At 40.5% G+C, this 72,089-nt stretch overlaps 1 protein-coding gene across 1 annotated transcript; it reads left to right on the forward strand.

The window, feature by feature from the left end:
- Positions 1-23,590: 23,590 nt before the first annotated feature.
- LOC122789785 (interferon-inducible GTPase 5-like) lies at positions 23,591-50,201 on the forward strand. The gene is made up of 2 exons (XM_044057226.1): positions 23,591-23,678; positions 43,885-50,201. Exons 1-2 carry the CDS (start codon positions 23,591-23,593, stop codon positions 45,090-45,092), a joined length of 1,296 nt encoding a protein of 431 aa, XP_043913161.1. The 3' UTR covers positions 45,093-50,201.
- The last annotated feature ends 21,888 nt before the right edge of the window (positions 50,202-72,089 follow it).

Raw genomic sequence — 72,089 nt, forward strand, 5'->3', positions numbered from 1 at the left:
TGTTGTGGTGAGGTTTAGCTCACTAGAGTGCGTGGCTCACAGTGACTTGGATTTCTTTAGGTGGAGCATGTCCATCAATTCTGAGTTGGACATGGATTTGTAAGTCAGGCAGAGATCACCTCTGAGTAAGCAATATGCCACTGAGTACAGCCGGAGTTTTTTCAGTTGGGCTGCATAGGACATATGTTTGAGGCCAGTAATCCTCTTGGTGAGGTGATTTTGTGGTCTTTCAAGCTGTTGGAAGTGTCTTGTGAGGTACATCCCAAACTGGGCATTGTACTCTATGATGGGTCTGATGAGTGACGAGTAGAGGGGCACTATAACATCTTTATTTCTAGATGTGAACCCCTTAGTAATTAGATGGGCCACATAGAAGGATTTCCTAACTACTTTGGCAATATGATTGTCAAAGGAGAGATTACTATCTACCTGGGTCCCCAGATCTCTTATTACCTCTTTTGTATTAAGGGGGATGCTGCCTATGTGGTAATTCGTGGGTGTTTTGTTTTTCCCAAATGGGATGACTATGCATTTTTTGGCATTTAGCTTGAGGCCATGACTTTGACACCAGGTGTCTTTCTCAGTAAGGCCTTTTTGGAGGATGTCCTTGTCAGCCGGAAAGTCAGTTATGGCTCCCAGTTTGCAGTCATCGGCGAACTTGGTTAGCCATAGTCCTTCTGTGTTTGCCTGTACTTCTGAGAAATATATGCCGAACAGTAGGGGTCCCAGAACTGAGCCTTGTAGGACACCACTTGTGACTGATTAGAGTCAGACCTGGAGCCCACTATTCTTAACGTGTAAGTTCTGTCTGTAAGCCAGTTGGCAACCCATCTTGTGACATAGGGGTATATGTTCAGGCTGGTGAGTTTTTCTATAATACCTGAGTGAGGAATGGTGTTGAACGCCTTGGCAAGATCAAGGTAGGCTGTGTGAACCACCTTTCCCTTGTCTATGGCCTTGGTAGCTGTCTCGAAGAAGTCAACCAGGTTTAGTAGGCATGATCTGCCCTTAACAAAGCAAAATGGGTTGGGTCAAGTGTTTGGAGGTTCCCAATGTCTTTGTTAATGAGTTCCATGATGATGCACTCCATGATGATGTGCTCCATAGCCTTGCAGACCAGGCTAGTCAGGCTTATGGGGCGATAGTTACCAGGGTCAGTTGTGGCTCCTCCTTTGTGGAGTGGAATAACTATTGCTGTGTGCCATTCTATGGGCACGTAGCCTGTGGAGAGGCTGAGGTTGAACAGCGTATTTAGGTGGGGGGTTAGTTCGTTCTGTAGTTCGTGCAAGATGCAGCCTGGGACACCATCTGGCCCCAATGATGCTGTGCTTTTGGCTTTTGAAAGGGCTGTTTTCACCTGTGCTTCTGTGATTTTCGGGACACTACACTTTTCCGGTATTGTTGTGGGCCCTTTTGAAGGTGAGTAGGAGGTGAAATTTGCACTGAATCTATCTGCCAGTATGTTGGCAATATCAGTAGGTTCAGTATATTTTGTGCTATTTTGCACTATCTCAGAGCATATCTGTGAGTTGCCACTTAAATTCTTGACATAGCTAAAGAAGGCTTTGTGGTTATCTTTCGAATCCTTGGCTATTTTTCTTTCTTAGTTAGCCTTGGATGATTTTATGAGGGACCTTAGTTTCTTACTGATACCGATCAGGGATGTCTTTCCTTCTTGGAATTTGCTTTTTTTCTGAACTAGTTTCCTACTTTTGTTGTATAACCTGTTTATGGCAGGGGTCCAGCAGACTGGTTTCATTCTCTTAGGGGAGTGAGTCTTGGTTTTGCTAGGGATGACACGACCCATGCATCCTTGTAGGTGCTCAAAGAGTGCAATTGTAAAGGATTCTGCATCTTGGGCAGTGTTATCCTTTAGCGTGGGGGCTGTGAAACTTACCATCTCTGCCTTAAGTAAGGTGAAGTTTGCTTTAGAAAAGTTTTTCACTGTGGTTTCCTTGGTTGGGGGTGGTGGTGGGGTGTGGACATCCAAAGTGATTAGTTTATGGGCTGATCTAACCACTTACTTGCTTACTTAGATTTAGTTTAAGTATTTTATCTATATTTTATTCCTCACAGATCCATGGCAAATCAGTGATAGATGACGTTGGAACTCATTGCTTTAGGCACCTTTGCTTTCACAAGTCCTTTCAGAAATCTTTACTGTTTGAAAAAAGTAGGAATTAACCCCTTTCCTCTATCCTGTAAGTAGCCAATGCTGTTAAATCTACCTTTGCTTTTTCATGAATATTGAACAAAAGTATTAATTTAACAGTAATACCTTTTGTCACCTTTTTTCTGCCTAGCCCTGTCTATTTTACTTAGATTTAGTTTAAGCATTTTATCTATATTTTATTCATTATCTATCAGTGAACAGTTTTAGGTCCCTTCATAGAGAAGCTGATGAACCTCTTCATGGTGACTCTGGTTTGGACTTTGTTTTCAGGCTCAGAAGAGATAAATAAGCCATTCTAACAATGCTGAACCCCATGGAAGGTTGAACATTTGATGCCAGGGAAGACTGCCAAAGAAATACAGCTTAAACCCTTGATTTGGCTGTTAATAGTTTAGCATCTAAATTCACATAATGTTATTTCACTTCAGGATAGCATATGCTGACATCATGGAAGGCTGTGGTTACTTCCATGCTGTCCATTTTATTGAGGAACACCTCACAAAGAGGCAACAAGTTGAGGCTTAATAGATCAACTGATAGCACAGATGGAGGGTAACAGTCCCAGACAAAGAGAACTGTCTGTTCTTTCTTTGTGAGAGTTGAATCTCAGAGTTGATACATATGAGAAGAGGTAATAAAGGGACACAGTCCCTTGCATGGGTGGTAAACAGGGTCTTTCTCAGGTCTGTTGATATGCTTCTTAGTACTGTTGAAAGGCTAGACTCAATGTCCTTATGCAAACACAGTTGCCTTTTAGCAGTACTGTACACACCACACTACAGATGCCATGTATCTGGCTTGCTTGTTGTGCACAGAGGCTGATGTGAATACATTTTCACCCACCTTTCCTATGTCCATACTGGGCACTAGAGATTGAAGGTGAATGAGGAAGGTTGTATGTTCCAACCTTAGTTATAGCTTTACAACATTCAAGGAATGGCTTTCAAAAGTTATTTATTTCTCTTTTTGAAGAGTATACATACTTGTTATTTCTATCCACAGAAATGAAAAAAAAATAGATTTGTTTTTATTATCTTCAAAAGCTTTTCTTAAGTTCCATTGATTTAAGACATTGCCTCATGAAGTTTGAGGAAAGATTTTCTATGCTTAGTGAAAGCCTATAATAAAATGAGATTCCAAACTGGAATTGCCATATACTAACTATGCACTGTAGATTAATTTCTCCAAGTCTTTTAGGCTTCTAATACCATGGCAGGAATGGACCCCATTATTAAGTAAAAGTATGATTAAAGTTTGTGAAATTAGTATTGTTTCTATCTTTGATGCTGGCCAAAAGTGCTCTTCGTAACATCCGTAATGTGCCCAGAATTGACTCCTCCTGTAATTCATACAGCGTCACATGCATTGGCAGTATATCTAAATAAGACTGTAAATTATTTCTTATGACACCCATTGCTGCAACTCCTGTTGCCCCAATTTCTACTTGCAAATCTTGGTATTTTATGGTTATGTACATCTTTGTAGAACCCTAAGATCCAGCACCCAAAACCTCCTTAAGATTACCAAATTTAACAATGAGGCAGGAAAATCTGTCTACAGCCACTATGTTTCTAAAATTTGGAACTCCCTTCCTGCCCATATAACAAGCAACAACTCCTCAACCCAATTCAAAAAACTACTTAAAACTCACTTCATGAATAACAGACTATGCTCCTGTCTCACCCCTGGCTAGCTTAGATACAGACCTATCTTGTACACAAAACAAGGAGTAATGCCTTATATCTAGACTGGTGGACACATTGTACTTCCAGCCTTCCTAGTGAGGACTGACATGTATTTCATGAATGTTTTCCATTGTACTGCCTTCCATTTTTATACTATGTCTCATATGTTTGTCTTATGCTACATCTGTGTAACCTATTACTTGCATGTAATTTACTGCCTCTATTATCTAACTATAAAATATCTCTCTGGCTTTTTCTCCCAGGGCTCCTCGCTGAAGTGGGTGGACTTGTAGTCGTCGACATTTCGGTTAACAAATATAAAATAAAAATAAATAAATACATTGTGCCTAAGACCCTGTATTCATTGGGTGTAACAATTTCAATGATCAGTGCTACTTTTGTCTTCTTTTCCTGAACTACTATATCTAGTTTTCTCGCATCTATTTTTGAACTGTTGGTAATGGGTGATCCCATGTGATACAAACGTCATCATTCTCTATAATGGTTTGTGGTTCACGTTTCCAGTGCTTCTGAGCTACATTAATATTACAATGTTTGCACAATCCCCAGTGCAACAGTCCTGCTACATTATTATGCCTTTCATTATACAGGCCTGCTGTGTATCACGCCTAGCAACATGTGCAACTCATTTCTATTTTACAGAACCACCTGCATTTGTTTGTTTCTTCATATGCACAATGTACTTTGCAAAGCAATATGTTCATAGTTTGTTATCCTGGGCTGCCAATAGTAACCTTTCATCTTTTGGTTTAAATTCACCTCTCCTTAAGTGTTTCTGCATTCGATTCTGATCTGCATGAGATTGTTCCAAGAGTTTTCTGTACTTGTCATTATATTTATGGCTTTTCCATATTCCTTTCCTTCGCATCTGATCCTTCTCCTAATATTCTTTCTTTTGTTTTTTGGCACTTTCAGTCACTGCCTGATTTTTATTTACTTCTGGTTTGGTTTCCATTCCTTCTATTAAATTAAGTAAGGAAGTTACCTTCGACTTGTTTTCTTCACATTTCAAAACTTTCACTGTGTTTGGATCTGATGAGGTCAGCAGATATATATGCAGTCCTACAATTGCAGATCTATACATGTAATCAATTTTGAGGAGGCCCATAACCTCTTTGATAATGAAGAATATATACATTTATGTTTATTTATCATTTGATAAGCATGAAGCATTTTTCTTGTTTTCCTGTCCTGTTGATTCAATACCCTTTTGGGTCAGTCAGTCACCCAAAAACTGTAAGTTAAACCAGGAAGAACAAATTGGTTTATAGCTTGGACTTTGTTCCTAGATGTCAGGGCTGTTTTTAGTCATCATTTTAGTCTTGTAAAATATTTCTTATTGATTTTTGTTCACATTTGTTCATGTTTTACTGTTGATCCTTCATCATTTCCCAAATATTGACTCCCTCCCTCCTGCTCATGTTTCATTATATCACATTTCTGCCTCAGACTGATATTTGCTTGGTGCTGCAGCTTTCCTGCTTTAAATGTTACTTTTTGCAACACATTCTTGTATAATCTGAGAATGTTTTGACCATTTCCAGCTGTGCTTTCAGCTCTCATCTGATGAACTAAACAGTTTTAAATCATCCACAAAAGGTAAATGAGAACTCTTTGCACTCTGTTGTTTTCTGTGTAACCATAAGCTAATCTGTTAAGTAGACAGCTGGATGGGTTAAGAGCAAGACAAAAGAGCAGTGGTGGCAAAGAGTCACCCTGGAATATCGCCCTTTACATGCAAGACAAAAGAGCAGTGGTGGCAAAGAGTCACCCTGGAATATCGCCCTTTACATGCAAGACAAAAGAGCAGTGGTGGCAAAGAGTCACCCTGGAATATCGGCCTTTACATGCAAGACAAAAGAGCAGTGGTGGCAAAGAGTCACCCTGGAATATCGCCCTTTACATGCAAGACAAAAGAGCAGTGGTGGCAAAGAGTCACCCTGGAATATCGCCATTTACATGCAAGACAAAAGAGCAGTGGTGGCAAAGAGTCACCCTGGAATATCGCCATTTACATGCAAGACAAAAGAGCAGTGGTGGCAAAGAGTCACCCTGGAATATCGCCATTTACATTTTTATCCCTGGGATAATAATTTGTCCTTTGTCATGGCTTAAATGCAAAGTGGTTTGGCATTGTTTCATGGTCACTCTAAGATAATTGATCAGTGTAGAGTGTATCTTATACACCTGTAAGCACTCCCTTTACCATAAATGTGGGATGCTGTCAAATGCTTTTTTTGTGATCTGTCCATACCATACTTAGAATTTCCCCTTTTTATAATTCTTCATTATGACTTTATTTAACAACAAATGTTCCTTTGTTCCATCTGACTTTCTTTTGTTACCCTTTTGTTCTACTGCCATGATTGAGTTTTCTTCTAAATCATGACTCTTTCGGCATGAACTCCAGTATATAGTTGGTCCAGCATCAGAAGGGAAGTTATTGGTATTAGTTTAAAGTTTTTCGGATGGCTTGCAGGTTCACTCTTAAGGAGGAGTACCTTTTTTCCTGTTGTTATCCAGGTTGGTGTCTGTTCGGGGTGCACATATAAATAGTTCTTAGTGGGGATAAATCTTTGTATAAAGATGTTAATATTTTTAGCCAGAAGTTAGGTACTGCATCTGGGTCTGAGGTTTTCTGATTAGGAGCTTTTCTTAATTTTGTTACAGTTTCACTGGCTGTAACTTTATTCTTTGTCATATTGCTGTACATTTGAACTTCTTATGTTATCCATCTAGCATCCGTTATGTTCCACAGGTTCTTCATAGATATTTGTTCACATGTGTCTATTTCTTCTTTCCTGATGGTATCTGTAGCCTTTTGCTCTATTTCTCACTGCTCTATAAAACGTTTTTGGGCTATTGGTGAATTGCTTATTTTCTCCTTTTTCTTTATATTTATCTGAAAATCTTTTTCTGCCTGTTCTGGTATCGTTAGTTTATTATTTGCGATAGTGTATGATAGATCCTTATCTATCCTGATACTATGCATCGCTTTTATCACATCTATCTTTCTAAATATTGTTATCTATTCCCTCTTCTATACTCCTCTAACAGTGACCCTTCTTGTCTTAACTGCTTTCCAGTTTTCTCTGTTGATACTTCCATGATGGCATTGGATTTCTCCCCTTCCTTTCCCTCACTGTCCTGTATTTTAGTAGTAAAACTTTATCTGTAATTAATTTTGCTGCACAGTAATATATACTTTTTACTTTTGTTATGTCACTTGAAGTTTTCTTAATAGCCTTTTCACCTACAGTGAAGTGGAAACATGACACTTTCAACTCCTCTCTAAGGAGTTGAATTTTGTTCTGACCAGAAAATGTGACTTAAAAAATAATTACATTTTCTTTCTGGGAGAATTTTTTCAGCAGACCAGTAGAGTAACAATGGGGGCAAGGTGTGCCCCGATGTATGCCAACCTGATACTAATGGTGTGGGAGAAGAAGTTTGTTTTAAACAGTAGATATAAGGATTGTTGGGTATTTTACAAATAGTTTTTAGACAATATTTGCATCTTTTGGCAAGGAACATTTCAAACATTCATGAAATTTTATCAGTGCATTTCTGAATCTACTGAATTTTCAAGGTTTACATACAATATTGGCCATAAATAAATTATGTACTTAGATTTCACTATTTACAAGGAAGGTAATAAATTTAATTCAAGGGTATAGAGGAAGAAGACATACTCTAATTCTGTTCTACATTACGCGAGTGCCCATCCTTTCCATCAGTAGAAAGGCATTATAAAAGGGCGATTTGTAAGAATTAGTAGAATGACTTCGAATGATGAAGAATTTAGAAAGGAATGTGACGTGTTACAATGGATGTTTTGTGAACGTGGATACCCAGAAACTTTAATTACCCAAGTGAAACAGGAGGTGGCTAGTGAGAGGACAGGCAAATATGCCCCAATCTTGGGAATTCCCAAAGTTAGCCTTGTGGGCAATCATTTAAGTTTGAAAGAAAAAGAATGAGGGGAACTTTGATTTGTCATTCATCACTGATTTTAGTGGGGATGCCAATGTTGTATGTAGAACCATCGAAAGGGAATGGACTAGGTTCAGTAGAATCAGTGACCTTAAATTAGACTTTAAGACCCCTTTTAAATGTGTCTATAGGAAGGGAACAAGTATCAAAAATGTTTGGGAGGGTACTGTGACTGTAAGGGGGGTGGAACCCAAAACAAGAAAGGGGCATTCAAACGTGGGAGATGTGTGCAATGCCCTTTCATTATGAATACCGAACTAGTCCACCTGGATTCCAGAAATAGAACCCTCATGGCAAGGAGCTACAGTAATTGTGAGACCAGCGGGATTGTATATCTTGCCTTATGTGAGTGCAAGGCATTCTATGTAGGAAAAACTGAGAGGAAGCTGAAAAGGAGAGTATATGAACATTTGAATGCAACAAGTAATAGTAATGTTAATAATGCACTATACAGGCACAGTATAGAATGTGGAAAATGAATGTTTAGTTTTTTTGTACTTGAGGAGATCCCAAGGGATGTGAGGTGTGGTATGTGGGAGACCAGAATTGAATGCAGGGAACTCTACTGGCAGATTTTTTTAGAAGCCAGTAGGTTACCTGGACTAAACAATGGTTTATCCCTGGCCGCAGCTTTAAAGCTGAGAGCGGCAAAATTATAACATTTACAAAAACTTGTACAAATGTGGCATTTTATTGTGTTGAGTCCCTGCATAGTGAGATTCTGTAGTTATTCTCAATGTAAAACAGGTATGAGTTTTAGAGCCAGTAGAGGGTACACAAGTAAAATTTAATTAATTTTATAAACTTATATATCAAGCCTCTTTATGATTTATTACCCTTAAGGAGAGATGTTGTTTTACATTTATTGATGCAAGCAGTTACAGGGTTTATTTTACATTAAGAATTGTATTAAAAAGAACTTTTATAGTGTAGAATTGTTGCAAATGAAGTTATTTATGTTGGTGGAGGTGAAAAGGATTGTGGGTAAAGCCTATGAAATGTTACTTTTAGTGATGCACTGTTTTTATTGGTGAATTTATATTTATTTGAAGAATTTAAGGCATGTAATTTAGTTTGTTAATTGTATCTGATGACGTTGAGGACGGAAATGTATTTTCAAGGAGTATCGTTTATGTGTTGTGCTTTCTTACTGTGTTAAAATTGTGTTAAGCCCATCAACTGTTTCCTGTCTTCTGGAGTTCCATCGAGGTGCGGATAACTGTTTTCTTAATAGTCTTGATTACGTTGTTCATTTGTTTTATCGGACTTCTAACATTTTGGGTTTAGCTGACTTTATGCAGTCTATTTCTTTCATTGAAGTTAATATGTCTATCCATCTCTTTTAAATCAAGAACCTCTTCCCTCACATCATTTTCTTCTGAACTGAGGGCACATTTTTTGTTCTCTGTTTCTTGTGAGCATGCTACAGAAAGGTCCACCACATCTTCCTGTGACATATTCTCTTCAGCTGCATCTTGCATCACTTTGTCTCACAAATTTTGAAGAAATGTTTTTCTATGTCTAGTGAAAGCCTATCTGGAAATAATGAGAAACCCAAAAAAGTATTTCCAGATGCTGACTGTCCATCACAGCTGTGTAGCACCACCAATTTTGCTAGAACAATCAGCTTCAGTCTTAGCACAGAAAAGGAAAGAATTACAGATTGAGAAAAGCATTATTAAGTCACAGTGCACAGTTCTTGCTTTTAGGAAAGTACATGTCTTGCATGCATGTTATATTACACTTTCTTAGCATAAGCCAAAGTAGCCTGTCTTTTGAGTACATTTAACATTCTACCTCCTTTCTGTTCCTAACTATCCCATCACCCTTTTCTATCCATGCTGTGTTTTCAGTGGCTTTGTGGATTCCCTCTCCCCTAACTGCTCCAGTCATCCATTCTGGGGTTGTATGACCCTCTGTGTGATGAAATACTTTTAGAGGTGCATACAGTAGTTAGTCCGCTGCATGTGCATCCACCTACAGCCCCTCTCTCTTCATCAGGATGACCATGTGCATCCACCTTCAGCCTATTTCCTTTTCAGGATGACTATGTGTGCCCACAATCAGCCTCTTTCCTATTCAGGATGACCATGATTGTCCACCTTCAGCCTCTTTTTCCTCTTCAGGATGACCACTTCACATCTGTATGGCAGGCATTCAAGTATATCTATAATGCCCATGCTGTCTCTTCAGGCCTTGAGTAAGGAAATGTCCAGTTCTTCCTGCCGCTGGGAATATCACTGTCACCTTCATCCCATGCAAACTTTTGGTAGCTTGCCTCTGGACACCTGCCAGCAGTCTGGTTTCCTTTTTCCCTATATGACACCCAGAACTGCAAACAATACTTAAGCAGTGGTCTGAGAAAGGGTTTCCTTTAATAGATGCAATGCATATTTGTTTCCAAAGTCCTTCTCCAAGAAATAACACTTCAGCACTGTATTTGCTGCTGCCATTACCTTCTTACATTTCTATGATAGTCCTACCCAGGTATGATTGACCCAGACATACCTTTCCTGCTCTATTGTTATAAATGCTTCTTCTCCTCCAGATGATACTTCAGACCAGATTTATTGTAGACCAGGTACAGTGTTTTGCATTTGTTGGCACCAAACCCCAACTGCCAGCTTTTTTACCCACTGCTGAACCTTTCTAAATCCTTTAATAAAATATTCTGCCCATCTGCTATTGCTACATGCAACTTTGTGTTATCTGTGAAGGGGGTGATCCTGCTCTCTCTTCCCTCAGATATGCCTAGACACATTGAAGACTACTAGACCCAGTGTGATGCCCGTGCCCTGGCCTAGCAATCAAGGAGCTTCAATCCTTACCACTAACACCAGTGAAGGGCATCTCATATAGGAGGAAAGGATAACAAATACACACAGTAATGTGCAATTTCCCTTAAGAGCACACAGAGATCACAGTCAGTCCAGGGCTGGTCACACCCTTGCTCTCCAGGTCCCCAATAAGACTCCCCACTGGCACAGCTATAGGGTCCAGATCTCAGCCTACTGGGCAAGCTAAAACCTCTAGCACCCTCTCTTTCTAACTAGTGCTACATGTCCCTGCCCAAGTAGCTGACACACACACACACACACACACACACCCACACACATATACGCACACAGTTTGAGAAGAGTTTAGACAACCACACAGAAACTCCTGGGGAAGGCTGGCACAGGCTGTCCAGCTGTGCCCCTATTTCCCATACTATAATGTGGAAATCACTGCCACCACCCAGCTAATATTTATCAGCTACTAAAAGGCCCTTAAAAGGCTGTCATGTTATTACTGTGAAATATTATTATCCAATTGGTAGTATAACTAAACAGTCAAGGCTTATTAGAGTGACTTGGTACAGGATCCCTATATACATGAAATGTACTCTTAGAGCTTAACTTATCGCTACAAAAAACAGCCACAGCTAAAAGGTTTTAAAATATTTAATAATAAATAAAAATACAAGACAATACTTCTTACTACACAGTGCTAGTCAAGAGTTCAGAGATCACAGAGAAATACTTAAAATAATTCAGTATTACCGTTCTGACATCACAGAAAAACACTTAGTCCAATCTTTCTAGTTTCTAGCTATTTCTAAGTGAAAACACAAGTCTAAGATAAACTTACATATAGAGCAAAGGCAGAGTGCTGATGAGTTGAATGGTCAAGACAAAAATGCTTAATGCTCTCTGATTCTCTCTCTTTTTAAAATCACATTCCTTTTTCACATTACATCGTTCACCACACTTCTGTGTGTTTCCCAGGCTAATAGGCTAAATTCTTTAATAAGCTCACACCAGGTCAGGAAGCAAAGCCATTAAGGACATTTATGCATGCAAATTCTGGCCATTACTCTGGCCTTAAAACAATAGCAAGAATTGCTTCATCTAGACAGGCCATAGCCAACTTTAGATCAAAAGGTCACAACATATTTTACTTGGTCAGCAGAGGGCACTGTTGTTACATTTTTGTAGCAGCATTTTTTCCATTTAAGACAACAAGCCTGTTACAAATGACAGAATTATCTATAAAATTCTATCTGGCTAGGCTGACAGCATTCACACCCCCCCCCCGAGAACTCAAGCTAGTTTTTCAAGTGACCCTTGAGAAATGCTGCTTAAGGAAGTTAGGTCTATCTGAGTATACCTTACCTCGTTCCCTGTCTTGAGTACCCATCTGCATTGGCATTACTAATCCCACTGCGGTGCTGCATGGATATATCATATGCTTGCAACCCCAGGCTCCATCTTAGCAACTTGGCATTTTGCTGGCTGACTCTGTTTAATCATGTTAGCAGGTTGTGATTTGTCGTAACAGTGACTTTCCTTCCATACAGATAAGGCTGAAGTTTCTGCATTGCCCACACTATGGCTAGACATTCCTTCTCTACAGCTGCATAGCTTTCCTCCCTTGGTTGGAGCCTATGACTGAGATAAATCACTGGATGCTCTTCTCCCTCTGAAGAAATCTGGCTAAGTACAGTTCCCACCCCATGGTTCAAAGCATCCACCTGCACAACAAATTCTTTGCTGTAATCTGGACTGGCTAACACGGGGGTCTTCCCAAAGCTTCTTTAAGCTTCTGGAATGCCTGCTCTCATGCTGGGGTCCACACTGCCTTATCTGGCCTGTTCTTCCCTGTCAGGTCTGTGAGGGGAGCAGCTATGGTACTATAACTGTGAACAAACTTTCTGTAGTGCCCTGCTGTCCCTAAAAATGCCCTCACCTGCTTTTTAGTAACAGGTGCAGACCATGCCTGAATGGCTTCCACTTTGGCAGGTTCTGGCCTTATCTTACCACTCCCCACTCTATGCCCTAGATAGGAGACCTCTGCCATACTCATCTGACACTTACTTGACTTAATGGTCAACCCTGCCCTCTGTAGTCTGCCCAGCACATCCCTGACATGCAGAAGATGCTCTGGTCAGGAATGGCTGTAGATGGCAATATCATCTAGGTAAGCAAGGGCAAACCCTCCTGCCCCTGCTAGGATATTATCTTCCAGCCTCTGGAAAGTGACTGGGGCATTCTTCATCCCAAAGGGCATCTTTGTGAACTCATACAAGCCAAAAGGAGTCACAAAGGCTGACTTCTCTCTAGCACTGGAAGTCAAGGGCACCTGCCAGTAACCCTTGGTAAGATCAGTGGTGGTAAGATGCTTAGCCCCACCCAGCTGCTCTAGGGCCTCATCTGTCCTAGGCATGGGGTAAGCATCTGACTCTGTGTGACTATTTAATTTCCTGTAGTCCACACAGAACCTGGTCCTGCCATTCTTCTTTAGCAACAGCACCACTTGGGAGGCCCAGGGACTGTTGGACTCTTGAATCACCCCTAGTTCCAACATCTCCTGTACCTCCTCCCTCAGAGTCTTTTTGACTATCTCAGGCACTCTATAAGGGGCCTGCCTAATAGGCCTTTGGGGTCCTGTCTCCACCTGGTGCTGGCCCAGGTGGGTGCACCCTGGTTTCCCAGTGAACAAGTCCCCAAATTCCTGCAACACTGCTCAGATATCTCAAACCTGGGTAGGAGATAGCTGCTGGGACATTGCTACCCCTTCCACTGAGGTGTCAGCCCAAGCCTCACTGAGAAGATCAGTCCCCAGATCTCCCTCAGACTCCTCCTGCAATCCACTACAAATGCTCAGCACAAGGACCTCCCTATCAAGGTAAGGTTTCATCATGTTAACATGGTACAGTTTGTGCCCCTGCCTTCTGCCTAGCAGTTCCACCATGTAGTTAACATCACGTACCTTTCTTACCACATTGTAGGGTCCCTTCCAAGCTGCTTGCAGCTTGTTGTGTCTGACAGGAATGAGAACCATTACCTGCTGCCCCACAGCATACTCTCAAGCTACAGCATTCCTCTCATACCACACCCTTTTCTGTTGTTGGGCTTCTGCCAGGTTCTCCTGGGCCAAGCCCATGAGTTCCCTCAGCCTTGTCCTGAGGTTTAGGACATATGCCACAACAGACTCCTTGTGAGACTCGCACTCACATTCCCACTCATCTCAAATTAAATCTAGAGGTCCACTCTCCCTATGCCCATACAGCAACTCAAAGGGTAAAAAAACTGTGTATTCCTGGGGAACCTCTCTGTGCGCAAACAACAAATGGGGCAAATATTTGTCCCACTCCCTCTTAAACTCATCTACAAATGCCTGTAGCATGGACTAGATTGTAGAGTTTAACCTCTCAACAAGACCATTAGTCTGGGGATGGTAAGGGGTGGTCTTCATGTGCTTCACCCAACAGGACTTCCACAGACAAGCCAGCAGGTCTGACATAAAATTGACACCTCTGTCAGTCAGTATTTCCTTTGGGAAACCTACCCTTCTGAAAATCTCTAACAAAGCATTTGCCACCTCCTCTGCCTCAATAGAGGACAAAGCCACTGCCTCAGGGTATTGTGTAGCATAATCCACTACCCCTAGGATATACTTTTTCCCTGTGGAACTTGGGGTACTCAGAGGAACCACAATATCCATAGCTACCCTCTGAAATGACTCCTCAATCACAAGTAAAGGCATTGAAGGAGCTCTCACCTTGTCTCCTGCCTTGCCTACCTTTTGGCACTGCTCACAGGTCCTGTTACATCTCTGGAAATTTCAGGCCAGTAGATGTTCTGCATAATATGCCTCTTTGTATGTTTTGTGCCCATATGACCTGCAAAGGGAATATCATGGGCTATGGCTAGAAGTGCCATATGGTAGGCTCTAGGCACTACCAACTGCTGTACTCTCTCACCTTCTAGCCCTCCCTCAGAGGTCAACTCTCTGTATAGTCACACTTTGTCCCAGTATACAGATTCCCCCTTGCCTTGAGCATCAAATGCCTCCCTAGCAACCTGCTTCAGGCCTTGCAATGTAGGGTTTGAGAGCTGAGCCTGTCTCAACTCTCTCCTTGTAACCCTTCCCAGCTCCCCTTCCACAGGAAGTCTGGCATCCTCTGATAGTGGTGCCTCCCTGTCTGCCTAGGTACTACTACTTACCTCTACCTTTGCAGTCACCCTGTCCAAGCAGCTGTGGCTCACTTTCAGTCTCACTGCTACATGGTAGCTCCCTCCCTGAAGTAACCACCTCACCAGTCCTGGCTGCAAGTATGCAGTCTGTCTGGGTCTCCCCCAGGCTACCAGACTTACTTGCTTGTCTCCAAGCCTGACTGCGTGTAACTACACAAGCACAGGGTACTGCACTATCAAAATCATTCCCTATCAGGACATCTGCAGGTATATCCTCAAACACACCTACTCACTGGCTTCCTTTTCCACTCTCCCAGTCAAGGTGAACCCTAGCCAAAGGTATTTGGCATGGGATCCCAACTGGAGTAGACTGCCCAGGCAAGCAGTGCTCCTCTGTAACCATTGCAGGCTTTGCAATGGTTATATCAGAGGCTGTGTCTCTCTTGGCAATGGCCTGTTTGCCATTCACTACAATAGGATATAACCTCAGGAGGTAGTGGTACCCTTGTTGTCCCAAGACAACCTAATATTGGCATTTTGTCTCTCTCACTTACTGGCTCCCTCACCTTTTGTTCCCTTGCCTCTGTGGTCATCTGTATGCCACATGGCCCCACTGGTTGTATTCAAAACATTTAACCCTAGGTCCTGGACATGTATCCTGAAGAGTGGCTTCCCCTGCTACTGGCAGATTCTTCTGGGGCAGTCTGTGCTGCCCATCATGGGTTCCTTTAGACCTATGAGCAGTACTGGGGGTCCCCTTCCTGTGCAGGGCTGCCCTGCTTGCCAGGTATAGGTCTCCTTTCTTCCCCAACTCATCTGAAGTATCACATTGTCTATCAGCTAACCAGATCTTCATGTCCTCAGGCTAAGTGCTAGGAGCTTGTTCCCACACCAGAAGGTCTGCCAGCCCTTCAAAACTGGTGACCTGACATCCACTCACCCACCTATGGAAATAAGTGCTCAGTTCAGCAACATACTCACACACACTTTCATAGGTTGTCTTGAGACAACAGGGGTATGGAACTACCATCCTGCAGATGTCCAGAGAGGGAAGGATTTGGATGAGGCAGTCCCATGCATCGGAGACCATCCAGGTGCAATTAACCATAGGCAAGACTGCTCTGCAAATTGTAGCATGTTACAGGCCACCCTCACAAACTCAGGAACCTCACATGGCCTTCCTGAAAACACTAGAGGGGATAAATGTATCACCAAACACCATCATACTAGGTGACTTCAATTACCCTAATATAGACTGGGAACACTACTCAAGCCCAAACACCCTAGCCCAAAAGTTCCTGGAATTCATAAACTCAAATGCCATGGAACAACTAGTCACCATCCCCACAAGAGGAGATAACATACTTGATCTCATCATCACGAACATGGGAGCACAATGTTCAACACCGAAGTATACCCCTCACTGGTGAGATCAGATCACAAACTAATCTCGCTGGAGGTCCTCATCCCACCCCACCTAAAAAGACCACAGTAAAGAACTTCTCAAAAGCCGACTTCACACTTCTAAAGACTAGTGTGGTCTCCTTTAAGGCCCCGAGCTGGTGGAAAACAGTACTCAAGCCGCTGAATCACTTACAGACGCCTTCTACCAGCACCTGCAGGACTGCATGGATAAGGCAATCCCAAACAAAACAAAGACTCTTAGTACCAAAGGCAAGCCCCAGTCTGGTGGACCCCAGCCATAAACAAACTCTACAATAAAAGGAGGAAGCTACTACAAGATACAGCAAAATCCTTAAAAGGTAAGACACCCTTGATCACTATAAGTAAAAACTAAGAGCTCTCATAAAATCATCCAAAGCAAATTTCGAGAGAAAATAGCTAAAGACTCAAAAGACAATCATAAGGCCTTCTTTAGCTATGTTAGACACCTAGGAGGAAACTCCCAGATATGCTCAGAACTAGTTCAAAATGATGTGAAGATTACTGATCCTACAGACATTGCCAACATACTGGCTGACAGGTTCAGTGCAAACTTCTCCCCTTGCAGCCCCCAAACATCTCCAGCAAGTGAGAACTGCTCTCTCCAAAGCAAAAACACAGCATCCATGGGACCTGATGGTGTCCCCGGCTGTGTGCTCCACGAACTCAATGAGGAATTAAACCCACAGCTAGGACAGCTGTTTAATCAAAGTCTTACCTCTGGATACTGCCCAGGGGAGTGGCGCTGCAACTGTGGTCCCCACTTCACAAAGCGGGTGCTCCCACGACCCCTGGAAATTACCGCCCATTAGCCTGACAAGCCTTATCTGCAAAGCCATGGAGAGGATCATAATGGACCTCATAAATAAAGACATAGGAATTTGCAGACTTTGGATCCAACCCAGTTTGGCTTTGTCAAAGGCAGATCATGCCTTTTAAACTTGGTTGACTTCTTCAAACAGTCACCAAAGCCATTGAAAGGCAGTCCATACAGCCTACCTCGATCTGGCTAAGGCCTTGATACAATACCCCACTCGGTATCATTGAAAACTCATCAGCTTAAATGTTAACCCATACATCACAAGATGGGTTGCAAACTGGCTGAGTGACAGAACCCACAGGGTCAGAGTTGCTGGCGCCATGTCAGACTCAAAACCTGTCACAAGTGGTGTCCCACAGGCTCAGTCCTGGGCCCACTCTTGTTTGGCATCTACTTTTCCGAAGTACAAGCAAACACAGGAGGGTTATGGCTGACAAAGTTTGCAGATGACTGCAAACTGGGCCATAGTAAAACACATCTGACACAGATATCCTTCAGAAGGGTCTCACAGAAACGGATAACTGGTGCCAGAGCCACGGCCTGAAGTTAAATGCCAAAAATGCATAGTCATACCCTTTGGGAAAACAAGGTTACCCTAGCTACCAAATAGGTGGCAATCCACTGAGCACAGAAGAAGTTATCAGGGACCTGGGGACCCAGGTTGATAGTAGTCTGTCATTCGACACCCATGTAGCTAAAGTAGTTAGGAAGACTTTCTACATTGCCCACCTTATCATGAAGGGATTCTCATCTAGATCAAGGGAGGTCATAGTACTCATCACTCATCAGACCAATGATTGAGTACAATGCCCCATTTGGGATGTATCTGACCCGACACCTGCAGCAGCTGGAGAGGCCACAAAAGTTCCTCACCAAAAGGATAAAGGGTCTCAAAAATCTGTCCTATGCTGCCCGACTGAAAGAACTCCAGCTCTATTCAGTGCTCAGAGGTGACCTTTGCCTAACATACAAGGCCATGTCAAACCCAGATTTGATGAATATGCTTCACCTCAAAAAATCTAGATCCATCAGAGCCACAAGGGCGGGAGACTTAAACTCGACACGGCTATTAATAGGACGTGCTGGAGGGATAGATTCATCACCCAAAGACTCCCTATGCTGTGGAACAAAATCCACATGTGAGGCAGAGCACCTCGGCCTTGTTCAAGAGAAATCTTGACCAATGGATGGGAGATCGCAGATATACCCCAGGGATTACCTCAGTGTCACTGCTCGACAGAGGCACAGCAAAATAATGGGTATAGTTCCCCATACTAAAGGGGTGGCGTAAGCCACAAAACGATGGGCTAGGCTTGTAAATGCCCTCGGGCAGATAGCCTAGTATAAACCTATGAACCTATGAACCTATGAACCTATGTACTTATGCAGTTATACACAGTGAGGCTAGGAGACAAGCATATGGGTCTGTAGCTTGGGGGAGACCCAAACAGACTGCATACTTGCCGCCAGGACTGCTGAGGTGGTTACTTCAGGGAGGGAACTACTCTGTAGCAGTGAGACTGAAGGTGAGCCACAGCTGCTTGGGGTACTGATGTTCCCTCGGACAGAGTGACTGCAAAGGTAGAGGTGAGTAGTAGTACCCAGACTGACAGTGAGGCACCACTGTCAGAGGATGCCAGACTTCCTGTTGAAGGGGAGCTGGGAAGAGTTACAAGGAGAGGGTTGAGACAGGCTAAGCTCTTAGACCCTACATTGCAAGGCCTGAGGCAGGTAGCTAGGGAGGCACCTGATTCTCAAGGGAAGGGGGAATCTGTATACTGGAACAATGGATTACTATACAGAGAGTGGACCCCGAGGGAGGGCTATAAGGTGAGAGAGTACAGCAGCTGGTAGTGCCTAGAGCCTACCATCTGGCGCTTCTAGCCATAGCCCATGATATTCCCTTTGCAGGTCATATGGGCATAAAATGTACAGAGAGGCATATTATGATCTCTCTCTCTTAAACCCTGGCTGCCTCATGGTTTTGGCATCTTTTCAGGCTTCCTAGTTGTTGCTGAAGCACCTACCAAGGGGGGAAAACGCAGAGAGAAGAAAAGGAGCCACTTTTGTGATTTTAAGTATTTTCTTCTGATTTTTTGTTGTTTTACTGCTTTGTCGCCTACTTTTTGGCATTTTCCGGCTTGCTAAAGTTTATATCTGTATCAGAAATAATATTTAGAACACATCTAGAGCCTATTTACTGCATTTCCTGTGTTGCACTTAATTTAAAATCATTTTTTTTCTCTTAAAACTGCATTTTACCTGACTTTGGCCTAGCTACTTGTGTATCTCTGCTACCTTTAAACTAAAACAAAAAAAGAAAAAAAACAAAAAAAAATCTTGCTTTTTTCCCACTTTTTGAAATTTAAGAAAGTCTAGTTACAGATTTGCTGTTCTGAACTGTTTGTAAGTTTCTAGAAGGCCAGTGCTTGCTTGGGCTAAAGGGAAGTCTCTGTGTTCACCAGTGGCAGTGGTTAACACTGAGCAGCCTGCCTTTCCCTGTAGGAGTGGTTACTGCCTAGAAGCTGTAGTTTTATTGGCCATTTTGGGTCAATTCTAAACTCCTTGATCTCTCTCTCTTAAAACCCTACAACTCTCTTTTTGCGTGGTTTTGCGCACTGAGCAGCGTCTCCTAAACAGGTTTAAACTATTCCAGGCTCCACAAAGTCTGCTCTTCACTTTTTCCCTTAGAACTGTTCAAACTCTCAAAGTAATCACTCTATTCTCCTTCTAAAGGCATGCACTTGCTCAGCTCTTATAAGGAAACACTAACTAACTAAAGCACTACACCCTCCTAGACTTCTCATAAGTACTAGGCTCCCGATTGGTCCTTCCTGATCAAGTGAAAAATCAATTCCCTTTACTAATCTGATCAGTAAAAAAACAGTTCCCTATACTAATCTGGTATGTCCAAGGGTCAGTTTCAGGGTTACTCTCCAGTCCAGCTGGTGAATCTGGGAATTTTGAGGCAATGTTACAATTGCCTTATGTACACAGACAACCCTCTCCTCCTTCCAACAAACTCTAATACATGTGAGAGATGCAGTTACACAGCCAAACTGGAGGCAGAGCTCTCTCAACCCAAGACTGGCACAGTCAGTCAGGAGGAAAAGGTAACCACCCGCACCACAAATCCAGTCTCACATAGACCTATTGCATCTGCATACCCAACACATAAACACACAAAAACATACTCGGAGGCTCTAAATAAAAATCTGCCTAAGCAGCAAAGACCTCCAAAGCAGATATCCAAGCAACAGCCACCCCTCAACAATACCCATGAATCACATATCTCACAAAGTTAGTGTGCCTCACAGTCACAGCCCTTAAGGCTAAACAACACACAAAATACACTCGTTATAGGGGACTCTATTGTCCGGCACACTGATGTCCCTCTCACCAGACTGAACAAGGAGAAGGTCACTGTAAGCTGCCTGTCAGGTACCAGGATCTGCCACATAATGCAAGCACTCAGGTCACTCCAAAGTAAGTACAAATATGACTCTGTCATTGTCCATGCTGGTGTGAATAACCTGAGACGTACCTCACTGGACTACATGAAAAGAGACATAGAGGAGCTCTCTGATCATGTAGCCCAGGCTGGTATGACCCTGACCTTGAGTAGCATCTTGCCCTCACCAAGAATGATGCCACAGTATAAAGACAAAATGATCAGTTTCAACAATTGGCTAAAGTATTGGTGTCATTCAAAGGGGATCCAGTGTCTCTCAGCCTGGGATGACATGCTTGACAAGCCACGTTGCTTCGCTAGGGATGGCTTGCACCTGTCACCCTTAGGCTTTCGTATACTGGCCAAGGCTCTTGCCACCCCCATAGTGCCTTATTTAGGCAAGGCTCAAAGGACAAACCCACCTCCACAGACAACCCAAGGATAAAAAAACTAAAGGTAATGCTATTCAATGCCAGAAGTCTAAACCTCAAGATGCACGCACTCGAGGCTCTCCTCAGTATGGAGAAAATCAATGTCTGTGCAGTAACAGAAACCTGGTTCAAGGCTCCTGAGAGCACCCCAGCACTACCAGGTTATAACTCATACCATGCTTTTTGGCCCCAAAACTCAGACCGAAGCACAAAAGGAGGGGGAGTATCTATAATCATCAAAGATACCTACACCTCCAGGTTAGTGGCACTGCACGAAGCATCGGAAACCATCCATGTGCAACTAACAATGGGCAAAACTGCCTTTCAGTTTGTAGCCTGCTACAGATCACCCTCCCTTTCACAGGAGCCCCACTTGGCATTCCTGAGAACACTGGAGAATATGAAGGTCTCTCCAAACACTATGTTGCTGGGTGACTTCAACTACCCAAACATTGACTGGGAAAACTACTCAAGCCCAAACACCCTCGCCCAACTGTTCCTTGAATTTATAAACTCTAACACGATGGAACCGCTGGTCACCACTCCCAGAAGAGGGAACAACATATTGGACCTGGTCATCACCAACATGGGGACTCTATGTTCCACACCAGAGGTAAACCCCTCATTGGAAAGATCAGACCATAAACTAATTTCCCTGGACATCCATATCCCGTCCCTACCAGCAGCCAAGGAAATCACTGTAAAGAATTTCTCAAAAGCTAACTTCACACTTCTCAAGACTGAGGTGGAATCCTTTAAAGCCCCTAGGCCAGAGGATAATACAGCCCAATCTGCAGAATCCTTTACAATTGCATTCTATGAGCACCTGCAGGAATGCATGGATCGTGCTATCCCAAATAAAACCAAGACTCACTCCTCCAAAAACAGGAGACCTGTCTGGTGGACTCCGGCCATAAATAAGCTATACAACAGAAGGAGGAAGCTACTACATGACAGAGCAAAATCCCAAAAAAGAGAAGGCATCTCTGATCAGTATTAGCAAGAAACTACGATCCCTCATAAAATCATTAAAGGCCAGTTTCGAAAAAAAAATGCCCTAAACAATAAAGATAATCACAAGGCCTTCTTTAGTTATGTCAGGAATATGGGTGGAAACTCCCAGATATGCTCTGAATTGTTTATTTATTTATTTTATTTTACATTTGTTGACCAGGCTAGTCTAGCTGGATATATGTCCATTTTCAGTAGAGGCCCGGGGAGAAAAGCTCCAACAGTCATTACAAGTTAAATAGAAAATAGGCAATACAAGATTAAAATTTATAAACAGAGCTAGTTAATACACATAATACACAAATATGATAGGAGCAAAAACCAAAAGTGTAATCATATGATGTATTAAAAACAAAGTTTTTTTTTTTTATTATGAAAGTCATACCGTGTATATGTGATAGCATATATCTACATAGATGTTATGAAGAGGGAGAGCTATCAGGATATCGGGAGAAGAGAAAGAAAGAATCATGTAAGAAGAAAGGCGAGAGAGGGGAAGAAGGAAAGTTAATCTGGGTTGGTGCCGGAACAAAGCCAGTGTTTATGAAGATGCATTTTCAGTTGCTTTTTAAAAAGTGGGAGAGAGGATAAAGATGAGATATCAGAGGGGAGTTTGTTCCACATTTTTCCAACAGAGTTGGAAAAGAGGGAGTCACCTGCAGCGTTTTTGGGTTTGGGTATATTAATCAGTAGTTTGTTTGATGAACGTAGATGTTTCAGGTTATTGTATGGTGAAATGAGGTTAGAAAGATTGGTATTTTAGTTGGTTGGTATAGGATCTTGTGAGTCATTAAGAGCTGTTGAAGTACAAGCTGGTTAAGGAGTTCAAGCCAACCTAGTTGTCTTAGGTTCAGGCAGTGGTGAGTTCTAAACTGGGATCCTGTAGCAAATCGAGCAATATTATAGTAAGATGTAGCAAGTTTCTTAAGGTTGTTTTTGGAGAGATTAATGTAAATGGGGGAAGCATATAGAAGAGTAGAGATTAGGTGAGATCTGGCTAATGTGCTCCTTGCTATGGGTGTAAGGAAGGGTTTGATTCTGTAAAGGGATCCTATTTTTTATTAACTAATTTTATTGTATTGTTGATATGAGTGTCAAAGCTGAGATTATTGTCAATAGTTATTCCTAATAATTTTGTAGTTGAATCTGGAAAAATGACAGCACTATCAGTAGATGTGAGAATGAAGTTTAGTTGGGTAGATTTACGGGTAGGTGAGAATAATAACAGTTTGGTTTTCTTAGGGTTGAGGAGTAGGCAATGGTCTAAGAACCATTGTTCAACAGAGGTAAAAGCTTTTTGGGTAAGAGCCTGAAGTTCAGTTTGAGAGGTAGCAGTACAGATTATAGTCGAATCATCTGCATATTGTATGCAGGTAGTGTTTGGGATAGCTGATTGGAGGTCGTTAATAAAGATAGAAAATAGAAGGGGGGGTCCTAGGATAGAGCCTTGAGTACACCTAAAGAGATAGGAAGGAGATTAGACAGTGAGTTTTTCTAGAGTACTGCCTGCTGACGGTCTTCTAGGTAAGATGTAAACCAAGTTAAGGAAGGAGGATCAAGTGAGAGAGATTTTAGTATGTGCAGAAGAAGTTGGTGGTTAACAATGTCGAAAGCTTTAGATAAATCAGTGAAGACAGAAGATGATAAATTATTGTTGTTACGGTTATTGTTGATGGAGTTGGTGAAGGAGAGTAAAGCAGTGGTGGTACTGTGGGAAAGTCTAAATCCATGCTGACAGTTAGCAAGTAGGTTGTTATGGAGAAGGTGGTTAAGTAGTTGTTTATGGATACATTTTTCCATGATTTTAGCTATAGGTGATAGAAGTGCTATGGGGTGAAAATTTGAGTAATCATTAGAGTTTCCCCCTTTGTGTAGAGGGATGATGTGAGATATCTTCTAGATAGAAGGGAAGATTCCTTCATTTATAGACCTATTTATCAGAATAGAAATGGGATGGGCAATAGCTTTGGCTTCTATTTGCAAGAATTCTGCAGGAAGTTTGTCTGCGGAGGGGGTGGTAGGTTTTAATTTTTGGAGCAGTGATGAGATAAAGGAGGTAGAAACAGGTTGTAGATGAAGAGTGGGAGGTGGATTTAAAGTAGGTAAGAGTAGCTTTGTGGTGTCGGGAGATAGGTGACTAGCAAGAGTGTGGATAGTATTAGTGAAGAAAGAATTAGTCATTGGCTATCTGTGTGAGATTTTCTGGGTTAGAGTCCTGAGGGTTAGGTGTAATAGATTGGCCTGGGGATAAAAGGTTATTAATACTGGCCCAGAATTTTTTAGGTTCCTTTTTGGAGGTTTGTTGTAATTGAAGGTAATAGTTTTTTTTTATCCGTTAGGATGGCTTTTTTTGTACTGTTTCTAAGCTCTCTGAAGTTCTGCTGGTCAGTTAGATTCTTAGTGGCATGCCATTTAGCCCAAGATTTGTTTCTGAGAATGATTTTTTGCTTAGTTGCCTTGTTGCATAATGGTACAAAATATACCGAACCTACAGACATAGCCAACATCCTGGCAGACAGATTCATTGCTAACTCCCCCCCCCCTTCCCCCTCAAAGGAGCAAATGCCTATCCCAACTGAATGTAACCTCCCTGACATCACAGATGCACAGGTGAAAGCTGCCCTCTCCAAAGCAAAAAACACAGCATCTATGGGACCGGACAGTATCCCAGGCTGTCTCTTACATGAGCTCCAAGAAGAACTGAACCCTCACATTAAGTCACTGTTCAAACTTAGCCTTACTACAGGATATGTACCCAAAGAATGGTGTATAGTTACAGTGGTCCCACTCCACAAAGGTGGCACCACAACTGACCCCGGGAACTATCGCCCCATAAGCCTGACTAGTCTGGTCTGTAAAGCTATGGAGCGTATTATTATGGAACTCATAAACAAAGACATCGGAAGCCTCCAGACACTGGGCCCTACCCAATTTTGCTTTTTTAAGGGCAGATCTTGCCTCTTAAACCTAGTTGATTTCTTTGAAACAGTTACCAAAGCCATAGACGAGGGCAAGATAGTCCACACAGCCTACCTGGACCTTGCAAAAACCTTCGACACAATACCCCACTCGGGCATCATAAATAAGCTTACCAGCTTAAATATCAACCCCTATATCACAAGATGGGTTGCAAACTGGCTCAGGGATAGAACCCACATGGTCAGAATCACAGGTGCCACATCCGAATCCAAACCAGTTACAAGTGGCATCCCAAAAGGCTCAGTTCTGGGACCTCTCTTATTCGGTGTATATACTTCTCTGAGGTTCAGGCTAACATGGGGGGATTATGGCTGACAAAGTTTGCAGATGACTGCAAACTGGGAGCCATAATTGACTCTCCAGCTGACACAAGCATCCTCCTAAAGGGTCTCATGGAGACGGATGCTTGGTGCCAGAACCACGGCCTCAAGCTAAATGCTAAAAAGTGCATAGTCATCCCCTTTGGGAAAAACAAAGTGCCCACAAATTACCACATAGGTAGCAATCCATTAAGTATGGAATGAGTAATTAGAGATTTGGGGACCAACGTATATAGTAATCTCTCCTTTGATAATCACATTGCCAAAGTGGTTAAAAAGACCTTCTATATAGCCCACCTTATCACGAAAGGGTTCACATCTAGATCAAGAGAGATCATTGTGCACCTCTACTCATCACTCATCTGGCCCATAATTGAATACAATACCCCTTTTGGGATGTACCTTACCCGACACCTGCAGCAACTGGAGAGACCCCAAAAGTACCTCACCAAGAGGATCATGGGCTACAAACAGATGTCCTATGCAGCTCGACTAAAAAACTCCATCTCTACTCAGTTGCTTACCGCCTACTCAGAGGTGATCTATGCCTGACGTACAAAGCCATGTCTAACCCAGAATTAATGGACATGCTCCACCTCAAAAAATCCAAATCCCTTAGAGCTATACGCTCCAGGGACTTAAACCTCAGCACAAAAATAAATAGGACATACTGGAGGGACAGATTCATTTCCCAGAAGCTCCCCTCACTCTGGAATAGAATACCAATTCATGTTAGACATAGCCCCTCGCTGACCCTCTTCAAGCGAAATCTGGACGCGTGGATAGGAAATTGCAAATTCACCCCTGGGATCTCTTCTGTGTCCCTGCTTGACAGAGGCACAGTAAACTAATCTTAAAGGGCTGCCTTCTGTGACCTACTATACAGAGGCACAGTAGGCTAATCTAATGGGGAGGTAAAAGCCAAATACACTCGGGCTAGGCTTATTAATGCCCTAGGGCAGATAGCCTAGTATCTACCTATGAACCTATGAACCTATTATGCAAAACTTCTATTGACCTGGAATTTCCAGAGATGTAACAGGGTACTGCAGGACCTGTGAGCAGTGCCAAAAGGTAGGCAAGGCAGGAGACAATGTGAGAGCTCCTTTGATGCCGTTGCCTGTGATTGAGGAGGCATCTCAGAGGGTAGCTATGGATATTGTGGGTCCTTTGAGTACCCCAAGTTCCACAAGGAAAAAGTATATCCTAGGGGTAGTGGATTATGCTACACAATACCCTGAGGCAGTGGCCTTATCCTCCATTGAGGAAGAGAAGGTGGCAAATGCTTTGTTAGAGATTTTCAGCAGGGTGGGTTTCCCAAAACAAATACTGAATGATCAAGGTGCCAATTTCATGTCAGACTTGCTGGCTTGTCTGTGGAAGTCCTTTAGGGTGAAGCACATGAAGACCACCCCTACCATCCCCAGACTAATGGTCTTGTTGAGAGGTTAAACTCTACAATCAAGTCCATTCTACGGGCATTTGCAGATCAGTTTAAGAGGGAGTGGGACAAATATTTGCCCCATCTGTTGTTTACTTACAGAGAGGTTCCCCAGGAATCCACAGGTTTTTCACCCTTGAAGTTGCTGTATGGACATAGGGAGAGGGGACCTCTAGATTTAATTTGAGATGAGTGGGAAGGTGAGTGTGAGTCTCACAAGGAGTCTGTTGTGGCATATGTCCTAAACCTCAGGACAAGGCTCAGGGAACTCATGGGCTTGGTCCAGAAGAACCTGGCAGAAGCCCAACAACAGAAAAAGGTGTGGTACGACAGGAATGCTCGAGCTAGAGAGTATGCTGTGGGCAGCAGGTAATGGTTCTCATTCCTGTCAGACAGAGCAAGCTGCAAGCAGGTTGGGAGGGACCCTATAAGGTGGTAAGAAAGGTACGTGATGTTAACTACATGGTGAAAGTGCTAGGCAGATGGCAGGGGCACAAATTGTACCATGTTAACATGATGAAACCATACCATGATAGGGAGGCCCTTGTGCTGAGCATTTGCAGTGGATTGCAGGAGGAGTCTGAGGGAGATCTGGAGACTGATCTCCTCAGTGAGGCTTGGGCTGACACCTCAGTGGAATGGGTAACAATGTCCCAGCAGCTATCTCCTACCCAGTTTTGAGAAATCCAGGCAGTTTTGCAGGAATTTGAGGACATGTTCACTGGGAAACCAGGGTGCACCCACCTGGTGCAGCACAAGGTGGCTACAGGACCCCAAAGGCCTCTTAGGCACACCCCTTATAGATTGCCTGAGAGAGTTAAACAGACTCTGAGGGAAGAGGTACAGAAGATGTTGGAACTAGGGGAGATTCAAGAGTCCAACAGTCCATGGGCCTCCCCAGTGGTGTTGGTGCCAAAGAAGGATGGCATCACCAGGTTCTGTGTGGATTACAGGAAATTAAATAGTCACACAGAGTCAGATGCTTACCTCATGCCTAGAACAGTTGAAGCCCTAGAGCAGCTGGGTGGGGCTAAGTATCTTACAACCATTGATCTTACCAAGGGTTACTGGCAGGTGCCCTTGACTTCCAGTGCTAGAGAGAAGTCTGCGTTTGTGACTCCTTTTGACTTGTATGAGTTCACAAAGATGCCCTTTGGGATGAAGAATGCTGCAGCGACTTTCCAGAGGCTGGTGGATAATATCCTAGCCAGAGCAAGAGGGTTTGCCCTTGCTTACCTAGATGATATTGCCATCTACAGCCATTCCTGGCAAGAGCACCTTCAACATGTCAGGGAGGTGCTGGGCAGGGTTGACCATTAAGCCAAGCAAATGTCAGAGGTCTACTACTTAGGACATAGAGTGGGGAGTGGTAAGATAAGACCAGAACCTGCCAAAGTGGAAGTTATTCTGGCATGACCTGCACCTGTTACCAAAAAGCAGGTGAGGCATTCTTAGGGACAGCAGGGTACTACAGAAAGTGTGTCCCCATTTATAGTACCATAGCTGCTCCCCTTACAGAACTGGCATGAAAGAACAAGTCAGATAAGTCAGTGTGGACCCTAGCATGTGAGCAGGCATTTCAGAAGCTTAAAGAAGCTTTGGGAGGACCCCCTGTGTTAGCCAGTCCAGATTACAGTAAAGAATTTGTTGTGCAGGTGGATGCTTCAAACCATGGGGTGGGGGCTGTACTTAGCCAGATTTCTTCAGAGGGGGAAGAGCACCCAGTGGTTTATCTCAGTCATAGGCTCCAACCCAGGGAGGAATGCTATGCAGCTATAGAAAAGGAATGTCTAGCCACAGTGTGGGCATTGCAGAAACCTCAGCCTTATCTGTATGGAAGAAAATTCACTGTAATGACAGATCACAACCTTCTAACATGGTTAAACAGAACCAGTCAGCAAAATGCCAAGTTGCTAAGATGGAGCCTGGGGTTGCAAGCATATATGTCAGTGCAGTACCACAGTGGGAGTAGCAATGCCAATGCAGATGGGCTCTCAAGACAGGGAATGGAGTGAGGTACACCCAGATAGACCTAACCCTCTCAAGCGGCATTTATCAAGGGTCACTTGAAAATCTAGCTTGAGTTCTCCGGGGGGAGAGAGATGTGATTATTGGGGAAAGATAGGCAAAGGCTGCCAGCCTATTCAAATAGAATTTGATACATAATTCTGGCATTTGTAAATATAAATGTAAAATGTAGCCTTGTTTCTTAAATGAAAGAAAACACTGTAAAATGTGAACATCAAGATTGTAGCAACATTGCCATCTGCTGTAAGGAAAATTAAGCCAAGCATTTCATCTGTTGTTTTGAAGTTAAAATTATGTCTTGTATACCCTTTTGATCTAGATAGTGGTGCCGAAGAGGCTAACTGAACACATGCTTTCTATTGTCTTAACTTAAGAAATAATTACTAGAGTGTACATGTGAAATGTCTTTTATTGTTGTAGTTTCCTGAGCAGGTGTTAGATTGTTAAATGATGTAGCCTTTTGGCCTGGGAACTCCAGACTAAGTATCAAAATGATGTAATGTGTACACTGGGAAAACCTAAGGGTCAAAATTATGTAATCTGGGAGGGCCCAGCAGAGATGTTTGTTAGTGAGTTTAAAAACTATTGTTCAGAGAGAGACTTAAGCATTTTGATCTTGATATCCAACTCTCAGCACTGTCTTATGCTCTCTTTATGTAAGCAGTAACTTAGAAGTATGTTTTCTTGTAGTAATAGCTATGAACCTGGAAGAAAGTTAGACTAAGTGTTTTTTCTGTTATATCAGAACTTTCCTACTGTATTGTTTTAAGTTTCTGTGTGATCTTTGAACTCACGAATGGAGCTGTGGTGTAGTAGTATTGTCTTGTGTTTTTAATTATTTATTATTAAATATTTTAAAAGCTTTTACCTGTGGCTGGTTTGTGTAGAGATAAGTAAGCTCTAGAGTACATTGCATATTTATAGAGTTTATTGTACAAGGCCATTCTAATAAACCTTGGACTTAGTCACATTACCAACTGGATAATATTGCACAGTAATAATTGGACCCCTTTTAAGGGCCTTTGGGTAGCTGATAAGTATTAGCTGGTGGTGGCAGTAATTACTAATGCATAGTCTGGGTAAAGGGGCACAGCTGGAGAATCTGTGCCAGCCTTTTCCAAGACTGTCAGTGAAGTTGTATAAATACTTATCTCAAAGTGTGTGTGGTGTGTCAGCTGCCTGGGCAGGGACACAAAGCACTGGTGGGACAGAGAGGGTACTGGAGGTTAGCTTGCCAGCTAGGCTGAGATATGGACCCCATAGCTGTGCCAGTGGGGAGTCTTACTGGGGACCTGGGGAGCAAGGGAGCAACCAGCCCCAGACTGACTGTGATCTCTGTGTACACTTAAGGGAAATTGTACTTTACTGTGTGTATTTGTTATCCTTTCCTTTTATATGAGATGCCCTCCCTGGTGTTAGTGGTAAGGATTGAGGCTCCTTGATTGCTATGTCAGTGAGTGGCTGTCGCAACTGTCATTCAATCTTTGTTGATCATTTGAAGATGTCAGTCAGTCTGAAAGTTCATTGGCCAGGTCTCGCGTGCCTCAAATGTCACCCATCTAGTTTTTGTACTTCATCCTCCCTAAGGGCATACATTTCCCTATATGCTACAGTATCTGTCACATCTTCTTCCCACTCTGCCCTGACTCCATCTCAGCATGGAATGCCCCCATACTTTCCTTTACAAACTCTGAAGCAAAGTATTTACTTGGTACTTTTGCTTTTTCCAATCTTCCATAATTTTTTACCCTCCTTTTCACTATGCAAATATAACTAACACTTTTCCCCTTTCTGAGCTCTTCAGTTAACTCTCTTTTGGCTGGTTCCTTTGCTGCCTTGCCCAGTGTTACCCTTCTCCTCTCACATGGTACCCTTCTCCTCTCACGTGTTACCCTTCTCCTCTCACGTGTTACCCTTCTCCTCTCACGTGTTACCCTTCTCCTCTCACATGTGTACTGCGTCTCCTCCACATCATTTATACCTCTTGCAAATCCTATTCTACACTTCTGAAGAAAGGGATAATCTGCTGTTGCAATACATTCCTCCAGTTCATCATTAGCATAATCATCCAGAAACTGAAGGCCAAGAGGTTCTATAAAGAATTTAACAATTCTGATGGCTGTCCCTTCCTTTTACGTGCATATAATTCCCTCAGCAAGAGCAACTCTGGTTCTTTGGGCTTTGCATAACTCTGTTCCTGTTCTTCTTACACAGCCTGCCCACATGCTTTGAGTGGGGATTCAGTTGTGAATTTATACAACTTTTTCTTAATTGCCTGGCACCTTCATGGACCACTTGCAAAACTTGAGCGGTCTTAGTGAAATTCCTCACTGGAAGTCATTAACTGTGAATCCATTGTCCTTACAGTAGTGTAGGTGATGGCAAAGGTGTTTGTCCCATTTGAAAATCACTTATTTGATACAGTGCCTGCCTATCCATTTACCCACAAAATAATTAGTCTTCTTTGTAGCTTTTAAAAAAGAAAATGATCTCTGTTTTTTGTAATAAAATTTTGCTTTGTTTTATACGTATGAAATAAAATGCAAATCCCTCCATTTGCTAAAATATAAGCTTAGAAAAGATACATTGGACAAAAATACTGAGCTCAGGCACCTGTGGTACCAGGCTGACAAGCTGAAGCCACTCCAAATGAAAAAAATCTCTTAAAATAGAATTTTTTTTTTACTTCTAGGGTGTTAACTCTAACATCATGTACAGAAGATCAAAACCTTTTTAAAAAATGTATGGAGGGAAGTGATACTCCAAGAAGTATCCCAAATGATCTAGGTAGGAATAGGGGTAGATGTCCCCGACATGCTTGTATTTTAGAGAGGATCAATTTTCAAGTTAGGAATGTCACCTATTATTTAAGAGAAAATAATCATACATTTCAAGGATGGTTGTTTATTTAGCCCAGTATAAGGAGTGTCAAGCATTTTATATAGGGAAAACATCCGGAAAATTAAGGGAACATATAAATGAACATCTGGCTGATATTCGTAGATGCAAACTAATTAATGCACTTTATAAGCATATAGAAAAAGAAAGTTCACATACGTCTGTCTTTTTAGTTATTAAGAAATTTAATAGGGATGTGCAAGGTTTAATAACAGATCATTTGGATAAATGTGAACTTGAATGGCAGGTAAGATTAGATGCCACTAGTTTTCCTGGACTCAGTGATGCATGTTCCATTAGTTCAGTCTTGAAGCTAAAACATTATGTTTTGTAATTGATTAATTATAGTGATTTTACTATTGGTTTATTGGAAATGTTCATATTAGGCTTTAACATCTTTAAGCAGAATGTTGGAATTAATTGTTGTTCTGATGAAGTTCCTGATGGGGAATGAAAGCATTTAACCACATTTTTTGTTGTTTTATTAAAGTGATTTTTTTACTTGAACAGGTGGTGGTCTGTGCATCAAGGAAGTTGTTTTTTGTTGTTTGTTGTTTTGATTGCTGAAGTGTCTACATTGTTTATTGTCTTTACAAACAGCCTTTACACTTCATCCCTAGGAACTCTCATACAATATGCAGATGACTCTACCATCATCTGCACCTCTCTCACACTTCCTCAAATACACTCCATCATACAACAAGCTTTTACTTTTATTGAATCCTTGCTCACTAACTCTCCACTCTTCCTTAACCCTAAAAAACAAACTCCTCTTTATGCCAAAAAATCACTGCATTGGAAAAAAAACAGTTTCAAATCTGTTCTGCAGACAACACTGTCATTGAAATAGTCCTCCATACTAAACTGCTAGGTGCTTTATTGACAGTCAACTAAAGTTTGATCTACACATCCAGCATAAAACTAAGAAAACCTATCAGTAACTAGGCATCCTTTACAGGAACAAACACTTCCTGAACACATCGACCCAAGTCACTCTCACCAAAACCTTCCTTCTACCCCCCCCCCCGCTATATGGTGCCACAATTCTCACAAATCTACAGTCTACTATCTGATCTAAATTAGAATGTTGCTATAACAAAGTGGCCAGATTTGCTACTAACTCACAGACCAGCACACATCATTGTAGAGTCTAACATATGCTTCAATGGCTTGAACTCCCTGACCACCTGCTTTATGTCCATATCTTAGCTCTACACATCATTTACAAACCCTTAGTATGCCCAAAATTTAGCCATATAATGAACCCTTACACCCCTAGCAGAACCCTAAGGTCTGAAGACAAACAGCTCCTAGCCATTTTACCTTTTTCAACCCTGGCTGACCTATATTTTGGCTTTCTTATTCTTTATATTTCTTCTCCCTGAAAGACACCTCCATCTAACCCATATTTGGTACTGCTGACTTTTTAGCCAGTCTCATCCCCTTCTCTCGTCTCTTAAAATATAATAGCAACTCAACAGCATATCTCTGTTTTCAAATAACCAGGAAGGACTACAGAATAACTTTTATCACCATATGTAAGAATATAAGATACCTACCCTCTAATGTTTTTATTATTTTATTTATTTGCAGTTTGTTTGCCAGGATAGTCCATTGGGCCACAAGGAACCTGTTTTCAATGGAGTCCTGGTTAGAAAAGCTCCAGAAAATACAATACATGGAACACATTGCACATAAACAGATTACAGCATAGGAATACAAAGTAAATATGATAAAAAGGTTAACAATGATAGAACACATCAGTATAATGCAATAAACACCAATAAAACACATTTTTTATCAAGAGTAGTGGCTTAGGATAACAGTTAAGAAGTTAGTCAAATAGCTCACTAGTGATATGGAACTATAGGAGGCAGTAATGGCATATTTAGTTTTAGGAGAGTAAGAAGTGGGATAGGAAGGATTAGGTAGGGTGGGAACAGAAGCACTTCCATTGTGAAGTTAGGTGTGAGCGCAGCAAGGTTTTAAATGAGGACAGACTGCTAGTGGTGTGGATAGGAGATGGGAGAGAATTCCAGAGGTGTGCCAGAGAGAAGGACATTATCTTATTCCCTGCTGGATGTGTGGACATCCATGAGTAGGTAATTAACAGTAGGTAGGTAGTTAACTAACAAGTATAAGCAAACATCTAAAACATCATAACATCATATGCAGAGCAATACAGTCAAAACATCCAGGAGCATACATAAAATAAAATCTTATTTTCAAAAACTCACCTCAGCTGTATGATCTACAGTAACAAATACATTACATTGTTACTAACCTCTCACTAACCCAGGGCTGTTCCCACACACCTCACCTGTATGATGTATAGTAACAAATACATTACATTGTTACTAACCTCTCACTAACTCATGGCTGAACCCCTGCATCTCACCTGTATGATCTATATTAACAAATATGTTAAATTGTTACTAACCTCTCACTAACTCAGGGCTATGCCCTTGCACCTCACCTGTATGATCTATAGTAACAAATGCGTTACATTGTTAATAACCTCTCACTAACTCATGGCTGTGCCCCTGCATATCACCAGTATGATCTATAGTAACAAATATGTTACATTGTTACTAGCCTCCCACTAACGCATGGCTGTGCACATGCACCTCACCTGTGTGATCTATATTAACAAATACATTACATTGTTGCTAACCTCTCACTGACTCATGGCTATGCCTCTGCACCTCACTTGTATGATCCATATTAACATATGTATTACATTTTTACTAACCTCTCACTAACGCATGGCTGTGGCCACACACCTCACCTGTATGATCTATAGTAACAAATACATTACATTGTTACTAACCTCTCACTAACTCATGGCTATGCCCCTGCACCTCACCTGTATGATCTATATTAACAAATATTTTACATCCTTACTACCCTTTCATCATACCGCGGTGGTACGGTGGTAGCATTGTTACCTCACAGCAAGAGGTTCTCCCATTCGATTCTCGGCTTGGCTTGGGAGTGCCTTCTGTGTGGAGTCTGCATGCCCTCCCCATGGTTGGGTAGCGTTCGAAAGATATGCGTGCATAAATGGGCGTGCCTTCGTTGAAGGCTGGGCGTTGAGATGGCACCTTGGCATTTCATAAAAAATCTACTGCCAATCATTAGCGGACTGGAGTTTCGCTGTGGTGACCCCTTACTGGGAAAAAGCTGAAAGACAAACAACAAACAACTACCCTTTCATCATACTATTTAGCTATTCCCTTTCAGCACCTCGGCTGGGGTGCCTTCTGTGTGGAGTCTGCATGTCCTCCCTGTGGCCGCGTGGGTTTCCTCCAGGTGTTCCGGTTTCTTCCCACACCCCAAAAGACATGCTCTAGGTGGATTGGATACTCTAAAGTGGCCCTAGGCATGAGTCTGTGCATGTGTGTGCCTTCCGTGGAAGATTTGGACCAGGCTCGCAACTTGACACCATAAACCTCCACTGTCAATCATGAGCAGACAGGTGATCCACTGTGCTGACCCCTAACCGGGAAAAGCCGAAAGAAGAAGATATATATATATATACATATATATATATATATATATATATATATATATATATATATATATATATATATATATATATATATATATATATATATATATATATATATATATATGGATCTATCTGAGTTCATCGACATTTGAAAATACCGAAAACGAAATAACCGACACCAAAACAGCGAAACTCATATAACCGACGCCAGAAGATCGACAGTTCACAAACACGACATCGCATACACCCGACACAACATACCAACAAACAAAACACATCCCTATCCAACACTCACACACACAACACAAGCACACCAAAATCCTTACAAACAAACACTAACCCATACATACACAACTATCCACAACCCTGACCCAAACCCTTACCCTAAGGTCCGTCACTATCGCACACACACCTAAGCCGCGCCCTAACCCTAACTCACTTATCCCACCCCTACCCCTACAAAACACCAACATCGCACACTTACCTTACTCAGACACTCACCTAACCCGCCCTAACCCTAACTCACTTATCCCACCCCTACCCCTACAAAACACCAACATCGCACACTTACCTTACTCGCACACTCACCTAACCCGCCCTAACCCTAACTCACTTATCCCACCCCTACCCCTACTAAACACCAGCATCGCACACTTACCTTACTCGCACCCTATCGTCCGTCACTACCGCAGACTTACATATCCTTTCCCCATCGCAGCTTCTCAGCGTCGGTGTCTTCTTCCGTCGGTCTTCTGCCTCGTCGATCTTCTGGCGTCGGTGACGTGACTTTCGACATTCTCGTGTCGGTTAATTCGTTTTCGACATTTTAACATGTCGATGAACTCAGATAGACCCATATATATATATATATATATATATATATAGGTTCATAGATTCATAGGTGTGTACTAGGCTAATGGCCCTGGAGCCTTTACAAACCTAGCCCATAGGATTACCCTGACATCGTGCCACCCAACCTTAGTTCCCAGTGCCTCTGTTGAGTAGAGCCACTGCAGTGATCCCGGGGTGAATTTTCTATTTCCCATCCACTGATCAAGGTTTCTCTTAAAGAAGGCCAGCAAGGTACTCTGTTTGACATGTATGGGAAGTCTATTCCATAGCAAGGGCAGTCTCTGCATTATGAACCTGTCCCTCCAGCACGTTCTGTTGATTGTGGTACTGAGGTTGAGGTCATTGGAGTGTGTGGTGTGGAGGGATTGGGATTTCTTTAGATGTAGCATTTCTAACAGAGCTGGATCAGATATGGCTTTGTATGTCAAGCAGAGATTGCCTCTAAGTAGGCGATATGAGACAGAGAATAGTTGGAGTTTTTTGAGTTTGTCCATATAGGTCAGGTGTTTAAGGCCTAGGATCCTTTTTGTGAGGTACTTTTGGCCTCTCCAGTTGTTACAGGTGTCTAGTGAGTTACATGCCAAATGGGGCATTGAACTCGATGATTGGCCTAATGAGGGAAGAGTAGAGGGAGACAATGACTTCTTTCTTCCTGGATGCAAAACCCTTAGTAATGAGATGTGCCACATAGAAGGACTTTCTGACCACAGTGGCAATGTGGTGGTCTAAAGAGAGGCTGCTGTCAACCTGTGTTTCCAGATCTCTTATAATGTCTTCTGTGTTCAGTGGACTACCACCAATGTGGTAATTCATGGGAACCGGGTTTTTCCCAAAGGGGATGACAACATTTTTTGGCATTGAGCTTAAGACCATGGTTCTGACACCAGTCGTTGGTCTCAGTGAGGCCTTTCTGTAGGATGTCAACATCACTTGTGGAGTTAATAATAGCTCCCAGCTTGCAATTGTCTGTGAACTTTGTCAGCCAGAGACCCTTTGTGAAGGCCTGGACTTCAGAGAAGTAGATACCAAACAAGAGAGGACCTAGGACTGAAGCCTGTGTGACTCCACTCATGACTGATCAGCAGTCTGACTGTGAGTTCTACCTGTGAGCCAGGTTGCAACCCATCTAGTGCTATAGGAGTTGATGCCTAGGTTAATGAGTTTTTCTATGATTCCTGAGTGGGGAATGGTTTCAAACACCTTGGCCAGATCAAGTTAGGCTGTATGAACCACCTTGCCTTCATCCACAGCTCTGGTGATTGACTCAAAAAAGTCAACCAAGTTGTGCAGGCATGAGCTACCCTTCACAAAACCAAACTGTGTGGGATCCAGAGTTTGGAGATTCCCTATATCCTTGTTTATTAGGTCCATGATGATGCATTCCATAGCTTTGCTTATCAGACTCATCAGGCTAATGGTGTGATAGTTCCCAGGGTCTGTAGTTGCTCTGCCTTTCTGGAGAGGAATGACTGTAGCAGTGTGCCATTTGGAAGGGACAAAGCCTGAGGGGAGGCTGTGATTTAACAGGGCACATAGATGAGGTGCCAGTTCACTCTTTCATGTAGAACACAGCCAGGGATATTGTCAGGTCCCATGGAAGCTGTATTCTTGGCCTTGGACAGTGCTGTTTTAACCTGTGTAGCAGTGATACTAGGTGCCTGGCAATCTATGGGTATTGTAATTGGTCATTGGGGGGGGGGTAAAATTGGCACTGAATCTGTCAGCCAGTATATTGGCAATATCTGTTGACACAGTATAGGAGGAACCATTGTGCTCAGAGCTCATTTGCTCAGAGCAAATCTGGATATTGCCATGGAGATTCTTTACATAAATATAGAAGGGCTTGTGGCTGTCTTTACTATCTGCTACAATTCTGTTTTCATAGCTAGCTTTAGAGGATTTGATGAGGGATCTCAACTTTTTGTTGAGGTTGATAAGGGAGTTTTTCCAGTCTTGGGACTTCACCTTATTCCACATCAGTTTCCTCTTTCTGTTGTAGAGTTTGTTTATGTCAGGGGACCACCAGATTGGCTTCCTTTTTTTTTGGAGGAGAACATCTTGATTCTATTGGGTATGGCGAGATCTATGCATTTGTGTACGTGTTTGTACAGTACATGATTTGGTGGTCATGCAACTATTCTCCATTTGCATGGGTTCCATGAAATTAGCCACCTCTGTTTTTAGGAGCTCAAAGTTAGCTTTACAGAAGTTTTTCATGGTGATTACTTTTGTGGAGGGTGGAGGGGTGGAAGGGATGTGGATTTCTAAGGTGATTAGTTTGTGGTCGGAGCTAACCAGGGAGGAGTTAACTATTGGTGCAGAGCAACAGTCGCCCATGTTAGTAATGACCAGGTCAAGGATGTTGCTACCTCTAGCAATATATATGGGCCTACTTTGTTTCATTGAAAGCTAATTTCACTGAATTTCAATTCACCCTGACCAAATCACTGAAAGATCAAACTTAGTTTGGGTTTATATTGTCTTCTGGAAAGAGTTAGTCATTGGTGTTGTAAGTATGCATATCTATGGTTTAAAATGTATTGTTTTGAAGCTTTCAGAGAAATATAATATAAAACCAAACTAGGTGGGGGGGCTACGCACCCTACACCCCCCAATGTGGGTGACTGTGCCACCCACACACCTCCTAACTATATATACTAACTTCAGGATTGCACTAGAATGGGGAAAAGGGCATATGCCTTTTACTTGCCTTACAGTACTTTACACAGTGCCAGTATTTCACTTCAGTGAAAAGAGATTCGGTGAAATAAGTTTTCAGTAATTTGAGCTTTCGGCGATTTGGTGTGAGTGAACTGAAACTCAGTGAAATGAGTTTTCAATGAAACAAAGTAGACATATATATATATATATATATATATATATATATATATATATATATATATATATACACCTTTTAATTACATCAATGCTATTGATTTTACGTGATGTTATATAACTCACTGGAGGTTTTCTCTCGGGGTATTTTTTACTCAGATGTACTCCGGTAAACAAATGTCAATAAATAAATAAATAAATTAAAGACATTATGTGAGGTATACTGCTGACCTGGTGTCACCAGGGCAAAATATTCCTTCTGATAGTTTTTAACTGAGACATTTGTTGTGTCATAAATATATCTATATTATCTTTACATCCCACATTCGACATTTTTTCTTTGTTAATGATAGAAACATCTGATGAGCTCTCCAATATGGTGGTCTTAAAGTTTGCATAAGGTGCAAGGACATAACTTTCTCCCAGTCGGGCTTACAATTTTGCAGATATATCCTGCATCCAGTTATCATGTGATGGAAAAGTCAGAGGTCCTAACTTGAACACTGCAACAGTTCTGCAAGTAAATCCTAAGGCTTTCAGAATAGGTTTGTAAACAAGACTTTCTACCACTAATAACTACAGCTGCCATCACTTCAATAAGTTGAACTTTGTATTGTCTGCCAATGAACATACTTTTGAGATCAGGCATTTTATTCTAAAATATACTATACAAGGAAATAATCCAGGACTGTCTTATCATTTTTCCTGTCAGTAGACCGCTGTTCTGGTGAAAAGGTTGGCAGGTGGTGTTAGGAAAGGTTGACTTGCAATACAAGGAAGACTTAAAGCAATGACACACATTATTTTTAGAAATCAGCACATCTGAATAGTGGACTCTACTTTGGCAAAGAAACCTAGAAGAACCTGTGGTTTTTTGTAAATATTCAAAAATGTAATTCATTTCTGATTCCTGACCATAAAATAAAAATACTATCTTGATACCTGAAATACAAATCACTCATAGTTTTAAATTAACAGATGAAAGTGTAGTCCTGTTTCTAGTGGGTAAGCATTAAGTTGGAATAAATGGGTTCTGCAGCTGCACCCATCAATTATTTATTTATTCACTTGAGCATAATAATCAGACATCTGAGGTATACTCAAATTACCTCTAAGTAAGCCTTGCCTGTGGCACAGAAGGGTAAAGCCTTGACTATGGCCTATGAGACTTGAGTTTGATTAGTGGCTTTAGGCCCTTGATGCTCAGTGCTAAGATAGACATGCCCATTATGAGGCAGAGGAGGAGCTGGTCACAGCTGATCCAGCCAACATGCTTCTCCATCTTTGAAGGAGAGCATGGCTACCCAAGCAGTTCATGATTGCCATTGGCAGTCATGTGCAATTGAATCATATTAAAACTGATAGAAGGGCATACATGATCTCTTTGTGTGTTTTTGGTATCCTCATCATCAAGTAAGGAAGGTGTTGGGCCATTAATAAAATGCTGTCATTGCAAGGATGATACAAGAGAAACAAGCAATCCACTGTCTGTCTAGGTGATGGCACCTCTACACAGCTGTTACCATAGGGGATCTGAGGGAAGATCCCCCCACCCATAGGCAATAAATGAGCTTTGGTCCAATAGGAAGTATTTATAGCTGGCAAGACAGAGGGGTAAATAAGCTAGAAAAAATAAACATAAACCTCTAACTGGTGGGTACACATACTACGCATGTGTGTGTGTGTGTGTGTGTGTGTGTGTGTGTGTGTGTGTGTGTGTGTGTGTGTGTGTGTGTGTGTGTGGGTGTGTGTAAGGGTTGAAGTGGGTTACACTTTATGTGTCTGACAGCAAGAGGCTTAGACAAGTGAGGTGGGCACATTGATAACATGGCTTTAATTGGACAGCATTTCTATGCTTGTGTATGTGAATGGGATTAAAATGATTTGCAGTGTAATTGTCCAATGGGTGTGAGTTGAAATACATTATAGGTGCTCCATTTATGTATTCATTCATTGCAATCAAATACTTGAAAAGTATACAGACAATAATTACTGTAATTTGTGGTGACATCTGTGTGAGGAGGTTGCAAAGGTTTACAATGAATGCATTTGACAACAAGACAAAACTATGATTATTATGTATATTTACATTCATTCATACATACTTGTAGACTGCACATTTCTGAAATCAGTGGCCACATGTGTTTGTGTTTGAGAGACAGATGAATGAGCATACAAGCAAGGCATTGCAGTGGTTTTAAATGCATGCATCTGACTCAAAGGCTGACATTTTTAATATGTGCATTGTGTATGAATTTGTGAAATATGTGAGGTGCACACCTGGCTGCAATAATGGGCCGATCGGAGTGTAAGTGGTTTAGGGTTTTGTTCCACATACATTTGATAGCAATGAACTGAAATATATTACCATGGTCATTATTTTTGCATTTTTCAATTATTTGATCACAATAAGTCATCTTTATTATACAGCCAGTAATTAAAGTGGCTGTTATTGAGTCAAACCTGCATGGGGTAATACAGTGTGCTGCACTGTATGCTGACAACAGTGAGCTGAAGTACAAAAGTAATGGCCACATTTATTTATTTATTCATTTGTTCACAATCAGACAACTGAGGTGTTATATGGTCGATAAAATCAGAATAATTTCTGGGTAAAGAGGCAGTCTGTCAGTAAAACTTACTGTCATCTGCTGTCATTTGGTCTGTATTAAACAGTCACTGATGAGGTTTATCAAGGCTAATTTGTGTTTGATTAGAACAAGCTAATATATGTTACTCTGATGATTATTATAAGTTTTATTTGCTCACATTTGGACACCTGAGATATATACTGTTGATAAAGTTGCTATGATAAGTGGGTACTAATGTAACCTATGGATGAAAGTAACTGACCACAGTGGTTGTCTGACCAACATCAAACAGTCACTGACCTGCTGAAGTATAACATCCCATTCCAGTTAGTCCCACTGATTCAACTGCTTCATTCAGCCCCTGTTGCTTTGAAGTTACTGGTCATCACTATCAGTTTGGTTAATTTCTATAAACATCCCAGTCATCACTATCAATTACAAATTAATTACATAAGCATGCCTCTGCTGCACAGGGTCCTCTTCAAAAATGTATCCCATGTACATTGTTAAGGGTATAAGGTAAAAGCTGGTGCAGCATTACTAAAAAGAGCAGTAGAACCAAGTACTGAACCGAATGGTTAATGGTTACCAAAATATATTTTGAAAACACTTAGATAGATCAAGTTTTTCTTGCCTAAATAAACAAAATATTGATATTAAATACAGTAAGGTAATTACAAAACATTACTAAATAAGGACTGAATGCAGTGCCTCCTCACATATTCAAACAGATGTAAAAACTAAAACATTATGCGTTATAAATATGATAAAATTTAAAAAGAAATACCAAATGACATTTACACGTGGTGGCTTGTATGTTGTTCCTGTGATTCCTAGGGTTCCCTCCTCGTATACCACTTTTGTATCATCTGTCAAAAAGCATGCTAATTGTTTGGCTGCTTTAAGTTACCAATTTATATCACCACTAGATAACTGTCACTGATGAGGTTGCACCCCGATCTTCATGTGCATTTGCCCTTCCTATTATGGACTGGGTCATACTCTTTTTCAGCCCTGATCCAGTCCATGTACATTTATGCTTGCTATCATGGACTGGGTCAGGGCTGAAAAAGTAGGAGAAAAATCATTTCTGTTAGCATGTATTAAACAAATAAATGCAAAATGCATCCATCTCTGTTTATTAACAGGGAGAGTCTGACTGTGCGGAGTAATCCCTTTTGTGCAAAGTTCCAGGGGAAAAATCCAAAAAAGACAAATATAGTATTAAATATACATTTGCATTCACTTTTCATCCTGCAAATAAAAAAAAATGTACACATCATATACAAAGGATATAACAGCTGTAAATGTATTGTACAATGAATTATATAATGTTTTGTACATTAAGCAAACATAACATGTACTTTGAGAGGGGGAAGTTTTAAAAACTACTTAGAACAAAGAGAAAGTAGATGGCAGATAAAGTTAAGGGCAGATGTGCCCCCAAGTTTAAATGATGCTATTAATGTCAAATGTTTTTTAAAGGAACGTAGGGTATATGCTAAAGATATTAAGTAAGTGACTTATGTATTTTATTTTTTCACATGCATTGCTTGTCTTTTTAAATTCATTTGAATGGATAATTGTTTTATTGATGTGATTGTAATCATAATTGATGTATAGAGTATTTACATGGGTTTTAGAACTTATGGAGCTTGTATTTCTGATGAAGTCTTGTTGACGAAAGCAGTGATTAACTAGAGTTTACGCTAAAAAGTGCTGGTTCCTTTTTGTTTTTCAGTCTAGCAGTGTTTTATTTTTATTCTTTCAGTTTTATTGTGACTATACCTATAACATGTACTTGCATATCTAATAAGAGATAATTAAGAATAATATGTATTGTACTTTAAATAGCAGGAGGAAGAGGAGATAACAGTTATAACAAGAGGGAAAGGCATAGGTGAGAGTAAGAATCTGTTCATACCCGTAAGTACTCACAGCTAAGAGGGAAGGCCTGGCAGTTACTATGCATTCACATTTAAATCTTTCCACACATCGTAATTCCAAATGCAAAATGCAGGGACTCCGTTCTCTTCCTCTCTTGCTACTTGAGTTGCATTGTATGGTATGGTCAGTAGTTAGCTGTTCTCTAACATTAGTCCTCTAAGGTCGTATATACCACAGTTATCCAAACTTACAACTCTAAATGCAAACTTTTAGCATAAAGGACCCATGTGTGATCTGGCTTTAGTCTCAGTGAAAATTGCAACAAAGGTATAACAGCTATGTATGTTCATTGCTACCTCAGAAAAGCAGTGAAGTATTAATGCAGCTTAGAGACAGGTGTTGACAAGTTTTTCTAGCTAATTTTCTAATAACATGTTTCCATTTCACTAGGAAGAAGCAGGCTTATTAACCAGGGAAGACAACAGAAGAAAGAATGCATTGACTTTGAAATCTTACAGTTGTTTATGAACTCCATTTTGACAGAACTGAACTGAGGGAATTATTACTTACTAGAAAATGATTTCCAGCTTTCCAATAGTAAACACAAAAATGCTAAAAGAACTGGAGCCAATTTTCCAAACCAATGGCCCAAGTGGTGTGGTGCAGCACCGGGAAATGAAACGATACATTTGCAGAGCTCCAGAGTTGATATTGCAGTGACTGGTGAGTCAGGATGTGGGAAATCAAGCCTGATAAATGCTATCCTTGGGTTTGCAGAGACAGACAAACCTTCAGCACCTGTGGATGTGAAGGAAACCACACTGGAACCAGTACCTTACAAACATGTAAGGTTCCCAAATGTTGTTTTTTGGGACCTTCCTGGAATTGGAACTCTTAATTTTCCTGCCAGCAGCTATTTTGAAAAAATAAACATCACAAAATTTGATTTCTTTCTCATCTGTGGCTTGCGCTTTAACAAGAATGATGTGCTTTTGGCAAAGGAAATACTTAGAGCTGGTAAGAAATTTTTCTTTCTCCGTACCAAAATTGACACTGATGTTGAGTATTACAGGAGGCAAGGTCGACATGAGGAGACAGCACTAGAGGTTATTCGGAAGGACTGCAGGAAAAAAATAGAGCTTGCTGGAATCACTTCCTTTACTGTATTCCTCATATCCAGCTGGGAAGCTCATAAATATGACTTTGGCAAATTGCATGACATTCTCCGGAAAGAACTTCCAAAGGTTAAAAGGCAGGCATTCCTTCTGTCGCTTTCCAATATAACATGCTCAGTTATTGACATGAAGGTCAGACTGCTAGGGAAACGAGTTTGGAGAGCAGCCTTGCTGTCATGTTTGTCTTGTGCTATTCCAATTCCTATGTGCCCTGTGATTTGTAATGCAAAGATCCTGGCAGATGAGGTCAAACTTTATTATCAGCAACTAGGCTTAGATGAAACCTCTTTATGTTGCCTTTCCAAACGATACCAGAGACCACTGAGCAGCCTTCAAAGTGAGATCCGTCATCAGTATATGAGTACAGGAAATGATTTTGCAAACCGAATGCAAAATGTAGCTGGAGAAACACAGTTCTTGACATATCTTGTGCTTAGTTCTCTTCCAGTTCTGGGTTCACTCCCTTCTGCTGCAATTTCCTTTGAAATTACATCAAGGATGTTACATCAGCTTCTGGATGAACTGTCAGAGGACAGCAAACGAGTGCTAATAAAAGCACTGTCTTACCAAGACAAAGAGCATGCATAGGGGGCATAGTATCATGTAAACAAAGACCATGCATAGTGAGCATAGAATCATGTAAACAGAGTATACATAGTGGGCATAGTATCATGTAAACAGAGTATACATAGTGGGCATAGTATCATGTAAACAGAGTATACATAGTGGGCATAGTATCATGTAAACAGAGTATACATATTGGGCATAGTATCATGTAAACAGAGTATACATAGTGGGCATAGTATCATGTAAACAGAGTATACATAGTGGGCATAGTATCATGTAAACAGAGTATACATATTGGGCATAGTATCATGTAAACAGAGTATACATAGTGGGCATAGTATCATGTAAACAGAGTATACATAGTGGGCATAGTATCATGTAAACAGAGTATACATATTGGGCATAGTATCATGTAAACAGAGTATACATAGTGGGCACAGTATCATGTAAACAAACAGCATGCATAGGAGGCATAGTATCATGTAAACAAAGACCATGCATAGTGAGAATAGAATCATGTAAACAGAGTATCCACAGTGAGCACAGAATCATGTAAACAGATTATACATAGTGGGCATAGTATCATGTAAACAAAGAGTATGCATAGTGGGCATGTGATGGCCTTCAATGTCTCAAGCATAAATGGAAGGGTAAGTGCCCACAATGCACAGATTGGAATGTGGCAAAGCCATGTGGCCTCATACTGTAGTATGCTGTGGGGCTTTCTCAGTGTGCTTAGGTAATGCCATCAGTGGGATATGCATGGATAGTGAGATGATGTGACTCAGCACTGTAGTGCTACACTCTGTTATGCTGTTTCCCATTGTGATATATGCTGCTTTATTCAATGAACTCCTATTTCTGTTGGGAATTGCAGATATAGGACTGTCCCCGCAACATTTCCCAACACCTTCCATCCTGAGATAAACAAGGAGGCATACGCCTTCTTCTTTCTCTCCTCTTCCATCGCCAACTCTTTCATAGCCTGCTCATCTAACTGAACCTTGATCAATCAGCTATGCCCCGTACAGGGCTTCATCAAGCTGCAGCGTAAAGCTAATTTGAGTAACTATACATTTTAATATGAATTTGAAACAAGCAACTATCAATGAAAACTGTGACTTGTAATGGATGTGAACTGCAGTTATACTCAGTAAAATAAGGGATAATGCACTGAAGAAGTCAACCAGAGATGATCTAATATAAATGCTCCATCGATGAGTAAAATAAATAAAATATACAAAATGGGTGTACAGATTCAAAAACTATAAATATATTATATAAATAACTGGCCAATACTTAAGCAGGAGTACACAACAGGACATGTGCTGTTGTGTATTAAAATCAGACATCATGTTCACTCATGTTATGATCAGTCATCATCAAAGCTGAATGTGCTACCCTCACAAAACTGATGTTATTACACTGTAGTACTGAACCATTTCAACTCTGTACTGCTACTCAGCAAATACACATTTACAATAAGAAAATTCTCACTTGATCTAAACACATTGTACCTAAGGACGCATCAGCAAACCACTTAACTGTATTGTGCACCTGGATCACCCCTGAAAAGGGATGCTCATGTCCCGTGGGCTTATCTGATAGATAATTAAATCAAGTAACCAAATCAACCTATTACATAGATTTAATTTTCATAGTCAATCTTTTATAGTAAATTATCTCAGAATAAACTAACATGAGAAACATTAAGAAAAGTAAAGGTGAAATCTGCACATGGGCAGAAACTCTGAAAATATGATCCAGATCTATGGCATGGCTACAAGTCAAATAGAATTTCTGGTTGCAACAGTCTTGGAATGAAAAGCTACCAAGAGTACATATACACTGAACCCCATAAGGCAGTATTCTTTCAAAATTCAGGTTTCAAAAACAGTCTGAGAATGAAAAAGGATGAATTTAGAAAATATAGAATTATTTCTTTGTAGTTCAACTGTGTGACATAAAGGTTTTTAGCAATGACTATACCCAATGTGCCCCAGGGTCATCTAGCAATGACTATACCCAATGTGTCCCAGGGTCATCTAGCAATGACTATACCCAATGTGTCCCAGGGTCATCTAGCAATGACTTTACCCGATGTGTCCCAGGGTCATCTAGCAATGAATTTACCCGATGTGTCCCAGGGTCATCTAGCAATGACTATACCCGATGTGTCCCAGGGTCATCTAGCAATGACTATACCCAATGTGTCCCAGGGTCATCTAGCAATGACTATACCCGATGTGTCCCAGGGTCATCTAGCAATGACTATACCCGATGTGTCCCAGGGTCATCTAGAAATGACTATACCCAATGTGTCCCAGGGTCATCTAGCAATGACCATACCCGATGTGTCCCAGGGTCATCTAGCAATGACTATACCCAATGTGTCCCAGGGTAATCTAGCAATGACTATACCCAATGTGTCCCAGGGTCATCTAGCAATGACTATACCCAATGTGTCCCAGGGTCATCTAGCAATGACTATACCCAATGTGTCCCAGGGTCATCTAGCAATGACTATACCCGATGTGTCCCAGGGTCATCTAGCAATGACTATACCCGATGTGTCCCAGGGTCATCTAGCAATGACTATACCCAATGTGTCCCAGGGTAATCTAGTAATGACTATACCCAATGTGTCCCAGGGTCATCTAGCAATGACTATACCCGATGTGTCCCAGGGTCATCTAGCAATGACTATACCCGATGTGTCCCAGGGTCATCTAGCTCATTGACATACAACTTTTGTCACTGACTATATCTTGATGCCACAGTTTCGGCTATCTCTGGGGCATAAAGGTTTTAAGGTGAATGTATTCTTTGTGCCCCAAATTCAATTAGCTCAGGGCATAAGGTTTGTTCACCGACTATACTTTAGGTGTCCCTGATTCATCTAACTCTTTTGCATAAAGGTTGTGGTGCTAACTATACCCTGTTCTCCAAATTCAGCTAGCTCTGGCACGTTAAGATTTTGGCACTGCCTGTGCCATAAGAGCTCCAGTTTCAGCTAGAAGGGAGTGAGTGCCTGAGGTCATTTATGACACTATGTTATGGATGAAGGGAGTCAGTGGATCACAGACATGTAGTTTAGGGATTGGGCAGTACTCCAATATTCTAGTACTGCATGCACAGAGGGATAGAGTGGTGTCAGCCTGGCAAACAAGTGCACTCACTGCAGATGAGCATTGTGAGTATGTAACCAGGCACTCCACCCCTCTGGCCAGCCAACAGAGAGATGCTTGTTAGAAGTATGAGAAATGTCCTAACTCTCAAAGAATGGCATCCACACTTCATTATTTTTACCTATCCCTCCTGGCTTCTTTCCATACCAGGTATGGTGAAGAATGACTTGGCCAGTTAGAGACAAGGCTAGATGGCCATGGAAACAGAGATACAGGGAAAAATATTTCAAAAGTACTCTAAGTGGTCGAATTTAAGAACACAGTGCAATACTATTTCAGAAAGAGTTTTAACACATGGGGGATAAGAGAAAGCAGTGTCCTCTTACTGACATACATGGTATTAAGTAGCCTACAAGGTCAAAAGATATTGGCACATGACTATAAAAGCAGAAAGATCCTTTTTACAATAATAGCCTTGACTCAAAGAGATGAATTACATAATATTTTGGGTTGTCAAGCTTGTGATAAGAAAACGTTTCAGTGTACAACTAGACGTGCAGAGAAACAGTGAAGGTGTCATTCCAAATACTGTACAAAGCTATAACAATGATGCTTTGCCTGACTATGCTGATTTATAAACAGGCTTGAGTATGTTATCAAGAGATTGTCATCAAAGTCAAAACTATTGCAACAATACATGTACTGAGGAAAATAACAGCTGGCCTAAGAAAAAGCGATTAAGTCCAATGCAATTTCTGTGTTAAATACTCTCAACATTTCCATTCTCATATTCTGGCTATATTGTTTAATACGAATAACATATTACAACCTGATTCTGAAGCCCTGAACTATAAGAGTCTACAGTGAACACATGGAAAGAATGCAGATTGCTTTTATGAGCCAGTTATCAGTCGAAATGTTATACACAAAAATAGTCAAAGTGTGCATGACGGCACATTTTATCGTTTTCAGTTTGTTCTTTTCTGTTTATTATATGTCTTATGCATTTTCAACTACTTATTATGTAATAATACCTTTCATTGTTTTGATAATATGGTTTTATATTATCATGTTGTTACTCTCCTGAACTTTGTCCTTTCCTGTCCTCCTTCAATGTTCATAAAACAGTAAGAAAACTGCAATAGGTTTACAGTGAAACTGTTGTAAAACTAGTCTCATCTGCATGTTACCCATAGTTTGTCCTTATTGCACTGAACTTTTTTTATTATTATATCATCTTATTGTAACATTTCACTGTATCTAGTATCTGTATACTTATAGTCTAGTGACTGACCTGCCCACTTTGCACAGTGCTCTACCCTGATATAAGAAATCTAAATAAATAACTAAAAAGGCAATGAAAATAAGAGTTTGTTAATTAAGGTAAGGTGGAATGATTCGATGTACCCGTGAAAATATTTCAAGAAACTTTACAGAAAGCAGAAAGGTGGCATATGAATACAGGAATTATACGATACAGACCAACGTTAGCAGATCCAGAGAAATCCACAGAATATAGTAGACATGATAAGCTGCTCTCTTCCCAGTCCCCATAGTTTTAAGAAGACTTGACTACATTTAAAACTATTGAAGCTGTAGGGAAGGGGCAAGCGAGAAAGCTTTTGGGCTTGCTAAGACCCACAACTTAGGTACAAAACAAGGAAGGTTACTAACAAAGATATTTTTTATGAAATCCACAACTGCACACAGAATGACACATTTTCATTTTAAGGGAGTTTAGGCTAGATATGGCTGACCTGTCTGCATGTTCCTTGAAACACTCTGCCTTTTCATCAAAGTAAAAATTAATGAAATGTTATTAATTGAAGAAAACAGAAACACAAATATTAAATATGGGACAGTGTCCCCCACACCACTATACAGTAAGCTGTACCTGCCTACTTTGGTATATCTTGGGAGAAATGGTAATTTCCCCCACTGCATCAAGTCCAAGTCGCAGGACATGTACTATTGTGCATTCTTAACTCATTACATCCGAATGATGCCTCCAGGTGTATCTGCTGTTAACTCCTACTGATGCCTCTAGGCATCAAATTTTGCTTGTTCATATTTGCATCAATAATTTCAAAACCATGCTATGTACAAGGTTTTAAAATATTACATCTTAAAGCTTACACAATGGCAAACTCAATTGCATTAATATTTGACCTCTGCAGGTAAATAGATATAATTTTCACATTTTTCTAAATATCTCAGCAACCAAGTAACACATGCAGAACTCCTTAGCCTCATATGAAAGCTCTCAGCTCGATGAATAAATTGCTACTGATACTATGTGTATAACTTGAGTGGTTTCTGAGGTATTATAAGTTGTTTACAAAATATTACAAATGCAAAAGTAACTGTGTTTGCCATGACTTATACAATCCGGTTTAAGACCTAGAATCTAAAGTGTACTACCACTGATAAAATACTTTGTGCTGAAGAGTATGCCATTTATACTTCTTTCATAATCCCTATGGTTCCAGAGATATGAACATTTGTTTGAAATGTGACGACATATTTTGATTCTGTCAAAAGGCTTAGGCTCCGTCGATTAGAAGTAACAGTGCAAGCTTCCTGACCTCCATTGCAGTGAATGAGTTAATCATATGCACAAAGAACACATACATGCACAAACACAAGACGATATATGTTTTTCATCAGGTTTCTAACTGAGAAACTATTTTCCTGCACATAGTGAAGACAGTTTGCATTTACAGAAACTATTTGCTAAACATTCACAAAAATGATATTTGGTGACAATCGTTCTCCCACTGAATCTGTCATCACAGTATACAGGTTTTCAATTGTGATGCCATGAACCTGAGTCTCTAAGAGAAATGGTCACTAAAATATCAGTCAGGTTGGAGATAGTGTATTTTGATTTGTCTAGAGCTAATAAGGAAGGGTCTGATTGCTTGTAAGAACTTCCCCTAGTAGTGACTTAATGATATGTGGAAATAAACAGATGCAAACAGTTCCACATCTTAGCATAATTTTTATAACTTTCTGTATGTCTTCTTTGTCGGCTTTTCCCGGTTAGGGGTCACCACAGTGGATCACCTATCCGGTCATGATTGGCAGTGGAGTTTTTACAGTGTTGAGTTGCCAGCCTGGTGCCCAACCTTCCACAGAAGGTACATGCATGCACACACTCATGCCTAGGGCCAATTTAGAGTGTCCACTCCACCTACAGCATGTCCTTGGGATGTGGGAGGAAACCAGAACACCTGGAGGAAACCCATGCGACCACAGGGAGGACATGCAGACTCCGCACAGAAGGCACCCCAGCCAAGGATTGAACCGGAGAGCCTCTTGCTGTGAGGTGGCGATGCTAACTGCTGCACCACCGAGGCTGTAACATGCACAAATTAATGCTGTCTAGAATGTTCTATGATATTTTCTGACACACAACATCTTTTCACATGCAGCCACTGCCTAGAGTGAGTTCTTTCAGGGCAACTATAGTGTTCTAGGGTAATGAATAATCATTTTCCACAAACACTCTTTACACTATTTTGTTTCCAACTTTTAATATTTTACCCTTTTGCCACAGTTTTGTCAAGATCAACTCTTTTTGCTGGTATGATTGCATGTTTACTAATAAAGATCTTGGCTGCTTTCACATGGCCAGATTTGAAGCATAAACACAGTCTGCCATTTCAGTTAATAGTTACTCTGTGAAATACCAGTGCATTTGTTTATTTGTGCCTTTGTAAAATTAGTACAGGCTGTTTCTTCTAGTTTCACTGATGTGGATGTTTGACGTACTTTGAAAGATAAAAATCCAATCGAAGTTCCATGCATCAGTCTAAAGTTTGGAAGCTAAAGTTGTGCACAGACACAAAGTTTATCTAGCAAGAGTGTCACACATTTTGGCGTGGGGTATGTAACATGAATGCATTTTAAAGTTCTAGATAACATGCTGGCAGGTGTGAACACAAAGTTTATCTCGAAGCACTGTCACGTACTTTGTGGTGGGGTATGTAATAGGAATGCATTGTCAGGTTCTAGATGACATGCTGGCAGGTGTTAATGATCCAAAAGTCACTGCACAGTGCCTGCAAACAGAAATCCTAACATAAGGTGAAAGCACTACAGTAAGTACTAGTGTAGCTCAAAGAACCAAACTACATAGGACTTCCAAGATGGCAACGCACTAATCAAAAGTTTAACTTCAGCTCTCCCTATGTGAAAACAGAAACTGAGAGACAGACAGCGGTATTGCAAATTTGAGTAAAATTCAGTTACTGGCTAGTACGTACATTGCTTGGATGTCTGCAAAGATGAAACTAAGAGAGCAAGAAAGAAATTCAAGAAGAAAAGATGAAGAGAAAACACTAACTGGGTAGAATCCTGCAGATCTTCAGCAAAAAGGAGTACAAGCTCCAGTTTTGGTGGAAGAGATGGCGTTCAGTAATCAAGAGGAAAAAAATAAGCCAGATGAGATCAGAGCTGATTAGGGTACATGAAACACTGAAGCAGTAAATCAACTCAAATAGCAAAATGCTGAAAATGGAAGAAGCGTTAAACAAATGACCTGATAAAACTGAAAAAATCAGAGGTCAAACTGAAGAAAAGGCTGTCAGTATATGAGACTGCTCAATAAAAGATTATTAAAAAATGGTAGAATTAGAGGACAGAGTATAGAGGGAAAATTTGAAATTTTTCTGCTGTATCAGAGAAATTAGAAGGAACAGACTGTACTAGTTTTATTAAGGCACAAATAAGCAACTGCACTGGTATTCCACAGCAGTAACTGTTAATTGAAAGGGCACAGTGTATGTATACTCCAAATATGGCCATGAGAAAGTAGCCAAGATCTTTATTAGTAAACTTGCAAACTATCCAGCAGAAAGAGTTGATCCTGACAAAACTGTGGCAAAAGGAAAAAGTATTAAAAGTTGGAAACAATAGTGTCTGTGGAAAATAATTATTCACTGTACACCAGGCAAAAGAGAAACAAATTTATCCCAGCAATCAAGGAATGTCAAGAGGCAGGTATCAGATTCAAGCTGTTTGTATCCAGCTGTCTTCAGAATATTTTTCCCTGGAGGATAAATCATTTTTTGATGTAGGACATGCTAAGGAGAAAATGTAAAAGTTTGTCCACCAAAAACTGAGTCATCAAGCAGAAGGGGCCTCAGTTATCATTCTTCTAATAATAAACCACAAGGAGAGATTTGCTAGTGAAACATTTTCCACTGTTCCAAAGGAAAATGCTTGAGAGCCACAAAAACGCACAGGAGATAACTCAAAGAATCAGAATTAGTGTGGAATTGAACCTGAATCTGGAGTTGGCAGATGGAGATCAGCAGAAATAAGACAAGCAACATGGAAATTAGTGAATAAATGTGAGTATGCAAAGCAGCAATCACATTTCTGAAATACCGCTGAAATAGGAATTGAGCGAGTGGACTTTTGTTGATTTTGTTAAACTTGTGAGGAACTATAAAGAATTTGCCTTACTTCCTGTCATTTATATTTGGATGGACTCTGAGGAGAGGAGGAGGAAGGAAAAGGGTAACTTTAAGTAAAACATTTCTCTTTCTATGAAACTTTTTTACAATATAAATTGCATATTTTATAGTAAAGTATTTTTAGTTATTCTTGTATATGATAAAATTATTAAAGCCAAGTCAAAGTAAACTTTATTGTCATTTAAACACCAAGAGTAAAGTCTAAACAAAATAGCATGCATGCTCAAATTGAGAAGACAAATACATACATACAATTACACATGCTTAGAAGAGAGACATATGCATACATACAATTACATGTGTATCAGACCTAACATTTACCTTTCTCTTAGACAATTATATTATTACTTAATACCACAATTATTGTATACACCACTATAGCAGCTTATTGGTTCTTTATTGCACCTGTACTTATTGCATAATATAGTTCTCATGTTCTCTGTATTATGAGAATATCTAGCAGTTTGTATTGCACATAATTTTCTTATAAACTGAAAAGTTGGGTGTGATGTCTTATATTGCACTACTGTTTGGTTATCACAAGACTTGTCAGCAACTTGCATCCCTGAGATTAATATCTGAGTTCAAGAGTCAAATTGCTTGAGGGAAAAAAATGTTGTTGAACCTGGTCATTTTACAGGATATGCTGCAGTATCTTATGCCAGATGACATGCATTTGAACAGTTCAAAAGCAGGGTGAGTAGGATCACTTGTTATTTTTGTTGCTCTGGTGTAACAATGTGTCATGTATAGATCTTTTATTCCCTGGAAGTTTGGATCACATTAATTTCTCTGCAACTCTGTTTTTTTAGGGTTATTTGATCTGCAGCTGAACAGCTTTCATACCATACTGTGAAGTTGCACGTTAGGATAATTTCTATGGTACATCTTTAGAAAGTGGAGAGAATAGAGGGAGGTAGGCTTGCTTTCCTCATTCTCCTCAGGAAATGCAAGCATTATTGGTCCTTCCTTGCTATGTGACTGGTATTGGTTGACCAAGAAAGATCCTCCGCTATATAGATCCCCAGGAATGTTTTGTTCTTTACCCTTTACACTACCTCCCCATTTATCATGAGAGGAGAGGGAGCTGGTTGTACTCTCCTGAAGTCTATTATCATCTCCTTGGCTTTGTTGACATTGAGGTCAAGTTTATGCCTGGCACACCAGTCAATCAGTGAACTCATTTCTTCCCTGTAAGCTTTTTCTTATCCTTTGCTGATGAGTTCCAGAACTGTAGTGTCATCCAAAAATGTAATGATGTGGTTAGTGTTAAATCTGGCTTTACAGTCATGTATGAAGGTAGTAAACAGTAGTGGGCTTGGCACACAGCCCTAGAGTACTCCTGTGTTGAGAGTGATATGCTTTGAGGAATTCTTGCCTATATATACTCTTTAATGAGCCCATACACATACTAAAATAAATATAAGCCTTTTTTCTTCCTTTTCTCTTTCTTTCTCCTTTTTGGTATTAACAAATGTAGGCATTACAGTGCAAAGACAAAAGAAAAGCTTAACAGAAACATGTTTAAGTTAGGCTACAATCTTGGCTTACTGAAGTGGCTAATGGGGGCAAAAGTACACAGATCATCATATATGTAGATCAGGTATATTTTCTGTTACTTTTTCGAAGGTGAATTTCTGAAGTAAGACACTTGGCTTCATCTAATAAATTTTAAGTGGAAATAAGTAAATGTGGGAGCATCAAATATAATGAAAAGTTTTATTTTAGCAATGAATGTTTCAGTTTGCCTGTCAGGCTAAAACAGAGGGCTACATTTTTTTCTTGTTTGTCTTACATTTTCATGGGGACAAGGTGATAATAGGGAAATAAAAGACAAAACACTGATTTCTTCATGGCTAAAAGTTAATGATTTCTGAAAGCATACAAGTAGTTTTCACATATGGGGAAAGGGGAATAAAGATAAAAAGAACAGATACTAATTAGTGTAGAAGAAACACAGGAAATAATGTGTCTTGGCATGGATAATCTCAATTTCAGGTTAATGAGGACATGTGTTAGCAACCATCTATTTGGCAGAAATGTTCCTATTTGGAGGGTTAAACTTCATTATTTAAAAATGTACACAGGTTGTGGGGGTGTTCTGTAATGTGTTTTTTAAGGGATTTTATTAAAAAAGTCTTGTAAAAGGTTACATAAGTTCCAATGTTGATAATACGAAAAAAACTGCATAAATGATTAGCCTGCCAAATATTAATGGGTGCACGTATCACAAAAGCTGGAAAAAGATAGTTTAAAAAGCTGTCATATATAATAGTTGGGAATAATGACTTCTTATCATAATGGTGACATTTTCCATATTATCTTGGAATGTGAATGGTCTCACAAGTATATACAAAAAGGAAAGAATACTTAATTGTATTAAGAAATGCAGAGTACAAATAATAATATTATATGAGACTCATTTGGAAAGAACTGAGCATGTGAATTTGAAAAAGAAAGGATTTTGGAATGATATTCTGCAGACTATCAGGGAAAAGGGAAAAGAGGAGTATGTATATTAATTGCTAGAGGTGCTACAGTATTGATAGGAGTGGAAAAAAGATAATGGCATGTGTTAATATTTCACATAAAACTGCTATTTTGGAGTTGGCTTATAGCAGGGAATATTAATTATACGTGGAGAATGAAATTTGAATTGAAACAATGATGATGTATCTGGAGGTGTACAATGGAAAATATGACAAAAGATGGTAGATTTCTGAAGAAATGTATGAAAATATTTGGCATTTAAGATGTTAATTCAGTAACAGGAACTCAGGCAGAATTTATATAACTGGGCTAGACTTGACAGATTTCACAAGGAACATGTGCATTTAATTGAGAATTTTGATACACATCCAATAATAATTCAAATCATGCTCCGATAATTACTTATATAAAAATGCAAGGTAATGAAGTAAAGATGAGATACTGGCAATTCCCCACTTACCTGTGAAAAGGAGAGGAATTTATGGAATGGGTAGTGGAAATGATCTTTGAGCTATTATGGAAGATACAAAGTACTCCAGAGGTTATAGCTAGTGAGTGGAATAAAATGAAAGTGAAGTTTAAAAATAGGGCAGAAATAAAAGGAAAAAGAGATCTGATTGAATAGTAAAAACAATTATTTAGAGGGGCTGAAAAAGGTTAAAGTATTAAAAACTGAAGGGAATCTCACAAAACAAAAAGAAGTGCAATTGCAGAGTGCTAAAGAGAACATAAGCAAGTGCTTGGATAATATGTGTGAGTATAAAAATATTGATGTTAAGCAACTGTTTTTGATAACTCCAGAGCACAAAATCTTTTGGTACAACATCTTAGGCAACATAAAGTAGAAAGAGTTGTTGCCAGACTTAGGGTACCTATAGCAAGAAAAATAACCAGAGGTCCTATAGGGGTATTAATGGCATTTTTGAAATTTTACGAACATTTGTATAAAGCAGAGAAGTGAATAAATGAAGAAAAATCACAAATGGGAATATTTATGGAAGACTCAAATATGCCAAGATCAGAGGTAGATGAGATAAAATGATGCATTACCAATCTGCAGGAAATTCTTCAGGAAAAGATGATATTCCTGTAGAAGTTTTAATGCTAGGAGGGCAGAAAGTGATAATGATCTGAAAGGTTTTGTTTAACAGTATTTCAAAAGGATGGGAACCACCAACATCCTGGAAAAAAAGCTGTGATGGCTATCATACCTAAAGATGGTAAAGACCCATCTGACCCAGGTTTATATAGGCCCATTTCAATTTTAAACCATGATTATAAAGTGTTTATGTCTATAATGGCTAAATGAATAGCAAAGAAGATGCCAAAATTGATAAATATGGACAATGTGGTTTTGTGTTGGAGAGGCAAACATTTGACAAAATGAATAGAGCAATGATGATCCATAGAGAAGCAGAATGTAAGAAAATACCAATGTTGTTGGTGGGTCTTGATGCAAAAAAAAAACATTCAACAGAGTAAGCTGGAATGTTATTAGTAGGGTAATTGAAGCATTTGTATTTTCTGATATACTAATAAAGTTAATAAGAAGGATATATGAGGGATCAGAGGCAAAAACCAAAGTAGTAGGGTTCCTTTGATAAGTTATGTTTGAACAGAGGAGCCAGGCAGGGGTGTCCTCTTTCCCCTTTGTTATTTGCATTATGTTTAGAACCACTGGAAAAGAAAATAAGGGATTCAGAAATTCAAGGACATAATTGGTATGGTGTTTAAGAAAATTTGACTTTATTTGCAGATGATATTATTCTGTACCTGATGGAACCAGAAAAGGACATCTCGGTGTTGTGGAACATTCGGAGACATCTCTGGGATTTTTTCAGGATATAAAATTAATGAAGATAAAACAAAGGTTATATCTATAATCTGTATGAACATATAAAATGGTTCAGCAATATCCATATTTATGATGACATGATAAAATAAAGTATTTAGGAGTATGGATTAAAAATGATTCAATTATGGCAGCTAAGGATCTGTGGGAAGAGGCTAAACAGAAGATAATACAAAAGCTGAGAAACTGGAAGCTCTTATCTGTGGATATGGATAACAAGATGAAAGCAGTAAAAATGTTTTCAGTCCCTTTAGTTTTATATACAGGTCAGGAATATTTTTATCAACCAGAGAATAGGTTGTGGATAGCAGAGTTGAAATATTTTATTTGGGAGAGGAAGAGGGCAAGAGTCAAGTAGGGATAAGCTGATCCTCCAAACTCCAACATGGATGCCAACCCACACACATTATAGATGATATGTTGTGCATTAAAGATCACCTGACAGTTTGTGGAGGTATACCCATTTCTGTTCATGTACTTCCTTCCCATTTCACCAGATGGAGATTTTATTTCAATGTCACTACAGTCTATGGCCCCAGTACCATAGATGAGTGGGCTATATTGCAGAAATTTTGCACAGTGGTATCTCAGATGGGGGCAACAGTTGGGCACAGTTTCCTCTATGGTGTTCCTGTCCTCCCTGTAGCACTCTAGTATTTCAATTTCATGCAGCCTATATTAGGTCAAAAGTAGTTGAAAAACCCTATGCATTCCAGGGTGACATCTGGCAGCAGCAGCAAATTGTTTGACAGCTTATTCAGATATAGGGTTATAATGGCTGCAGCAATCTCTAACATTTACTAAACATTTTCTGTGGCTGTATTCCAGCATGTGTTGGAATTCAGAGCTTAACTGAGTATAATGTGTTTGGGCTTGTTTTATACATGTCTCAATCACATTCTTCATTAGCATACAGCACAGCTGATAATACCATCATTAGCATATCCTGCTGTTAATCCATGTTTTGCAAACAGCCGCAACATGTACTGCTTTTTCTTGAATTGCAAACTGTTTGGCCATCGCTGCTCATTGCACACACAGTCTCAGTGTGACTACCAGCTGTTCTTGAATCCAGTCACCTATGTAAGTACCCCTTTGAAAATTAATAAAATCTTCAAGACAAGTAGGGCACTTCTAATACAAGATTCACATAAAACTTAATTCTACCATTCAGTGCAGCTCAGTGCTGAAGTTTACGCCACCAACATTGCTCTATTCAGTTCAGCAAGTAGTGACATGATGTGTTTCCCACGCAAATAAGATTTCTTTTCCTGAAAAATATATATGATGCTAGTTTCTGAGTAAATTACAGCTCAGTAAACATATATGCTGAACACATATGCCATTTTAAATAGTGTCCTATGGAGATTAAAGCTTTTAAACTCATTTGCATAATCAGAGAGTGTTAGAGGGTTGGTTCTGAAAAAACTCCTGAATGGAGTAAGGTTGGAGAACATCTTGAGCAAGCTCTTTCTGGAAAAAAGGCAGCACAATGGTCTGATCTGAACACTCAATGAGTATCAATCAATGTTGAGCATAATATGCTCCTACATTTATAAAATGCAGGGATGTAGATCTGAGCCCTTACTAGGAAGGCAGCCATCTTATCTACAGAGTTAACACTGATGATGTCTGGGAAACTTTGTTTGTATTTGTTGTGTTAAGCTTTCATTTTAATGAGTTTCAAATATTTATTTTTTCAAAGAATGATGCTGAAGTAAAATGCAATTAAACTATGTAATAACATATTTACCAGGACATATAGGAAGTTTCCTGATAAGGTAGGCATATGATCATTTTTATCACTACCAACACACATATGTAGTTATTGTGTAAATCAACATGACTGGTTTTACAGTATTAGAATGCTGACAAAATGCACATATATAATACAAAATGACATCTGACCTTGCAGATCAAGTATTGTTCTATGGTAAGTGCTTGACATCTAACTGTTTAGACATCTTGTCAGGGCCACATATAAAGTTCTGCCTTGTATATGCACCTTTAAAATGTTCCCGCCTATTTTCAAAGAAACATGCATCTACAGGAGATCCATTCGGTGGACTGCAGTGATAAAGGAGGTCATGAAACATGCATAGCCTTATGACATTTATATTTACATTTTCTGATATGTAGATGGCACAAATTATATATAGATAAACATCAACACTTCATTAAGTGACACTAGTACTGCCTCAATATAACAAAACAAGACAAAAACGTCAACAACACAAATCAAAAAATGGAATTAAAAAAGTACAGACACAACAGTTTTTATAGGAAACCATAACTCCCGTAAACCCACATCTTTAATGTACTAACTGAGACTGACCAACACTGGGGAAAGGAGATATTGTTCTGTTCAGAATATATTTTTCAATGAAATCTTTGAAAAAATTGACAACATCCACTCCTTATCCAAACAAAGATTATGGAGCAGCAGAACTCCTTCATAAACACATGTACAGTAGTAAATCACAGGAAGCACATGCACATATGTGACGAGATGGACACTTGTACAGTAAGCACATGCACATATGTGACGAGATGGATACTTGTACAGTAAGCACATGCACATATGTGATGAGATGGATACTTGTACAGTAAGCACATGCACATATGTGACGAGATGGACACTTGTACAGTAAGCACATGCACATATGTGACAAGATGGACACTTGTACAGTAAGCACATGCACATATGTGACGAGATGGACACTTGTACAGCAAGCGCATGCACATATGTGATGAGATGGACACTTGTACAGTAAACACATGCACATATGTGACGAGATGGACACTTGTACAGTAAGCACATGCACATATGTGACAAGATGGACACTTGTACAGTAAGCACATGCACATATGTGATGAGATGGATACTTGTACAGTAAGCACATGCACATATGTGAAGAGATGGACATGTTTTCATACAGTAAATATATTTACACATCCTAAGAGATGGGCATGTGTTGAACAGTAAATAAAGCTACAGATGTGAAGAGATGGGCATGTGTTGTACAGTATGCATACGTAAATGTATGGTGAGATGAGTATGAGTTGTACATTAAGCATAGATACAGATGTGATGAGATAAGCATGTGTTGTATAGTAAACATATGCACACATAAAAGAGGCAGGCATGTGTTGTACAGTGAACATATGTACTGATGTGAAGAGACGGGCATATGTTGAACATTTAGTACATGTACATATGCAAAGTGATAGGCATGTGTTGTAACATAAGCACATGTAAACAGGTGGAGATGGATATGTGTTGTACCTTAAGCACATGTGCAGAAGTGAAGACATGGACTTGTAATGTAAGCATATATACACATATAAAGAGATGTGAATATGTTGTACAGTAAGTATATCTGCAGAATTGAAAAGATAGGCATTTTTTGCACAGTAAGCATTTGTAGGGATGTGAAGAGATGGATATGTGCTGTGCATGTGAAAAGGTGGGCATGTGTTGTGCAGTAAGCATGTCTACAGATGTGAAGTGATGGGCATGTGCTGTGCAGTAAACATGTCTACAGATGTGAAGAGATGGGCAAGCGTTGTGCAGTAAGCATGTCTACAGATGTAAAGAAATGGGCATGTGTTGTGCAGTAAGCCTGTTTACAGATGTGAAGTGATGGGCATGTGCTGTGCAGTAAGCACATCTACAGATGTGAAGAGTTGAGCATGTGTTGTGCAGTAAGCCTGTCTTCAGATGTGAAGTGATGGGCATGTGCTGTGCAGTAAGCACATCTACAGATGTGAAGAGATGGGCAAGTGTTGTGCGGTAAGCTTGTCTACAGATGTGCATAGATGGGCATGTGTTGTGCAGTAAGCATGTCTACAGATGTGAAGAAATGCACATGTTTTGTGCAGTAAGCATGTCTACAGATGTGAAGAAATGGGCATGTGTTGTGCAATAAGCATATGTACAAATGTGAAGAGATGTGCATGTGTTAAACAGTAAGCATATGCACAGCTGTGATGAGATGGGCATGTGTTGTGCAGTAAGCATACATACAGATGTGAAGAGATGGGCATGTGTTGTGCCATAAGCATATGTACAGATGTGAAGAGATGAGCATGTGTTGTGTAATAAGCATATGTACAGATATGAAGAGATGGGCATGTGTTATGCAGTAAGCATATGTACAGATGTAAAGAGATGGGTGTGTGTTGTGGAGTAAGCATGTCTACAGATGTGAAGAGATGGACATGTGTTGTGGAGTAAGCATGTCTACAGTTGTGAGGAAAGGGGCATGTGCTGTGCAGTAAGCACATGTACAGATGTAAATAGATGGGCATGTGTTGTGCAGTAAGCATATGTACAGATGTGAAGAAATGGGCATGTGTTATGCAGTAAGCACATGTACAAATGTGAAGAGATGTACATGTGTTGTACAGTAAGCATGTCTACAGATGTGAAGAGACAGGCATGCGTTGTGCATTAAGAATGTCTACAGATGTGAAGAGATAGGCATGTGTTGTGCAGTAAACACATGAATATGTGAAGAGGTGGGCATTGTTTGTACAGTAAGCATGTCTACAGATCTGAAGAGATGGGCATGTGTTGTGCAGTAAGCATATGTACAAATCTGAAGAGATGGGCATGTGTTGTAGAGTAAGCTTGTCTACAGATGTGAAGAGATGTGCATGTGTTGTGCAGTAAACGTGTCTACAGATATGAAGAGATGGGCATGTGTTGTGCAATAAGCACATGGAAAATGTGAAGAGATGGGCATTGTTAGTACAGTAAACATGTCTACAGATCTGAAGAGATGAGCATGTGTTGTGCAGTAAGCATATGAAAAATGTGAAGAGATGGGCATTGTTTGTACAGTAAACATGTCTACAGATGTGAAGAGATGGGCATGTGTTGTGCAGTAAGAATGTCTACAGATGTGAAGAGATGGGCATGTGTTGTGCAGTAAGCACATGAAAAATGGGGAGAGATGGGCATTGATTGTACAGTAAACATGTCTACAGATCTGAAGAGATGGGCATGTGTTGTGCAGTAAGCATATGTACAAATCTGAAGAGATGGACATGTGTTGTAGCGTAAGCATGTCTACAGATGTGAAGAGATATGCATGTGTTGTGCAGTAAACGTGTCTACAGATGTGAAGAGATGGGCATGTGTTGTGCAATAAGCACATGGACAGATGTGAAGAGATGGGGATGTGTCATGCAGTAAGCATGTCTACAGATGTGAAGAAATGCGCATGTGTTGTGTAGTAAGCATATCTACAGATGTGAAGAAATGAGCATGTGTTGTGCAGTAAGCACATGTACAAATGTGAAGAGGTGGGCATTGCTTGTAAAATAAGCATGTATACAGATGTGAAGAGATGGGCATGTGTTGTGCACTAAATATACATACAGATGGGAAGCGATGGGCATGTCTTGTACCGTAAGCATGTCTACAGATGTGAGGAGATGGAAAAGTGTGCAGTAAGCATGTCTACAAATGTGAAGAGATGGGCAAGTGTTGTACAGTAAGCATGTCTACAGATGTGAAGAGATGAGCAAGTGCTGTGCAGTAAGCATATGTGCAGATGTGAAAGATGTTCATGTATTGTACAGCAACCCAATACACAGATGTAAAGAGATGGTTATGTGTTATGAAGTCAGCACATGTACTTATGTGAAAAGATCAGCATATGCAGTACAGTAAGCATGCCTACAGATGTGAAGAGATGGGCATGTGTTGTCCAGTAACCATATATACAGAGTTAGGAGATGGGTATGTGTCATACAGGATACACATGCATAGATGTGAAGAGATGGGCATGTGCTGTACAGTAAGAATATGTACAGAGATGAAGACCTGCAAAGACAGGCATGTGTTGCATAGTAAGCTTATATAAAGATGTGAAGAGATGGGCTTGTGTTGTACAGGTAGCACATGTACAAATGTGAAGAGATGGATGTGTTGTACAGTAAGCATATGTACTCATGTGATGAGATTGGCATGTGTTGTACAGTAACCACATAGATATGAAGAGATAGGCATGTTGTACAGTAACCACATACACAGATATGAAGAGAGGGGCATGTTTTGTACAGTGAACACATGTACAAACTTGAAGAGATGGATATATGTTCTAGTGTAAGCATATGTACTCATGTGATGAGACTGGCATGTGTTGCACAGTAACCACATACAAAGATGTGAAGAGATGGCATGGGTTGTGCTAGCGACATAGACAGATGTAAAAAGATGGGCATGTATTGTGCAGTAAGCACATTTGCAGATGTGAAGAGATTGGGCATGTCTTCAGTTAGCATAGGTACAGATGTGAAGAGATGGGCAAGTGTTGTAAAGTAACTACATACACAGATGTGAAGATATTGCATGTGTTGTGCATTAAGCATGTCTACAGATGTGAAGAGATGGGCATGTGTTGTGCAGTAAGCATATGTACATATGTGAAGAGATGGGCAAGTGTTGTAAAGTAACCACATACACAGATGTGAAAAGATGGCATGTGTTCTGCAGTAACCTCATAAACAGATGTGAAGAGATGGGCATGTGTTGTAGAGTGTGCACAAGTACAAATGTGAAGAGATGAACCTGTTCTATTGTATGCATATGTACTCATGTGATGAGATTGGCAAGTGTTGTATGGTAACCACATACAAAGTTGTGAAGAGATGGCTATGTGTTGTACAGTAACCACATACACAGATGTGAAGAGATGGCATGGGTTGTGCAGTAAACATATGTACATATGTGAAGAGATCAGCATGTGTTGTGCAGTAAGCTTATGTACAGATGTGAAGAGATGGGCATGTGTTGTTCAGTAACCACATACACAGATGTGAAAAGATGGGCATGTGTTATGCAGTAACCACATGCACAGATGTGATGAAATGACATGTCTTGTGCAGTAACCACATGCACAGATATGAAGAGATGGGCATGTGTTCTGCAGTAAGCATGTCTACAGATGTGAAGAGATTGGCATGTGTTCTGCAGTAAGCATGTTTACAGATGTGAAGAGATGGGCAAGTGTGCAGTAAGCCTGTCTACAGATGTGAAGAGATGGGCAAGTGTTGTGCAGTAAACATGTCTACAGATGTGAAGAAATCGGCATGTGTTGTGCAGTAAGCATGTCTACATATGTGAAATGATGGGCATGTGCTGTGTAGTAAGCATGTCTACAGATGTGATTAAATGCACATGTGTTGTGCAGTAAGCATATCTACAGATGTGAAGAAATGGGCATGTGTTGTGCAGGAAGCACAAGTACAAATCTGAAGAGATGTGCATGTGTTGTACAGTAAGCATATGTACAAATGTGAAGAGATAGGCATGTGCTGTACAAATGTGAACAGATGTTCATGTGTTGTGCATTAAGCACATGTACATATGTGAAGAGATGGTCATGTGTTGTGCAGTAAGCATACATGCAGATGTGAAGAGATGGGCATGTGTTTTGCAGCAAGCATTGTATAGATGTGAAGAGATGGACATGTGTTATGCAGTAAGTATACCTACAGATGGGAAGTGATGGGCAAGTGTTGTGCAGTAAGCATGTCTGCAGTTGTGAAGAGATGGGCAAGTGTGGAATAAGCATGTCTACAGATGTGAAGAGATAAGCAAGTGTACAGTAAGCATGTCTCTGGATGTGAAGAAATGGGCATGTGTTGTGCAGTAAGCATGTCTACAAATGTGAAGAGATGACTATGTGTTGTACAGTAAGCATGTCTACAAATGTGAAGAGATGGGCATGTGTTGTGCAGTAAGCACATGTACAGTTGTGAAGAGGTGGATGTGTGTTGTACAGTAAGCATGTCTGCAGATGTGAAGAGATGGGCAAATGCTATGCAGTAAGCATATGTGCAGATGTGAAAAATGGGCATGTATTTTACAGCAACCCCATACACAGATGTAAAGAGATGGGTATGTGTTGCGCAGTAAGCACATGTACAAATGTGAAGAGATGGGCATGTGTTGTGCAGTAACCATATCTCCAGATGTGAAGAGATGGGCATGTGTTGTACAATAAGAAAACATTCAGATGTGAAGAGATGGGCATGCATTGTACAGTAAGCCTGTCTACAAATGTGAAGAGATATGAAATTGTTGTGCAGTAAGCATGTCTCCAGATGTGAAGAGATGGGTATGTATTGTGCAATAAGCAAATCTTCAGATGTGAAGAGATGGGCATGTGTTGTACAGTAAGAATACGTACAGATGTGCAGAGAATGGTATGTGTTGTACAGTAATGATGTCTACAGATGTGAAGAGATGGGCTTGTGTTGTGCAGTACGCATGTCTACAGTTGTGAAGAGATGGTCATGTGTTGTGCAATAAGCACATGTACAAATGTGAAGAGATGGGCATTGTTTGTACAGTAAGCATATTTACAAGTGTGAAGAGATGGGCATGTGTTCTGCAGTAGCATATGTACAGATGTGAAGAGATGCGCATGTGTTGTGCACAAAGTATACCTACAGATGGGAAGAGATGGGCATGTGATGTGCAATAAGCAAACCTTCAGATGTGAAGAGATAAGCGTGTGTTGTGCAGTAATCACATGTACAGATAAGAAGACATTGGGCATGTCTTGTTCAGTTAGCATACGTACAGATGTGAAGTGATGGACATGTGTTGTGCAATAAGCAAACCTTCAGATGTGAAGAGATAGGCATGTGTTGTGCAGTAATCACATGTACAGATAAGAAGACATTGGGCATGTCTTGTTCAGTTAGCATACATACAGATGTGAAGAGATGAGCATGTGTTGTGCAGTAAGCACATGTACAAATGTGAAAAGATGAGCAGGTGTTGTATAGCTAGCATGTCTAAAGATTTGAAGAGATGGAAATGTGTTGTGCAGCAAACATATGTACATATGTGAAGAGATAAGCATGTGTTGTGTAGTAAGCATATGTACAGCTGTGAAGAGATGGGCATGTGTTGTCCAAATGCGAGCAGATGTTTATGTGTTGTGCAGTAAGCACATGCACATATGTGACGAGATGGGCATGTGTTGTGCACAAAGTATACCTACAGATGGGAAGAGATGGGCATGTGATGTGCAATAAGCAAACCTTCAGATGTGAAGAGATAAGCGTGTGTTGTGCAGTAATCACATGTACAGATAAGAAGACATTGGGCATGTCTTGTTCAGTTAGCATACGTACAGATGTGAATAGATGGGCATGTGTTGTGCAGTAAACATATGCACATATGTGAAGAGATCAGCATGTGTTGTGCAGTAAGCTTATGTACAGATGTAAAGAGATGGGCATGTGTTGTACAGTAACCACATACACAGATGTGAAAAGATGGGCATGCGTTGTCCAGTAACCACATTCACAGATGTGACAAAATGACATGTCTTGTGCAGTAACCACATGCACAGATATGAAGAGATGGGCATGTGTTCTGCAGTAAGCATGTCTACAGATGTGAAGAGATGGGCCAAGTGTTTTGCAGTAAGCATATCTACAGATGTGAAGAAATGGGCATGTGTTGTGCAGTAAGCATGTTTACATATGTGAAGAAATGGGCATGTGTTGTGCAGTAAGCATGTCTACATATGTGAAAAGATGGGCATGTGTTGTGCAGTAAGCATGTCTACAGATGCGAATAAATATGCATGTGTTGTGCAGTATGCATATCTACAGAAGTGAAGAAATGGGCATGTGTTGTGCAGGAAGCACATGTACAAATGTGAAGAGATGTGCATGTGTTGTACAGTAAGCATATGTACAAATGTTAAGAGTTGTGCATGTGTTAAACAGTCAGCATATGTACAGAAGTGAAGAGATGGGCATGTGTTTTGTAGTAAGCATATGTACAGCTGTGAAGAGATAGGCATGTGCTGTAGAAATGTGAACAGATGTTCATGTGTTGTGCAGTAAACATATGTACATATGTGAAGAGATGGTCATATGTTGTGCAGTAAGCATACGCACAAATGTGAAGAGATGGGCATGTGTCGTGCAGCAAGCATATGTACAGATGTGAAGAGATGGACATGTGTTGTGCAGTAAGTATACCTACAGATGGGAAGTGATGAGCAAGTGAGCAGTAAGCATGTCTACAGTTGTGAAGAGATGGGTACGTGTGCAATAAGCTTGTCTACAGATGTGAACAAATAGACAAGTGCTGTACAGTAAGCATGTCTATGGATGTGAAGAAATGGGCATGTGTTGTGCCGTAAGGACATGTACAAATATGAAGAGATGGGCATGTGTTGTGCAGTAAGCACATGTACAATTTTGAAGCGGTGGGTGGGTGATGTATAGTAAGCATGTCTACAGATGTAAAGAGATGGGCATGTGCTGTGCAGTAAGCATGTCTGCAGATGTGAAGAGATGGGCAAATGCTGTGCAGTAAGCATATGTGCAGATGTGAAAAATGCGCATGTATTGTACAGCAACCCCATACACAGATGTAAAGAGATGGGTATGTGTTGCGCAGTAAGCACATGTACAAATGTGAAGTGATCGTCATATGTAGTATAGTAAGCATGCCAACAGATGTGAATAGATGGGCATGTGTTGTGCAGTAAGCACATGTACAAATGTGAAGAGATGGGCATTGGTTGTACAGTAAGCATGTCTACAGATGTGAAGAGATGTGCATTTGTTGTGCAGTAAGCATGTTTACAGATGTGAAGAGATGTGCATTTGTTGTGCAGTAAGCATGTTTTCAGATGTGAAGATGGGCATGTGTTGTGCAATAAGCAAACATTCAGATGTGTAGAGATGGGCATGTGTTGTACAGTAAGTGTACACACAGATCTGCAGAGAATGGCATGTGTTGTGCAGTAAGCACATGTACAGATGTAAAGAGATGGGGATGTGTTGTGCAGTAACAGATGTGAAGAGATGGGCATGTTTTGTGCAGTAAGCACATGTAGAAATGTGAAGAGATGGGCATGTGTTGTATAGTAAGTATGTCTACAGATGTGAAGAGATGGGCAAGTGTTGTAAAGTAAGCATGTCTACAGATGTGAATAAATGGTCATGTGCTGTGCAGTAAGCATGTCGAGATGTGAAGAGATGGGCATGTGTTGTGCAGTAAGTACATGTACACATGTGAAGAGATAGGCATTGGTTGTACAGTAAACATGTATACAGATGTGAAGAGATGGGGTGTGTTTCGCAGTAAGCATGTCTACAGATGTAAATAGATGGGCATGTGTTGTGCAGTAAGCATGTCTACAGATGTGAAGAAATGTGCATGTGTTGTGCAGTAACCACATGTACAGATGAGAACAGATGTGCATGTGTTGTGCAGTAACCATATCTACAGATGTGAAGAGATGGGCATGTGTTGTACAATAAGCATATGCACAGATATGAAGAGATGGGCATGTGCTATGCAGTAAGCATATGTACAGATGTGAAGAGCTGGGCATGTGTTGTGCACGAAGTATACCTACAGATGGGAAGAGATGGACATGTGTTGTGCAGTGAGCATGCCTACAGATTTGAGGAGATGGGCAAGTGGCAGTAAGCATGTCTACAAATGTGAAGACACGGGCAAGTGTTGTTCAGTAAGCATGTCTCCAGATGTGAAGAGATGGGCATGTGTTGTGCAATAAGCAAACATTCAGATGTGAAGAGATAGGCATGTGTTGTGCAGTAATCAAATGTACAGATAAGAAGACACTGGGCATGTCTTGTTCAGTTAGCATACATACAGATGTGAAGAGATGGGCATGTGTTGTGCAGTAAGCACATGTACAAATGTGAAAAGATGAGCAGGTGTTGTATAGCTAGCATGTCTAAAGATTTGAAGAGATGGAAATGTGTTGTGCAGTAAACATATGTACATATGTGAAGAGATAAGCATGTGTTGTGTAGTAAGCATATGTACAGCTGTGAAGAGATGGGCATATGTTGTCCAAATGTGAGCAGATGTGCATGTGTTGTGCAGTAAGCACATGCACATATGTGAAGAGATGGGCATGTGTTGTGCAGTAAGCATATGTAGGGATGTGAATAGATGGGCATGTGTTGTGCAGTAAGCACATGTGCAAATGTGAAAAGATGAGCAGGTGCACAATAAGCATCTGTACAGATATGAATAGATGGGCATATGTTGTGCAGTAAACATATGCACATATGTGAAGAGATCAGCATGTGTTGTGCAGTAAGCTTATGTACAGATGTAAAGAGATGGGCATGTGTTGTACAGTAACCACATATATAGATGTGAAAAGATGGGCATGTGTTGTCCAGTCACCACATGCACAGATGTGACAAAATGACATGTCTTGTGCAGTAACCTCATGCACAGATATGAAGAGATGGGCATGTGCTCTGAAGTAAGCATGTCTACAGATGTGAAGCGATTGGCATGTGTTCTGCAGTAAGCATGTCTACAGATGTGAAGAGATGGGCCAAGTGTTTTGCAGTAAGCATGACTACAGATGTGAAGAAATGGGCATGTGTTGTGCAGTAAGCATGTCTACAGATGTGAAGAGATGAGCCAAGTGTTTTGCAGTAAGCATGTCTACAGATGTGAAGAGATGAGCCAAGTGTTTTGCAGTAAGCATGTCTACATATGTGAAAAGATGGACATGTGTTGTGCAGTAAGCATGTCTACAGATGTGAATAAATGTGCATGTGTTGTGCAGTATGCATATCTACAGCTGTGAAGAAATGGGCATGTGTTGTGTAGGAAGCACATGTACAAATGTGAAGAGATGTGCATGTGTTGTACAGTAAGCATATGTACAAATGTGAAGAGTTGTGCATGTGTTAAACAGTCAGCATATGTACAGATGTGAAGAGATGGGCATGTGTTGTGTAGTAAGCATATGTACAGCTGTGAAGAGATAGGCATGTGTTGTAGAAATGTGAACAGATGTTCATGTGTTGTGCAGTAAACATAAGTACATATGTGAAGAGATGGTCATATGTTGTGCAGTAAGCATACGCACAAATGTGAAGAGATGGGCATGTGTCATGCAGCAAGCATATGTACAGATGCGAAGAGATGGACATGTGTTGTGCAGTAAGTATACCTACAGATGGGAAGTGATGAGCAAGTGAGCAGTAAGCATGTCTACAGTTGTGAAGAGATGGGTACGTGTGCAATAAGCTTGTCTACAGATGTGAACAAATAGACAAGTGCTGTACAGTAAGCATGTCTATGGATGTGAAGAAATGGGCATGTGTTGTTTCGTAATCACATGTACAAATATGAAGAGATGGGCATGTGTTGTGCAGTAAGCACATGTACAATTGTGAAGCAGTGTGTGGGTGTTGTATAGTAAGCATGTCTACAGATGTAAAGAGATGGGCATGTGCTGTGCAGTAAGCATGTCTGCAGATGTGAAGAGATGGGCAAATGCTGTGCAGTAAGCATATGTGCAGATGTGAAAAATGCACATGTATTGTACAGCAACCTCATACACAGATGTAAAGAGATGGGTATGTGTTGCGCAGTAAGCACATGTACAAATGTGAAGAGATGGGCATTGGTTGTAAAGTAAGCATGTCTACAGATGTGAAGAGATGTGCATTTGTTGTGCAGTAAGCATGTTTACAGATGTGAAGAGATGTGCATTTGTTGTGCAGTAAGCATGTTTTCAGATGTGAAGATGGGCATGTGTTGTGCAATAAGCAAACCTTCGGATGTGTAGAGATGGGTATGTGTTGTGCAGTAAGCACATGTACAAATGTGAAGAGATGGGCATTGGTTGTACAGTAAGCATGTCTACAGATGTGAAGAGATGTGCATTTGTTGTGCAGTAAGCATGTTTACAGATGTGAAGAGATGTGCATTTGTTGTGCAGTAAGCATGTTTTCAGATGTGAAGATGGGCATGTGTTGTGCAATAAGCAAACATTCAGATGTGTAGAGATGGGCATGTGTTGTACAGTAAGCGTACACACAGATCTGCAGAGAATCTGAAGATGTGCATTTGTTGTGCAGTAAGCATGTTTACAGATGTGAAGAGATGTGCATTTGTTGTGCAGTAAGCATGTTTTCAGATGTGAAGATGGGCATGTGTTGTGCAATAAGCAAACATTCAGATGTGTAGAGATGGGCATGTGTTGTACAGTAAGCGTACACACAGATCTGC

Source organism: Protopterus annectens, chromosome 15.part0, assembly GCF_019279795.1.
Source record: "Protopterus annectens isolate FY-2018-M chromosome 15.part0, PAN1.0, whole genome shotgun sequence".
NCBI classification, from domain to species: Eukaryota; Metazoa; Chordata; order Ceratodontiformes; family Protopteridae; genus Protopterus; species Protopterus annectens.

What these genes read in the sequence shown, in the direction of transcription:
- LOC122789785 (XM_044057226.1), top strand. Translation starts at nt 23,591, where the DNA reads ATGTCGAAAGCTTTAGATAAATCAGTGAAGACAGAAGATGATAAATTA. An exon ending in GATGGAGTTGGTGAAGGAGA is followed by an intron (nt 23,679 to 43,884) that starts GTAAAGCAGTGG and finishes AACTGAACTGAG; the next exon opens with GGAATTATTACTTACTAGAA.